We start from the raw sequence: 71,373 nt of genomic DNA on the forward strand, positions 1-71,373 counted from the left end.
GAAATGAACCTCAGCATGAATTCTTTGCTGGATGGTAAAATAGGTCAAAACATGTAGTTGTCTGTGTCTGGGCGACAGTGGCTCAGGGGTTAGGAGTTCACCCGGTAATCAGAGGGTTGCCAGTTCAAATCCAGGCACTATCATTTGTTGTGTCCTTGGGCAAGACCCTTCACCCTCCTTGCCTGCTGCTGGTGGTTAGAGGGATCTGTGATGCCAGTGAATGGCATTCTCCCTTCTGTATGTGTACCCCAGGGCAGATGTGGCTACAGTGTAGCTCATCACCACCAGTGTGTGAATGGATGATAAATCCACTGTAGTATAACACTTTGGAGTCCTCTGACTCAGAGAAGTGCTATACAAGTGCAGGACATTTGTTCAAACACAACTGACTGGATTTTACACATGTTGAGCTAACATTTCATGTGTTAGTTACTGACAGTCATCTCATATTCTAAGTAACAACTGATGTTGCAGGATATTTGTCTGAATCTGAGGCCTAGTCCACACGTAGCCGGGGTTTTTTGAAAACAAATATCCGCCCCTCCAAAAACTTGCATCCACACCACCTCGTTTTAAAAAAAAACTCTGTCCACACATACCCGGATAAATACGTTGTTAAGGACATGCCAGACCTGTAGGCGGCAGTACTTCCCCCGTTCTTAACCTCGTCCTTCGTCTGTGGTCTTCCGCAAGGAGCAGTAATTCCACTTGCAAAAACAAACAAGCAAAAAGCGCTTGGACAATTGATAAAGTGAGCGCAGCTCTGAGGGCTTCCATGATGCCAGCTAGTGTAAACACAGGTCGCACACGTGATGTCAGCATTTTTTTGTCGCGGAAAGTGACGTTGCGGATCTTAAAACTCCGGTTTTGTCCGTCCACACGCAGACACCCAAAACGGAGAAAACGCAGATCTTCACTTTGGCCGGAGATTTTAAAAAGATCAGTTTTCGTGTGAAAAACTCAGTTTTCGTGTGGATGACAGGCCAAAACGTAGAAAAATATCTACGTTTTGGCAGATCCCCGGCTACGTGTGGACAGGGCCTCAGCCATTTGCTTTCTGAGTCAACCCCGTTGGCTGTTATCTCTCATGAACCACTGGCTGGATTTTGGATCTACAACTAATTAACTTTTAAAGTCAATCCAATCCTAGACCGCCAACCTAATTGGATATTGTTGTAGCTTAGCGTTTTTCACTGCATTCGCTCGATTGTGTGAGACCATAGACAGTTGCACACCCCACATCCAAGCTCAAAACCAGAGGTGACAGAATGTGTTGAGGCTTGTAGTCTATGGAACAACCTTTGAGTTCATTTGTGCTGTGTTTGCTTTACAAACCAGTTTCATATTAAAACTTTGTTCACTGGTTTGGCTAAAAAAGTTGTTTTAAATATGCAGTAAAAATAAAAATACTTGACTGATCCATTGAATGAGTTTGGACACAAAGATGTTTTCAAAACTGGAGCAGTACTATCATAAAATCAACATTTTTCAACATTGTTTTATTTTAAAGTGGCCAGATCATGAAAAATTCACTTTTGGAGTTTTTAATCATGTGATGTCATTATTAACTCGTGAGAAATACTCACAATCCCAGTTTTGGATGCATTCCTACACTTTCCTGTGTCAGCTGCAAGTTTTCAGATTCTGAGGTAGTACCTGCAGAAACGAGGATAGGCACTAAAGCGCATCATCAGGCTTTTCTGGTCACTATGAATCTTTTCTTGGATCAAAAACCTGCTTCCCCTGGAAGTAGGTCACTAACTTTAATTCAATTCAAAAATACTTTACGCCTACTTCTACGTCCTTCTACACGCCCATGAATAACGCCCACTTTCTCAGAGTTGTGAGTAGAGCGGTTGACTTCATGCTGCAGTTGAGACTGTTTAACTAGTATATATATATATATATATATATATATATATATTTTTTTTTTTTTTTTTTTTTTTTTTTTTTTACTTTGTTGAGCTGAAACCCATGTGAGGTGAGCAGAGTAGATGTGTCTCATACAGAACTAAGATGCTGCTGGGAAATGACCAAATTCAAAGATCTTTACAGACACTAAATATTTTCTAAAAAATAATCAATAAAACAAAAAAATTTAAAAAAATGTATCTGCTTAAACTGGACAAATGAATTACTGCCAGCACGGGGAATCAAACTGGCATCAGGACATGGCAAAACAAGTTCAAAGGCAAATCACTAGACTACCAAGACCAGTTCAACAAAGACACAGGTGTTGTATGGCGTTCTGTTAGAGCGGGAGTGGGTGGAGCTCAGGCTGATGGAGGTGGGATTTCAGTCAATCGAAGCATTTCATTTTTCAGATACAAATACACAGGCGCGTTGCAAGCTTTTCCAAAGTGTGAGGGATGTTGTCTGTGGATGTCATCAGCTGTAAAGCGAAACTCAACCTCAGTCGTTTTCCGGAACTGCACTGCTCTGGGTGGCTGCATGTTGGAGTAGCTCTGTTGACTATATGTACGTTTTGCCTTTTCTTGCACATTTTTTCTTCTAGTTTCTCAAGAAAAACTGTATTTTTTTGGACACTTTACTTTTCTGTTTCTGTTGCTGTGAAGCTTGGAGGATTTTTACTGCTATTTTTAGCTTTTTCCTCTTTTTGAGCATTTGTTATGATGTGTAACCATGGCAACAAGCTGTTTACAATCGGGAGCAGCTGATTGACATTGGAAAGGCTGAAATAATACCTCAACTGAAGCCACAAATCCCAAATGAGCTAAAACGCAAGAAGCGTGGGTGCAGAGCGGGAGCAAAACGGAGACAGAGAAAGAGGAAATTCAAACCATCTCTTCCATCGATCATAATGGGCAATGTGAGATCACTGGCCAACAAGATGGAGGGACTCCAAGCCCTTTCAAGGACTCAGCCAGAGTTTCGGCAGTTTCTGAACCTCTGGAAGAGATAATGCAAAGAAGGATTCTCCAGAGAATCAAGAACATTATGGACAATCCTGAGCATTCTCTTCACAAGACTTCACAAGAGTGTCTTCAGTCTGAGGTTTCTTCAGTTTCGCTGCAACACTGACCGCTACTGGAGATCCTTCCAGCCAACAGCCATTGTAATGTACAATAACTCTTTGATGACTTGATTATTAGGCCCGAGCAGCGAAAGCGCTGCGAAGGCCTCTTGTTTTTGCTCTGTTTATTTTTTATTATTCCGTGTCCGCTTTGAACGGCTTTTTGGGGACCTTAACATACCCCAAAACTCACAATATTTTGCACACTTGTCAGGCCTGGTGAAAGTTTTGATATTTTAAAGGTTTCAAAAAAATCGCTAAGAAAATGGCTGAACAGCGCCCCCTACAGTGTGAAAAAAACCCTCTCCATAAAGCTTAGTTTATCGTACAGTTATGAAATTTGGTACACTTGTAGTACTCAACAGTCCGCACAGAAAAGTCTCTTGCAAGCATGGTCAATATCAAACAGGAAGTCGGCCATTTTGGGTTGAAATGGCGATTTTTTGCCGTTTTTGCCGTTTTTAGGGTCCGTTTCTGATTGGATTGCTCGATCATTTTTTGCACAATCGTCTCAAAAGTGGTGTAAAATTGCTCAGAAGAGATGGGCTAACAAAATGAGACAATAAAATTGACTTTTCGTAAATACTGAAGGGGCGGGGCCAGGCCTCGAAGTTTGACTACTCGCCAAAAAAATTTAAATTGCTATAACTTCGTAACTGAATGGAATAGAGTTACCAAACGTTCTGTGGTCATTCGTCATCTCCCCACAAAGTAAATTGAAAGGTCGGATGATGACATCACACAAGCCCCGCCCCCTCAGGACCAAAAAGGTCAAGTTTTACTGTGAAAGGTCCCAAATGGCCCCATTTCAATTAATCACAACAAATTTGTAGCTGATAACTCAAACCAAATGGGGGTTGCTTGGCGTCACTTTATGGGAGTTTTCGGCAGAGGGCGGGGCTGCGGCGGCACGGCGAAGTCAGGCGTACCGCCGTGGCCTTACGTTTGCCTCCCATTTCGTCATTTCTAAAGATATCGTCACGAAACTTCTTGTGAGTGATCCTAGTCCGGCTCCCCAAAAAATCTGATGTGAACATCCGGTGGGCGTGGCCTATTTTCTGAAATAGCGCCCCCTAGGTCCATTAAAACTGTCAGCCCCAAGCCATGCTTTGACTGAGGATTACGAAATTTGGTACACTAATGTGGTGTCTCAGGACCTACAAAAAAGTCTCTTGGAGCCAAGTGCAAAGTCGCACAGGAAGTCGGCCATTTTGGTCCAAGTGCGCGATTTAGTGGTTTTCACACACGTTGTTAGGAGAGTGATGCTCCGTCGCCCTTTTCACCAATCGCCTTCAAGCTTCTGCTATATACTCTTAAGACATATAGGAAAAAACTCAACCGTCGGATTTTAAATAAGTATAAAGGTGTGGGCGTGGCTAAGCCTCAAACGTTGACCTTTCGCCACGCCACTCTTTTTTTTCACAGCTCCCTATTGGACTCCTTTTACCCAATCACCAGGAATGTCTGGTAAATAGCAGCAGACAAGTTGAGGTCACTTGGTCTCCAGTACTGGAAGGTTTTGAAAAAAGGCGGGGCTTTGGCAGCATGGCGAAATTCGCCATCACGCCATGGAAATACGTTTGCCTCTCATTTCTTCATTTATCGTGATATCACCTCGAAATTTGTTGTGAGTGATCCTAGTCTGACCCCCAATAGAAATGGTCAGCTTAAGTTTGTGGGCGTGGCCTAATTTTTGAATTAGCGCCCCCTAGGACCATTAAAACTGTCAGCCCCAAGCCATGCTTTGACTGAGGATTACGAAATTTGGTACACTAATGTGGTGTCTCAGGACCTACAAAAAAGTCTCTTGGAGCCAAGTGCTAAGTCACACAGGAAGTCAGCCATTTTGGTCCAAGTACTCGATTTAGTGGTTTTCGCACACGTTGTTTGGAGAGTGATGCTCCATCGCCCTTTTCACCAATCACCTTCAAACTTCTGCTATATACTCTTAAGATATAGAGGAAAAAATTCAACCGTCGGATTTTAAATAAGTATAAAGGTGTGGGCGTGGCTAAGCCTCAAACTTTGACCTTTCGCCATTACAGTTCTTGACTTAATAACTCCCATGTGCATGATCAGATCTATATCAAACTGTGTCTGTGTGATCACTGACCACATCTGAAGACAATGACAATGTGGACAGCTAACATCACTTAAGCCCCGCCCCCTGAATACAGGAAGTCTATAGTTTTATGGTGAAATGCCCGTATTTGTCCCCTCTAATTTAGTCAACATGACACTAAGGTCATGCACTGTCTTCATGATGTTGTAATGACCATTCAGATCTGATAGCTTTTCAGATAGGGACGGGCTTTGAAGCCATGGCGAATTCTGGCTTGGTGCCGTGACCTTTCAATTCAATTTAATGGTGAGCTCAGAGGGGATGCTGAGTCAGGGTGAGGTGTGTACTAGAAGGCCGTTCGCGGTTTCTGGTGTCAGGGTGGTTGACGTTTCTGTTCTGCCAGACGTGCCCTGGTGCCCCCGGCTGCCTGCCAGGCCGGAGCGGCGCGGAGCTGCGAGGGCCGAACGACGCTGCTTGCAGCTTTAATTATTATTATTATTCTGAGCTACTACAGCAGTTAATTTCCCTCTGGGATTAATAAAGTATTTTTGAACTATATTGAATTGAATTGAATTGAATCCAGTAACGGGTCCGCGTATAATTCACAGTAACATGCTAAACATGCTAAACATTCACCAATCAGTGCTTAATTTGAGCCGGATCTTGCCAGAACAAGATCCGGGAGTTATCTTATTTTGAAACGGCAGTTCCAGCAACTGTCTGCTACGATCCGGCAACTCACGCGACAAACTTGTACTGTACGCAGGATTTGAATTATGGGTGAGCTAGGGAGCTCCTGGAAGCCCTCAACACACCCAGGGGGAGCCAGTAACAATCCCGGTTCTACTTATATTACATTATTCATGTGAACTCTCCAGGAATTATTTTTGACCTGAGAGACACAGAGCTCTGATCGTTGACGCGCTCCAGACAGATGCGTCCTGAGCACGGCCACAGTAACATTCTCAAAGTGTCGCCACCTCAAAAACAAATTTCAATTCAATTCAATTCAAGTTTATTTATATAGCGCCAAATCACGACAAGAGTCGTCTCAAGGCACTTCACATAATAAACATTCCAATTCAGGTCAGTTCATTAAGCCAATCAGAAATAATTTTTCCTATATAAGGAACCCAGCAAATTGCATCAAGTCACTGACTAGTGTCAGTGACTATACAGCAATCCTCATACTAAGCAAGCATGCAGCGACAGTGGAGAGGAAAACTCCCTTTTAACAGGAAGAAACCTCCAGAGAATCCTGGCTCAGTATAAGCAGCCATCCTCCACGACTCACTGGGGATGGAGAAGACAGAGCAGACACACACACACACACACACACGCATGCACGCACACACACACACACACACACACACACACATGCACACACACACACACGCACACTCACAAAGACTAGTAATGTGTCTATAGTTATATTGTGATGTCTTAGTAAATATTCTATTTGGTGAAAGATAAACTTTATTGTATTTATCCTAGTGAATCTATAATTAAACGGATAAACTATTTAACACGCGATCTTTCATGTCGGCTCATATCCTTTTATGCTTTCTGTCTTTTATTTGTGCCTGATGCGTTTCGCTGCTGCGGAGCGGAGTGCATCACCTGTTTCGTCCTCCGGTGACCACCTCACTGGTGCGGTCAGCGAGCAGCGCGCACTCCTCTATATTTGCGGTCGGTAGATCTTTTTGAACTGCAGTTCAAAGGTAATTCATGAGGTGAAAATACATGAAGTCAGGTAGCAGTTTTTCTTTAGGACTGAGAGGAGATGCAGGAAGATAATAAACAGACAGGACAGAAAAATAGTCAAATAAAAACAAAGTTGTTTTTGTACCTGGTGGTTGCAACAGACACCATTGAAGATAATCAGAAGTGAGGAACAGAAAATGAAATGATTATTTCAATGTTCAGATCAGCAGGAACTCTGTGAGGTTGCGGCTGCTGTGCAGGGGATTGGGGGGGGGGGGGGGTCGCTGAAGCGGGGAACAGTAAAGATGCAAAAACTACCGTTGTTAAAAGGTTTCTGCCAATGTCGGGTTTCGAGGAGGAACAGGAGAGGGAGGGCAAGAAGGAGATGAGGCAAACAGAGTGAGTGCAATGTAGAGAAACCAGCCTGGTGTGGAAGTGAGCAAAACGGCTGGAAAAGTGTCAGTGTTGAACGATCTCAATAAAGCCGGGCGTACACTGTGCAACCTTTTCACTCGTAGCACTCAGCTTCAGCTCAAACTGTACGACTTCCTTGCAGAGCAGATCTCACGAGTCCTGCGCTCACATTGCACGACTCAGTTCTCCGATGCGACCTGACTGCTCACACTGTACGTCTGGTAGCAACACGTCGGCCCTAAAAATATGCTAAAAATAGCAGTTTTTACTCAACATGTCAGACTTTTTTGTCTTGTCTTGCCTGTTGTCCTTCGGGAGAGCTGCAGGAGGACACACAGGGATTTATTTATTTATTTTTTTTAATTTATTTATTTATCTCAAACCATCGAAAACATGAAAATTGCATATGCACTCCCCCATATTCCTGGTGCATACAAATTTTTTTTTTTTTAAATGAGGAATACGATAAACATATGCTGTTGAATGAAACAATACAAAACATACAATAACATAAAACCATTTGAGAGGGAACTGGAAGAAGCAAAAGCTTATCTAGTCCAGCCCCAATTCAGTTAATAAATCACATTTGCTCACATTAACAAATTTGAAAGAAAAAAACTTTTCTTTATGCAGGTCGTTCTATCTTCACCTTGCTAGTTGCTACATAAAAAGACAGTTACAAAACAATTGTTCACATGAATCTACAGAAAAAGAAAACAAAACCAATAAACAACAAAAACAAAATATTCCATTTGAAGCCAATTACCATTTTTATCACTTGCTATTTATGTATGAGTCAATTATAAGTTGTTTATACAACATTTTAAATGATCTAATGCTTTTACATAATTTTAAAGTCACATCAAGTTTGTTCCACAGTTTGATACCACATACAGATACACACATACTTTTCATAGTTGTTCGGTATAATGGAAAAATGAAGTTTTTAACGCCTCTCAATTCATAACCCTCTTCATGAGTTTTAAACATCCTTTGCAAATTACACGGCAGTACACCCATCATGGCCCTATACGGTACAAGGACAGTTTTAAATTGAATTAAGTCAAAAAATTTGAGTAATCTGGAATTATAGAATAATGGAGTTGTATGATCTCTATATCCAGAATTTATAATTATCCTTGCCACTTTTTTTTTTGGAGAACACAAATCTTTAATAAATTAGATTTATAAGTATTGCCCCATGCTTCGACACAATATGATAAGTATGTTTATGGGGGTTGGATGAGGAAAACTAAATAAAGAAAGTAAATCTGTGTTTTGTGATCAGTTTAATTTGACATGAACACGACAAACACGCTTTCTTGATAATCTTTGTGAGTAAAAAAACGTGTAGAAACAAAAACGAACAACGTGTGTTATTAGGGACATAGCGAGCGGCGTTGATGCAGGATTGCGCATGCGCCGTGAGCGGTTCTGATACTTTTTGGGTTGCAGCTGCTCGCAGCGCCGCTTCAACAGTGCGATGCCCTCACGATGGACGAGCGAAATATTAAACACGCCAGAAGTTCGTGCGACCTCACGACTGCTGATTGGCAGCTGGTCACGTGGTGTTAATCGCCTCTCGTAACCCCCTGTACACTACACGACGCTCGGCGCAAAACTCGCCCCGATGTCGTGGATTATCGCACGAGTGGAAAATCGGCTCAAAAAAGTGAAAAAGTCGCACAGTGTACGCCCGGCTTAAGAAAAGTGTTGGTGTTGAAACCCCCACATCCCCCCCGGGTGCGACGCCCATGCAAATACAGGCTGACAAAATAACTCATATTTAGGATAAAATGACAACTCAATAGTGCCCACAGTAAGATTTGCCTACCTTTGTTCTCAAAGGTTTAAGTAGCATGATCTGGCCCCTTTAAAACGTTAACCTGAACGACGGTGGGCAAGATGCATTCCTTCAATAAGTAACATAACACATTATTTCAATAAAAGCTGCCTTTAATTACCATCTATAAATTCTTCCACGATCCACACAGTAAACTCTCCAAACTCTTGTGTTTTTATCATAGTTTGAAGTATTACAGCCCCACAGGAATTTCTTATGCACACCCTCTATAAGGCATTTGCCAGACTTTGAGGTGCATAACGTTGAAATGTTTGTGTTTTTTCTAGTAAAATACACCGAGATTTTATTTTATTATTATTGTTGAGGCAGCTGTGTTTTCGGACAAACTGTTGGACTTGTTATTTCAATAAAGTAGCATAAAATTTTATTTCTTGACGTCGCTGTGACTTTGTAGTAGCTTTTCCAGGTGCAACAAACAACTGTCACACTAAAGGTGGTAACGACTCACAACCACAGACTCAACGTGAGCCATTTCTGAGCTATTTTAATTACACTTTACATGAAACCTCAGGAATTCAGTACCCACTTTTCTCCATATTTTATTTTTTTCTTATACATTATGGTTTGTGGCGAGACCAAAGAGGTGTAAGTCTCACTTTCAACAGATTGTCATGCATGAGTTCGTTAGGTCAAGGGTGTTATTATCGATGTATCTCCGCTGATCAGGTTCACCTGTCATGACCATGACTTTAGTCAGTCATTACGTCACCACCTCAAGCTGAGATGTTTATACCCCTACAAACATAATAATGTGACGCCCACGCTGGTATTTCTGAGATGCGTAATTATCCTGCTCTGATATGTCAAGCGTCTTGCTCAATGACATCCACATGGCACGGTTTCCTTCAACTTCTGCGCTACTTCCAGTAAGTTAACAGCCAGCGTTTAGCTCTGAAGGATGTTGTGATGAAACCAAGCAGAGCAGACTGTTGTGGAGACCACCCAGTCTCTGGATCACACCACCGGATTGTAAACAGCTCCGGCCCACAGCTGAAACTAATAATCAGATTGATCACTCCATCGCAAGATGTTTCCCTGAGATGTTGTTGCCATGTTACATAGCAAGCCCTTTAATCATCCACATGTGCTCTGGATTTTACACTGCACAGTTGAGCCCCAGGCTGACACAACAGACAGCACTTCATACACCGGCATCTTTGAGATTATGAAGAGCGAACGTGCAGTACATGTTCTCACGTGGCTGATTAGCTGAGAGTCTTTGCTTTTAAAGGCTCTGAGGAAATTTCTGAAAATGGTTTTGTTATTTAGTGAAAACTAGTAAACCGAAACACAAAATTAGCTCAGAGACACTTAGCAGAGGCTCTCTGGGGTCACAGAGTCAGCCTTGTTGGCCACAAATGTGTAGAATCCTGAAAGTATCCTGAAAATCCTTTATTTTTATTTTTTTTTTCAGGAATGAATTATCTCAGACTAATAAAAAAAATTATTTGTCTCAAATTATTCTTGATGAGGGCTGCATAGTGGTGCAGTGGTTAGTGCTGTTGCCTTGGAAGAAGGTCCTGGGTTCGAATCCCAACCTGGGGTATTTCTGTATGGCATTAGCATGTTCTCCCTCTGCATGCGTGGGTTCTCTCCAGGTACTCCGGCTGATCGTTTGTCCAGTGTGTCCCTGTGTTGCCCTGCAAGGGACTGGAATAAGCACCAGCATCCCCGCGACCCTGCAAAGATAAGCAGGTAAAGAAAATGGATGGATGGATGGATGGATGGATGGATGGATGGATGGATGGATGGATGGATGGAAGGATGGATGGATACTCCTAATGAATTTTTTTCTTGCTTCCTGATGATGACCTCAGGGAGATCAGACTGTATGTGAGGTCTGGTCCATGTAACTCTAATGAAAGGAAATGTTCGGCCACCAAGAACACAACTGGCCATGTTTGAGAAACGCTCCCACAAAAGCGTGCGTCCCCGTTATGAAAATGTTGCCTCTTGTTTTGGCACCTGTAAGGGTCTGTGAATTAACATTGGTTTCAGTTTGACAGGCCACATAATTTTGGAAACCGAGGAACACTTAAATGTATCCCAAATGGAGTCCAAATGTCTTATTTGAGACTTGAAATGTTGCCAGATTGTGACCATAGCTCCTCAGGTGGCTCTTGTTAGTCATGGGAAGTTGGGTTGGTGATCTTGTAGTAATTCATCAGCATTCTACTTGCTGTCATGCTGGTCTGCCGCTTGTCCAAGTCAGAAGGTTTACCGCAAATAAACTGAGAAGGCCCATGTGGTGTCTATTCGTGTACTGTTACACATCTGTTGCTCATTTATTTTAAATGACCAACCCTGTGCATATCATTAGGAGTTCCCATTTTGTGTACACACTACACAGCTGAAGATACAGTGACGAATAAATTCTCATGCTTTGATAGTTCGCCGAACTGAAACTTTTGTTTTGAAAATTATTGTAAAAGTGGTGAGTAAAATTGATAAATTTAACTATTTGGTGGCTAACGCCCAACATCTATTGGTAAACATCTGGATAACATGTATGTCCATGGTGAGAAACCCTGAACAATTACCACAATTATTACATATGTTTCTTAGCCTTCAAATGATGGAAAAGAGCCTGATTCATGGACCAGCATGGATGGACCTTCTGATAATCAGAACTGAGTTTGTTCAAAAACAAACAGACGTCTCAGTTGGAAGAGTGAATCTGATGGTTTACTTCCTGGTGGGTTTTAGAGAGTATCAGCAGCAGTAGCAGTAGCTCAACAGGTTGAGCGGGTTGTCTAGTAATCGGAAGGTTGCAGGTTCGATCCCGGCTCCGGACAGAGAATTCTGCTGTTGTGTCCTGCTGGTGGTGGTCGGAGGGACCGGTGGCGCCTGTGCTTGGCAGCCTCGCCTCTGTCAGTGCGCCCCAGGGCAGCTGTGGCTACATCGTAGCTCATCCCCACCAGTGTGTGAATGTGTGTGTGAATGGATGAATGATACACTGTAGTGTAAAGCGCTTTGGAGTCCTTACTCTGAGAGGCGCTATACAAGTGCGGGTCATTTATCACTACATGGACAGTTCCATTGAGAGTCTCTAGTGATTTCCTGATGGCAGCAGATGAGGTCCTAGGCCCTCATTTATCAAACGTTTGTTGAAATTGTCCTGTATTCCTCTCCACAAACGAAATATAGAGTGTTCGTATGAACAACCAAAATCCTGATTTATCAAACATGCAGTGGCCACTTTTACGCAGGCTCCTGCACAATAGGGAGGCTAAGTCATGCCCATCTACATCCAGACCATGGGTCCCCAGAAGAACGAAAAATAACGCAAGTCAATAGGGCTATAAAAGTGTTTTCTAATCCCGTTTGTTATGTGCCATGGATTCCACATATGATGTCTGAGCAAAAGTTATTTTAGGTTTTGTGTGAAAATATGTCCAGGATTAAAAATGTGCATCGCCAAATTGACGACACCGAACCAGACACGGAGAAAAACAGAGGAAAAATGGCAGTAAGTGCAGCAAACTTCAAATCCTTCCTTCAGGAGGAAAGAACCACCATAAATCTGGCCATGGGTATGAAGCAGCGATGCTAGGGGAGAGGAGGTTCTGTGGTGATGTCATATATGCAACATGCTGATGTGTGGTTTGTAGTCATAGCAATTCAAAATTTTCACAAGCTGATGAATCTCAAAGTGTGACTGGCGTGGTCGAAACAACCCCCAACTCCTACCCCTCCACCTCCACCCGCCACCTCCACCCCCCCACCCCCTGACTTGAGCTTCTCTGGACACATTAAGTAACTAAATCAGCATTTTATCACCTTCATCAAATATCAAGAGTCAGAGGTCTCATGTCCAGACTAGACTTAGAGAAACGTATTCATGCTTGTCGGTTAGTGAAACCTCCTCTGAACTGTCATTCAGTTTGGTTACCTTGGCAACGCATATGTTCAGGGAGTAGAGGAGGGGAGGTATTATTTGTTCCTGTATTCAAAAATTTAATATGGACTGGAATCGAATTCATGCGGTTTGTCTGTCGCTCCACAGAGGGTTCCGAATCACGGCATAGACCCAAAAGGATCTCCTTCAGGACTCAGTACGCTCACAAACGACGCGTTCCTTCGGGAGTGAACGCTCTGCCAAATCCTCCAATAACACAAGATCAGCTATGCTACGATGTCAAACTCGCGTCATTCACATGTGTCTTTTATTGGCTTTAATACCACTTATGCGACAAAGCTGTTTTCCCACAAACATAATTATTTATTGGTTTAAAACATTTTCTGGATGAGGAACACACGTGGACGACTCAGACCTTCAGTATTGCGGCTTCCCCGTTCTACCACTAGATGCTGTTTGTACACATGAAAGCTGTTCTTGTAGCCTATTTAGGAACATTTCTAAGCTCAAGTAAAAAAATGGTTGCGTAGAATTGTTCCAACACACAAAATACACATAAATCTGTTTGTAAGTATGGTTAATGAATGAGGGCCCTGGATTTGCTGGATCTTTCTTCAGCAATTGGCACCATTGACCATCGTGTAATTAGCTGTGAGTGGATGGGACTGTGATGCACTGGTTTTTATTTGGGCTGTTTCCTCATCATTTTCAAGATTATTTGTATCCCGCAAGGTGAGATCTTGCATGGAGCCCCATTTTGAGGGAGATTGTCAGTGATCTTGGATTTATTCCATTTTCTAACAATTGCTCCAACTCCCTTCTCATCGAGCTGCTTGCATATTATAGATAGCCTCATCCCAGCCTAGTGCAGGTGTACAATCCTGTCCCTGGTGTCCTTGGACAGCTCTTTGGTCAAGGCCATGGTGGAGGTTGGAGTCATGTGTCGTTCGCACAGATAACGAGTTCATACATGTTCTATTCTTACAGATTTCAAGAGAAGGATAGAAGAGCTTCTTAAAGATGAAGTTTGTGAGGGCCAGAAATCTGGCTTGTTTGTGGTGCTGAATCATTATTTTCTGCACCATTACACAACCAAGTTCTTTAAAAATCATACTACGTGATTTTCTGTATTTTTTCACAGTTGAAGTGAACCTATGATGAGTATAACAGAGCTGTCTCGCCGTTTTAAGTGGGACAACTTGCACAGTCGATGGCTGCTAAATTCTTTTTGCCCCACTGCATCTAGGACTTTGGCTCGCAATCTAAATGTCACAAACATGACCATTGGTCATTTAAACTCTTCTCTCGACAAAAGCTGGTGTGTGTGTGGTGTTTCCTAATATACTGTTGAAATTAGAGTCCAACTGTGGTGCTCTAAAACTCTGCCAAACAAGAAAAATGTATTTTTGTAATGAAGGAGGTGTAGCGACTTTATAAAACATAATAGGCTGTTTCCAGAGTTGAGATCAGGCCCTGCTTTTACGGCTCCTACAGGAGGTGTAGGCTGTGTCAGACACACGACAAGGCACAGTTGGTTACATTTTCCGGCAAATGTTTTATAAAATTAAACCTTGTTTAGGGTTTTAGAGAGCTGAATTAGATTAAAGGACTTTGTCTCAGTCAAGAGCTCTTGGAGGACTCTTGTAAAATGGTTAATTCAAGCGGTAAAAGAAAAAATTGAACTGAGTTGTTATAAAATCTTTCATTTCTGCAAAGGAGAAAAAACTACTGCACAATAGATTAACCAGACATATAGCTTTGTTTTAAATGGGTATTTTACATCTTTATTTTGCTCACAGACATTTGACCAAATGCACCTGAACAAAACTGCAGGGCTGGGCAGACGTGCAGTCATAAGGAGCTTGTTTTGCCAGTTTATCACAAAAAATCTGACCACATCCTTTGATGTTTTTTCAAGTTAATTAACCCTCTGGAGGCAGGCGTGGCAGATTTGCAGCATGAAAACCTACCTACCTGGTTACTCCACATTCGTATTTCATGAGCATTTTTTAACTCAGAAGTACCGCTGAAGGACTTAGTTGTTCGTCCTTTTATCAAAACTCATTTTGAGCCTGAGAGGGTTGACCTACATTTCCAGCCGTAAACATTTCCAGCAGTAAACAAGAAGGAGCCACTTCCTGTCCTCTGTTTCCAACCTATAGTGTACAGCACGCCCACAGAACAGAAAAACAAAAGTTAGAAAACTCCACCGTAAATAATCAGAAGATATGGCGAAACAATGGGTCAATAAACGCAGATACACTCTGCTGAAACATCTGTCTGCAACAAGGACGACTGAACCTGGGTAGATAACTGTACACATATGTTCCTCTAGCAACATCTATATTTTGTTAGCTGCTCTGTGATGTAATCCAAAACATTCACGTACCACGGGATATACCACGGGATTTTGTTCTGGAACACAAGTCGAGTGGAAAAACATTTTACAGAAGAGATACCTGCTGGGACACAGACATGAGTGTATACATGGTCATGGGTATGTTTCAGTTTATTTTTAAGACGTGTTTGACCTTTTCTCTGTTGTTGATCTTCCCATGCCTTCTTGCTGTTTGTGCAGATATCTTACACGTGTGTGTGTGTGTGTGTGTGTGTGTGTGTGTGTGTGTGTGTGTGTGTGTGTGTGTGTGTGTGTGTGTGTTTTCTTGTGCATACTACATACTGAGGACCATTTTGACCATTTTCCCTACAAAATGAGGACATTTTTGTGGTCCTCACTTTTTTTTAGAAGCTTACCAGTTGGTTTTAGAGGTAAGGTGTGAATTAAGTTTTAGTTCAGGTTAGGGTTAGGGATAGATCAACAGCAGTTATGGTTAGGGTACGGGTTAGGCATAGTGGAGTCACAAAAATGAATGGAAATCAATGGAGGGTCCTCACAATGATAGAAAGGCAGGTGTGTGTGTGCGTGCGTGCGTGCGTGCGTGCGTGCGTGTGTGTGTGTGTGTGTGTGTGTGTGTGTGTGTGTGTGTGTGTGTGTGTGTGTGTGTGTGTGTGTGTGTGTGTGTGTGTGTGTGTGTGTGTGTGCTGCACAGGTCTTGTGACACCTGGCCTCAGACAGAGTATGTCTGGAGGGAAGGAGAGTCTTCTATGGGTGGGACTGAAAACAAGTGATGCATGACTAAGAGGCCCAGGAAGTTCCAGCAGGCGGCTATTTGTGTGTGCGTGCATGCGTGCGTGCGTGCGTGCGTGTGTGTGTGTGTGTGTGTGTGAGAGAGAGAGAGAGAGAGAGAGAGAGAGAGAGAGAGAGAGAGAGAGAGAGAGAGAGAGAGAGAGAGAGAGAGAGAGAGAGAGATTTGGGGTCTGGGGGGACTGTGTGGGGCAATATAGTCGGGAAAAACTCAGTAGAGTGGCAAAAGCAGCAGCGTCCCTTGAAGCACATCTGTCTGCTGCCTTGACAGCAGCTTTGCTCCCTTTTAACGTGTCACCAAAATTGAATTATAAGAACTATGTCTCAAAAACTGAAAACAGTGCTTATAAACAATACCAAATCCAGTTTAACATTGGTTAAAATCACATCCTGTGGAAGGTTTTGTTTAGTTTCCTGAACCTTATTCAGCTTCTTTCTGACTGAGAGTCACTCCTCAAAGAGCATTGCTACAATGAGCCTTCGACAGCGGTGGCTATGACGCACAGAGTGCAGGGAAACAAAAGCTTACCTCAGCCAGGCAGACATAGCAAACATCAGCGCTATCAGACCCTCTCTAATCTCATCCCATGGGACAGACGCATCTTTCCAGCTCCCACATGGCCAGATCAGACACAACACCGGCAAAGGGAGCATGTTAGACCTTAACTGGGTTACACTGTAAACTTTGATGAGTTGATAAAGGCAACAAGAAACAAGAATATTATGTTTTCTAGTAAATAAATTCAGAAGAAAATTTCCCTTCATGCGTACAGGGTTTTGAGGTACGTCACAAATCTGTGACTGATATTTTTGTACATTTTTTGGGGAATATTTTCTCTTTAGGCCAGTTGGTTTCTAATCACTTCAGCATAAAAATTCAGGACAATTTTGTGACATTTTCAAGCTGTTTTGTTTAGGCAAATGTCACAGCATCTGAATATTTATTTTCTTACATTTAGAAAAACGGTAAAAAATAATAATAATAATAATGTTGCCACCAAACAACAAGCTCACACACTAATATTTTCTTGGACTGCCTTTAGCTTTGACTACATCACACATTCACTGTGAAATTGTTTTGGTAAGCTTCTGCAGTGTCACAAGATTTATTTCCATCTGTGTTACATTAGTTTGTCACCAAGACCTTGCATTGATGATAATAATAATAATGGATTGAATTTACATAACACATTTCCAGACACTTAAGGTGCTTTCCATCATTTACAAACACTCACATTCACACACCATACCAGTGATGATAATCTACAGTGTCGCCACAGCCACCCTGGGGCAGTCTGATGGAGACGAGGCTGCCATTGGCTCCTCTGACCACCACCAACAGGCAAGTTGAGGGAACTGTTTTGCCTAAGAACACAACAGCAGAATGCCTCTGGTGAGAGCTGGGATCGATCCCACAGTCCTTTGATCGTGTGGCAACCTGCTCTACCTCCTGAGCTACTGCTGCCCCCTTGATGATAGTCTGACCGCTGCAGAAAGCCTTCTCCAGCACATCCCAAACATTTGAAATGAGGTTAAGGTCTGGACTCTGTGGTGGCCAATCCACGTGTGAAAATGATGCCTCATGCTCCCTGAACCACTCTGAATGAATTCTGACATGTCATCTTGGAATATGCCCGTGCCATCAGGGAAGATGGAATAACCTGGTCATTCAGTATATTCAGGTAGTGTCATGCTGGGTTGAAGTCTTTTGACCCACGACATGCAGAATCACACACAGGCAGAAGGTGAGTAAAATAATTTATTAAAGTTGGATGAGTGATGCAGATGTTGAATGGGATTCGGGAGGTTCTGATGAAGTTCTGCAGCAGAAAACCAGAGTGAGTAGTTGCAGGACAACGGGCATAAAGGTAATGAGATTTTGTCTTACGGTTTTCAGTTAGTTAGAGAGAGTTTTGAGAGGAGGGCACGTCAGGGCTGGCTGAGTTGGTCGGGCGAGAGGCAGAGGAAATGGCTGGGAGCTGAGCACCGGAGTCCAGGTTGTACTGATGGCAGGTGGGGGTTGGAGAGCAGGCGGTCAGGGGCGAGTGACGGGCTGGTGAGCAGGATGATCCGGTGAGTTTCTTGCTTGGTGGTGGAAGTTGGCAGATGAATGGAAGGTACCTGAGGAGGTCAAAGGTAACAGGGCAGATTAACTTGATCGAAGCGAGGTAAACAGGAAATACAAGACAGGCAAGGTTCTGGTGAGAATACTACCCAATACTGAGTAATCATCCAGCGCTGATGTGTTGTCCCAACACTCCTTAAATCCCCTGACCACTGATGAGGAGATCAACAACAGCTGCTCTCCGGACACACCCACCTGCACACAGAGAAACTCAAACAGGTGTTAGCTCAGCACAGACCATGACAGGTAGTCAGCTGACCTCATTCATGTAGCAAATCCTGTTGCTGAACCTAGACCTGACCAACTGTAGCAACCCCAGATCATAGCACTGCCACCACAGGCTTGCACAGTAGGCACTAGGCATGATGGGTGCATCACTTCATCTGCCTCTCTTCTTACCCTGATGCACTATCACTCTGGAACAGTGTCCATCTGGACTCATCAGACCAGTTTTTAATAATGCGTTGGACAGTTCTTAACCCAATTTTATTCGTTTCTGCAATCTCCTTAGATGTTTTCTCTGCTTGATGCATACCAATGATCTGACCTTTCTCTAACAGACGAATGTCTTTTCCACAACCACCAGATGTGACTTTCCACATGGTTGTTTCAGAAATGAGAAGCAACTCATTGCACCAGTTTGAGTTAAATAACTTGTTACTGTCATGTTCTGTGGTAAAAGTTTAACCCAGGACATGCAGAATCAGTACACGGAAGCTGGTGGTAGGAATAATAATGATTTATTTAGAAAAGATGATTCCAGGAGTAACTGGTAAACAGCGAATGAGTGACGGGAGCAGCGTCTGAGGGGGAGAGGAGCAGATGTGAGGTTTTGATAAGGTAATATGGTACAGGATGCGCTTGGGAGGAGGACTTACGGGTCAAGTGTGGTGAAGTTTGTCCGGGGAGGGGTGAGCTGGGAGAGCGAGCGGATATCCAGGGTTGAAGCAGATCGACGGGGTTCCAACTGGAGGTGATGTGAGAGAGAGAGCAGGTTTGCCAGGAGCAAGTCGAGCCGTTAGGAGGACGGGGAGTCGAGAGGTGAATCCAGAGGCTGTATGGTCGGGCAGTTGTATATCCAAAGTGTCACGCAGAGATCCGGTGTATCGAGAGGGATGACTGAGCCTACAGCACGAGGGGATAAACAAGAACAAAGTCTAAGCACAAAAATCGTAGTAAATCTAAGTTTCAAAAATCTAGAGTTCTGTAGAGTCACAGAGGCTGGAATTTCTACCAGTGAGGCGTAATCATCCGGCAGTTTAGCAGTGTCCTCCGTCCTCCTTATGAAGGCCACCTGCTGATGAGCTGATTGACCACAGCTGCTGCTCTCTCTCCTGAAATCAGAGAAGCTCCCAAAAAAAAACAGGTGACGTAATGGTGTATGTAGAGTGCTCACCTCCCAGCTCACAACAGTTACCAGCTGAAAGATAATTGCTCGTGCGGTAATTGTCCAATAGGAGGCTCCTACCTATGTTCTTAAATCCAGGTGGCAAATGATTTTTTTTTTGGGGGGGGGGGGGTTATAAAACAGATGGGTGATGGAGAGGTTAGCAACCTCACCAAAAGAGGGGATCTGGTACAAAGAAAGCCTTCTTGAAAATTAAGAAAAAGAAGACATGACAAAAATAAACTATTCAAGAAAATATATTAACTATTTTGACGACATCTTGGTGTCAGAACACCAAGCAGCAAGGAGCAAGAACGGGGAACTGCTGAAGAATAAGGAAGCCAGACTAATGAGGTGGAAGGAACACTTTAAGGAAGTGCTCAACAGGGAGCAACCAGAAGAACCACCACAAAAGGAGGAGGAGGAACAGGATGAGATGGATATTCCAACTAAAGCTCCAACAATGGAAGAGATCAAGAATACATTGAAGGCCCTTAAAAACAGAAAAGCCCCTGGTATAGACCAAATTTCAGCTGAAATGTTGAAAGTAGACATTGAACGAACCAGCTTAGAGTTAAAACGAATCCTTGACATCATTTGGGCAAAAGAAATAGTACCAACCCAATGGACCAAAGGGCTCATCTGCAAAATCCCTAAGAAAGGCAACCTTCAGGAATGTGGGAACTGGAGAGGAGTTACGCTGTTGCCTTTGGCCAGCAAGGTGCTTAGTAAGATCTTGATCAACAGAATTCAAACAGGAGTTGATCCATAACTGAGGAAAGAACAAGCTGGCTTTAGGAAAGGAAGAGGAGCTGTAGACCAGATATTCATTCTTAGGAATATCTTGGAACAGGTCAATGAATGGAACGCAACATTGTACATCCACTTCGTTGACTTTGAAAAGGCATTCAACTCCGTTCATCGAGAAAGCCTTTGGACTATCATGCGCCAATATGGAATTCCCCCTAAGCTGATTCAAATGGTCAAGATCCTGTACGCCGACTTTCAGTGCGCCGTCTTTGATGAAAATGAAATAACAGACTGGTTTCCAGTGACAACTGGAGTGAAACAAGGGTGCTGTATGTCAGGATTTTTGTTCCTACTGGTGATAGATTGGGTCATGAGGAGAACTGTGGAGGGTAAAAGAACCGGAATCAGATGGAACTTCATGACCATGCTGGAGGACCTAGACTATGCAGATGACATTGCCCTACTGTCCTCAATAATGGCACATCTTCAACACAAAACAACTAGGCTGGAGAAGAATGCAGCTAAAGTTGGACTGAGGCTGAAAACTGGAAAGTGTAGGATCATGAAGGTGAACAGTAAGAGGGAAGATAAGCTGAAAGTGGGAGAAAGAGAAGTGGAGGAGGTGGAGAGCTTCATATACCTGGGGGCAAGTGTCACTAAAGATGGTGGAGGCACAGCGGATATCAAGAGGAGGGTTGGATTGGCAAGTGCAAGGCACAAACAGCTTTCAAACATCTGGATGGCCAGTGACATCAGCAAAAAGACAAAGACTTCTCTGTTCAAAAGCCTCGTACTGTCAGTGCTACTATATGGATGTGAGACATGGAAACTGACAAAGGGAGAAGAAAAGAAACTCGACGCCTTCCAAACGAAGTGCCTAAGGAGGATCTTTAAGATCCGGTGGCAACAGCATGTTTCCAACAAGACAGTGCTAGAGATGGCACAGACAGAGAGGATCAGCGATGAGGTGAGGAGGAGGAGATGGAACTGGATCGGCCATGTGCTGCGAAAGGAGGAGACGAGCGACTGCGCTGTGGCTCTAGGTTGGGCGCCTGAAGGTCGAAGGAAAAGAGGCCGACCTAAAACAACTTGGCGGCAAGTGGCTGAAGCAGAGAGAAACAGAGCAGGATGGTGTTCATGGAACTCAACAAGAAGTGCAGCTGGAAATCGATCCCTGTGGAAAAATGATGTCCTTGCCTTATGTGCCTCCTGGCACAAAGAGAAATGATGATGATGATGATTGACGACATCTTGGCAAAATATGCACGAGGTCTTTATCACGTTGAGAAGCTGAACATGCTTTACTGTACACACGCGCATGCAGACAGACAGATGGCCTGTGGAGAAACTCTGTCCAACTCTTCTTTTCAGAACTGATTTCATCCAGCCAAGTCGGAGGTTTCCAGCATGAAACACCAGTTTAAGGTCAAAGGTCAGACAATCTCCTTCTGGTTTATCTGGTAGAGAGCAAAATTTGTGATGCCATCAAAAATTGTCAATTACAGCCAGTTATTTAAGCTCTATGACATCAAAGCAAACCTGGACCATAACACTACCACCACTATGTTTGACTGTTGTTATAATGACTTTTCCATATGCTGTGCCATCTTAACCCTCTGGAGGCAGGCGCTGCAGATAGGCAATGTTAAAACCTACCTTCCTGGTTACTCCACATACGTATTTCAGGAGCATTTTTAACACAGAAGTACCCCTGAAGGACTTAGTTGCTCGTCCTTTTTTCAAAAACTTATTTTGAGCCTGAGAGGGTTAATACCAGATGTTATGTAATCCTTCCAAAGAGACCATTTTTGCCTTGTCAGTAAACAGAATATTTTCTCAGAAGTATTTGGGATCACCAAAATATGTTTTGGTAAATGTGAGACCTTCTTTGTTTTTCTTTTTTGGTCAGCAGAGATTTTGACCTTGTAACTCCCCCATGGATGCCATGAAGTCAACTTTCTAAACAGTTCATTCATGATTTAACGTGAGGCGCAGTACAATCTCACTAAGAGTCAGGTTGGTTCTGAAAACGTTTTACACTTTATTAATAAAATCATTTTTTATTGCATTTTCTTTTTACTTGTTTTACCTTTGCCTGGATATCTGGATAAATAACGGTTATATAAAATAAATAAACAAGTCTGATGGTGGTTGTTTTGGTGGATCTAAAACTATAAAACAGATTCTAAATTATCCTTAGAAAAACAAATTTTACTCAGGCCTGAAAGATGTGACTGGCTGAAGAAACGTCTGATGGAAACTTACTCATGATCAAAATGTTCTGGCAAGAGAATGCAACAGTCAGTACTTGATATGTTTGCATAACTAAACAGCATATATATATATATATATATATATATATATATATATATATATATATATATATGTATATGTGTGTGTGTGTGTGTGTGTGTGTGTGTATATATACATACATACATTCATACATACATACATACATACATACATACATACATACATACATACATATATATATATATATATATATATATATATATATATATATATATATATATGTATGTATGTATGTATGTATGTATGTATGTATGTATGTATATATATATATATATGTATGTATGCATGTATGTATGTATGTATGTATGTATGTATGTATGTATGTATATATATATATATATATATATATATATATATATATATATATATATATGTATGTATGTATGTATATATATATATATATATATATATATATATATATATATATATACATGTATATATATATATATTAAAATTGTGGAAATTCCAGTGAAATACAAGAACAAATAACAAATTTAATTTAGACAAATTCTGCTGTTCCAAATCAAATTGTGTGCAACTTTGAAATGCTTGGAGGATGCCTGTTGGGCCATTAATGTGGTTGAAAAGAATCCAGCAAATAAGTAATGTATCAAAATAAGTCTGTGTGATGCCAGATTTCAGGAAAACGTTTCAGTTTTAAAGTAAAGAGGGAGAGCGGAGTAAAGCTGCAGAGTGAAAACTTGACTGAGTTCACTGGGTGATGCGTGAAACAGGCTTAATGGAAATTCCTCAAGGCTTTTACTTTGTTTTCAGTTTTTTCTTTTGCTTGTTGACATGTTAACATGGTTTTTCCTGCAAATAATAACTTATCTGATAGTACCTGTTTTTATCTTTGCAAAAGACACGAAATGGAGACTCATTAAAATTGCATTGACCTTTCAGCAACCAAAACATTAGATGCATATTAGTGCCACCTGGTGACAGTATTTTGTAAGTGAAATTGCGGCTTCCGCAAGCATTCTTCTCACGGTGGCTGGGCAGCTCGGTGCAACTCCGGAAAGTTTCCCATCATTTTAGTTTACAAGGACGATCTAGACTCTGATAATGGATGAATGATACGCTGTAGTGTAAAGCGCTTTGGAGTCCTTACTCTGAGGGGCGCTGTACAAGTGCGGGTCATTTTTCTGATACTGTCAAACCTGGCAATTATTTTATGTAAATATATTATTCATACTTGTAAATGGAAGACTAGTACACCTGTTTTTCCTTCTTTTGAACTACTTCACATAATATTTTAATATCTTAAATATCTTAGATGAATGAATAAGAAAACTGGCAATTTAACAACATATTTTTTACCAGTTGTTTTAAATTAGCCTTGCACATTCCCTATTGTATTATTTTATTCGTTTTTTTCTCTCCAAAAATAGGACTCACTTCATCTTTCTGTACTTGACATATCGATGTAATGTTCCTGACTTTTGTAAATGTTATTTTTATCAGTAAAAAAGCTCTACTGGGTAAAGTTTCCGTATGGAGTGCATCCGGTATATTTCAAAATAAAATCTATGTTGAGTTTTTTTTTTGTGGCTTTTATTAATTATCAATTACGTATATGTCAGTTCAAACTGTTTGATAGTTCACGTTATTTTTTGCAAGTACATCTTTATGCGTATCATGTCAAATTTATAATCATTACCGTCAATATTTTGCTAAACATTACCAGCTGGTTGTTGTCGCGTGAATCCCCGAGATTTGGTGCTCTCGCGAAAGCAAATGTCTGAAGACGTTCAGCAAACGAACTGTAATCTGTGTGAATAGCCGTGTGGTCGTCAGTTCACAGGCCCATACGGAGTCTGGACCGCATTCGTTCCGTATACAGTGTGAATCAGGTGTTTACAAACCATTGCTCAAAATTAATTTTACCTTATCTGACCTCACTTGTTTCACGCGGGCCATCCGTAGAGCGACCGCGGGTTCCGGTGGTTGTTTGTGACCATGGACTACGAGGTATTCATCACAGAGGTTCAAAACCACACTGTTCTGTATGACACCTCGCACGCTTTTTATAAGGACAACGCCAGAAAGGAGAAGGCATGGAGTGAAGTAGCAGCAGTTCTGGGGTGTACTGGTGAGTTTTCAAGTTGCCTCTGATTCGAAGTGTTTGTTTATATGAATATTAATAGTACAGTACATAACTTGAATAGGCGTCCAAGATCCTAAAACTTGGGGTTATTTTGTTTCTTAAATTTATAGTTTTCTGAACGTTTAAATGTAAAAGAATATAAACCATTTTAGAGCTAAATCTAAACTTGTCTTTAATAAAAGAGCATGTTTCTATCTAGCTGATGGTGAAAAGTACTTCAATCAATCAAAGCTTTATTTATAAAGCTTAGCTTATACTTAGTGGGGGTTAGTTATGAAAATCTGCATAAAAAGACGGGACACAACCGGTGCCGATATGTAGGAGTCATGGTCAAGCCGATGGCCAATGAAGCTGAATTTCATGGCTGATATCTAGATGTTTTCCACCTTATTTTCATTATGTCACTAACATTAGTTGATGCATAAAATCTCTGAAGCTGAATCAATTTTTGGACTCTGAATTTAATTCTGTTAAATCTCAACTTTGTGCACTGCTCAGTGCTAAAGTCGGATACCTAAAAAAGTTTATGCAGATGTAATTAGTGAACGTAAAAATTCATTTCAATTCTGCAACAGCACCCAGTTGCCTGATGATGTGCCTGACTTTAAAATCAACTTTACTGAGGACAAATATCAGCCGATGTATTTAAAATAAAAACAAACTGTAAATATCAGCCCATTAACTCAGCCTACCCCCAGTTCTCAGGTAGCTAAAAACATTGTAGTACCATGTTGGAGGACAAGGAGAAATCACAAGTCGACTTTTTATTTTATTCACACTACACCAATAATATCAGATCATCTTCTCTTGCCAAGACACACTACCCTCGTCTGAATTAAAGAAGTTTGTGTAGGTTTCCCTGATGTTGAAGGAAGCCCTTGTACCTCGGTTTTCTCCCATGTTTAGCACTGCTGCCATGCGCCGCACCCCCTGCTCTTCTGCCTCATACAGCAACCTCAGGTTTTCAGACGGAGCAAGCAGGAAGTTGTGCAGAATGCAGCCTGCCATGACCAAGGTGTCCACGTGTTTAGGGTGCAGATTGATCTTTCTGAGAAAGATCCTCCATCTTGATGACAAAATGCCAAAAGCATGCTCCACTACCATCCGGGCTCGGGACATTCTGTAATTGAAGATCTTCTTGTCATGATTCAGGTTGCGTTCAGGGTAGGGCCTCATCAGATAGGTCTTTAGTGGGAAAGCTCCATTGCCCACCATTACATATGGGACATCTCCCAGGTGAGCGGCACCAGGTAGAGGAGCACTGGGTGGCACCTCTAGAGTTCCATTCTCCATGCCTCTCCCCAAATCCGATGCCGCGTACACCCCCCCATCGCTGATTTCTCCAAAGTCTCCAACTTGAATCACTCGGAAACGGAAGTCGGCATCTACTAGTGCCAACAGCACCCTGGAAAAACCATTTCTTTTGTTTAAATACCGACTGCCTGAGTTTGGTGGAGCTTGAATGACAACATGCTTGCCATCGATGGCTCCCAGGCAGTTAGGGAAATTCCATTTTGCCCAGAAACCCTGTGCCACCTCTGTCCATGTGTCCTTCGTTGGCCTGGGGAGGTGCTGCTGCATCATCAGCTTCTCTACTGCTGCACACACCATGTGAACAGAGTTTGATGCAGTGGAGTGACCTAGCCGATAGCTAGAAGCCAAGCTGATTAGGGAATCGCCAGAGGCCAAATACCTGTGAGGAAACAAAAAAAAAAAGTAAACAAAAAGTTTCATATTCATTTTTGGTTTCCATTTCCAGCCAACGATTGCAAGACTCGATGGAGGCAGCTCAGAGACTCCTTTGTAAGACATAAAAAAAAAACATCCCTCCCAGGTAGCTCAGCTGGGGCGTCCCAGAGAGACTGGAAGTATGCTGACTTGATGTCTTTTCTCATCCCATTCATCCAGCTAAGAAGGTATGTGAAGTCCAACAGAAGCGATACGGAAAGACATTTTGTCATAAAAGGTTATAAGTACTTATTGCTGTTTTGCTGCAGCATGTTGAAATCACTAGTAAATACAAATGACACTTTAAATACAAATGACACTTTTCAATTTGAATGGAATGCACTTCCCCTCTTCTTTGCAGCTCTAAAAGCGACTTGGGCTCCATGCCCACGTCAGGGGCCGTTGAGGGTGAAGAGGCTGGTGAGGGTGATCGGTCAGAGACCACTTCATCACTAAGATCATGTGCTTCTTCACCAATTCCTCCACTCTCAGTGACCCCAGTATCAGTGAAGGTGGAAAGTGTTACCAGGTCTCGTAGCCCCATACAGAGAGCGCCACGTCCTGGGAAGGAGACGACAAAGAAGAAGAAGACCACACACATTTTGGATTTGGAGGACAGACTAATGGGTGTCCTACAAGAACCTCCTCCCAAACCAGACGTGCCCATCACAGAACAAGATGAGGCTTATCATTTTGCTCTGAGCACGGTCCCCCTCTTATTAAACCTGAACAAAAGTAGAAGGCGACAGGCAAAACAGGAAATAACCAGGATCCTTGATCTACTTAACGAGGAAGAGGAGGGGGAACATCTAGCTGCATCTCAGCATTCTGTTGGGTTCTGATCAAAACTTCCACGGACTGTTTACAGGTGGTTCAGAATGGGATGTTTATATTAAAAGGCGTATAAAAAAAAAAAAACTTTTAGGCACCCTGGAGTCACATCCCAGCAGCTTCACAGGATTGCTGATGGATTCTGGGGCATCCACATTTACAAAATGGTTATGTGGGTGTTTTCCACCCCCCTGTATGAAATGTGTTTTTATCATTTGATTAGCGTGCTTTTGTATTATTCCACATTGCAAATAAAGAGTGTTTCATAAAATTAGTGCTTTTATTGCCTTACATTTAGGGTAGATGGTCCTGGTTCTCAAGCGATACTGTCCAGCATGTTTTAGTTGTGTCCCTGTTCCAACACACCTGTTTTAATCAATAGGAGATTAAGCTAGATGGCCTACTGAACAGGTAATTCAACCACTAAATCTGGGGTGTTGGAGCAGGGAAACAAAACATTCAGGATATGGGGCACTCGAAGACTAGGATTGCTACCCCTGCTTCAGATTTACCTCAGTGCGACTGCCAGTCTCTGTTTGGGCTCTATGGCAGCCCTGTAGTTTGTGGACTGCTTCTGTAGTTCTGGACCAAGGATGGAGAGAAGTTCATCCATCTGCTCGGCACTCATCCGAAAGTACTCGTGATGGCGTTTTGCGTCCAGCCTCAGTTCAGCCACAAGACGATGAAAATCACCTCGCTCTGACCGTAGCCTGTTGAAGGGTCTCACCCACAAACGTCTTCTTCTATCCCTTCTAAGCATTGTTAGTAGGAGAAGGGCAGCAAATGCTTTTCTTCTGTTTATACGCACTAAAGGACAAATACAGGAAGTTAGCAAAGGCCGTAATCATATAAATAAAACAAATGACAAACATTTGGAGGTGCTAGAATCATATAACAGCTCCAATTGCTAAACTATTAGGAAATTTATGACAAAAACGACATCAGACTTAATTAAACATGACCATAACTAATCTATAATAAAACTGAGTGTGCTTACTCGTCGAACAGTCCACCGTCAACAAAAGTAACTGGGACGAATGAGGAGGACATCTATCGCGTGAACCCACGAGACTTAGAGACTCGCGAGAGCTAGTTTCCAATACGGAGACGTACAGAACACAGAAACATTAAAAAATAAAAACATTTTTCTAAAGCAAACGAACCGCAGTCCGTGTGGCTGACAGTCCGTCTGGTCAAGTGTGATTGAAGCGTTGGAGCTACGTCTCTCCCCCCTGTTGATGAACCCAAAATGCCTTAGCGTTTTATTTTGAAAATTATTTACAGGAAGTGTTTCTACTAAGCAGAGCTCAAGCCTCACGCATCTTCCTATTTTACACGCACTCACGCCACACATGTGACTTATCACGCAGAACATAACAAAGCCCATGCTGAAAGGGCTTCGAGTGATCACTGATCAGTTCGCTGCACTCTGCACCTAACAGCGTTGTTCAGAGCTCAGCCTAAGCCCCGCCCTCTGCGTAGCTCAGTCTGGCCTGCAGCCGAAGCTGCGGAACACTCCTTTTGACAGTTTGAGGGAAACACAAATTGATCGGATCCTTTTCTTACCTTCAATTCAATTCAAGTTTATTTATATAGCGCAAAATCACAACAGTCGTCTCAAGACACTTCATATAGGACACATTCCAATACAGGTCAGTTCATTAAGCCAATCAGAAAAAAGTTTCCTATATAAGCAGGGACCCAGCAAATTGCAGCAATCCTCATACTAAGCAAGCATTTAGTGACAGTGGAGAGGAAAACTCCCTTTTAACAGGAAGAAACCTCCAGAGGATCCTAGCTCAGTATAAGCAGCCATCTACCACGACTCACTGGGGACCCACCTACAAAGTTTAACTACAACAGTCAAATGAGACAGAATTTGTATTCTGAACAGTTTAAACATGTTTTTAAAAGAAACATGTGTGACAAAAGTGGCACATGCTTAACTGCACTCCACTGGGTGAAATATATCAAAACATTGTAGGCAGAGACGGACACCAGTGATCTCATCTGCGCAGAACTGGCACATCTCGAACATGGTCGTGTGTGTGTGTGTGTGTGTGTGTGTGTGTGTGTGTGTGTGTGTGTGTGTGTGTGTGTGTGTGTGTGTGTGTGTGTGTGTGTGTGTGTGTGTGTGTGTGTGTGTGTGTGTGTGTCAGTGTGTGTGTGAAGTGCCTTGGGGAGCTTGTACCTAAGAAGGTGCACTACAGATACAGGTTATTTACCGTTTTGCTCAATTTTCTCTTTGAATTTTAATGTTTACTGATGTGGTTTGTATTTATTTTAGGTGATTTGTTTTTATGTAGTGTATTAATAAACAGCACTTGTTCAACTTTGTTGTGACTTGAAAGGGCTTTATACACAAATTGAATGGCAGGGTATGGAAAATAAACAAAACTTCCGCTGAGCATTTGTCGCCCTCTTGTGGTCACTAGTGGTATAAAACTTTTGTAAATGAAATGAGAAAGGAATACAAAAATTTAATATTTTCTTTTTGTTTGTTTTGTATGTATGATTTTGGTATTTGTTTCGTGATATGCTGTAATAGCGCATGTGCTTTGTAAATCAAGCTGCCATTTTTCCTTTGAGATGTTTAGTTCAGCAGTTCAGTTTTATTTTACACCAAGATTTTGTTAATTTAGTTTCATTATATTTTCTTCAGGAATAAATATACATGAGCATACCGTTTCTTTATTACCAGTACTTGATTTTGTGTTTCATGCAATGACCGTAGAAACTGGTTTAATCATTACACAGGCATTTCGTTAGTTGCTTTTTGTCCCTTCCGTCGCTCCGTAATTTCTCGTCTTTCTTTCTGTTGAGGCCAAAGATGGCAGAAGCTCCTCCATGCCCCAGCCGGTTCTTCTGTCACAGATGCTCGGTAGAGATTAGTCCTCGGCTTCCCGTAAGTCAGACGAATACGGAATGTTAGGAATAACAGTTAAGCATAAAAAATCATAGTAAAGTTGTTTGTGCTTTTGTATATTTTGTTGTAGCAGCGTAACATTCTTTAGCATGCTAATAGTATTAGCTTTCTGTCTCGTTCACGGTAGCGACCAGCCTGTTAGCTTATAAATGTCCGGATCTGCCAGCTTTTAAACAGAACAGAACTGCGTAGTCACTACGCTCTAGCTCTCTCCAGTGTCTCATATATATATATATATATATATATATATATATATATATATATATATATATATATATATATATATATATATATATATATATAAAATGTATGTATATGTATACAACAGCTGAAAAGTCAAAACCTACCACCTTTTCTCTGAAAGGCAACAGTGCAGCCAACTGCACCACTGCTCGTAATGTTATACAGTATCAAATTCTTTAAAGAATCTTGTCTAATACTAGTTCAAGTTAGTAATATTAACTAGTATTAGTTCTAACTCTAAGCCTAAATATTGTATTATCTAAGTTAAATTTAGTCACGCATCCACACATTTTTCTTGATGGTGAAATGACAGTGAGTGACGAACAAAGTGGACCCTGTCTGCAAACACAACGTGCTCTTTGTTTAGCAAGATTTTAATCGCTCCAAAAAGAAGTTCAAATATTCTTTAGAACCAAAGGTTTGTGTGATGGAATTTCTGTGGACTGAAGTTTTTCTTCCCCATCAGATTTATATCTGGATAGTTTAGATGACAGCTAGCTCTGTACATTGTTCATTGAGACATTCCTAAAATATTTTATGGGGCACAGTGCCATCCACCTGTAAATAAGCTGTTAAATTAATGGATGGCTGTTACAATTTTAGAAGCATGATTGGATCAATTTAAGCTACTTGCTTTATCTGATGGAGCTCGTTATGTTGTGGCTAATCAGTGATGAATCACTTGTAAAGCCCCTTTGAATTATATCATTTGATTCGATATTCAGAGCTTCAGTTGAAATGATTCAATCACAGTAGGGCTGCACAATATATCGCAAATATATCATCATCGCAATATCGGCATGCGCAATATGCATATCGCAAAGAACAGATACATATAATGAATGGTCAGCTCAACTGTTCTGTCAATCAAATGGGAGCATGATGTTTTTTTAACAAATCAAATAGAGCTCTTCATCCATTTGGCCAATTGGGTGGGTTCTCATAGGTTAGATGCCCACCCCCAACACTTAATTTGGATGGTTAGCAAACACCTGAGTTAGCTTTGTTCTGTTCTTTCTGCTGATTCTGCTTTTTCCGGGATCCACTGGTTGCCCTTTCTTGTTCATTTTCTTTTTTTCCTTTCCTCACATCTTTAGCTTTTCTTATTTTTATGATTTATTTTTGTCATTTTTATATTTCTTTGTTTTTGATACATTTTGTTTCTGAGTTAAATTTTTTTTTATCGCAAATAATATCATCATGGCAATATTAATCACTGATATTGCAGGTTTTTTTTTATTATCGTGCAACCCTAATTCTCAGCTAATTTTCCTGACATTAACTTGGACAGATCAGGCGTAATGATCAATGTTGGTGTCTGTTATGGTAACTAGTTTTAAAACGATTGACTGATGTTAAATCAACTTCAAATAGATTGACGTTAAATCCAAAACTTAACAATCATTGATGAAACACCAGATTTTTTTTATTCTTAACTCATTCGCTGCCAGCTGTTTCCTGATCGGTGAAGCCCTTCGCTGCCAGTGTTTCTCACCGTTTTTACTGTTTTTTTAAGAGTCACAGAACGTTGTGCGCTAGCATGATGTCGACGCCAAAACAACCAAAACAAAGTGGAGACTCACCTCTTACATCAGGAAGAATCTGTGCGTTTCGAGCTTTATCCGCTCTTTCATAATCCGTTGTTGAATTGTGATCGGCAGAAGCTTTTCCGGTTCGCGCTTCACGTTTTTTTACAGCAGCGGCCCAAAACGATCTCCTAACACATAGATTTTCTGCTTCCTGATCACATGATGTGTGACGTATGCGGATGAAGATCGGCTTTAGAGCTGAGATGTTTGTTCTTACGGTGAGGGGGCTCGTTCCGATGCTCACACAGTAAAAAAATGCAAATGACAACTTGAGGCGTCATTGGCAGTGAATGAGTTAAAGTTTAACTACAAAACAATTGAATCCCATGTTTATTTTTTCTATTGTGAATCTGTTTAATACCTGATTGTCAAACTGATCATATTTCAGTTTGACCTATACATGGCCCTGTGTAATCATAGCGTTTTAGGTTTACTCACATCATTTTCAGCAGCAGCAATATGACGAACATGTTTAGAAACAGGATTGCACACACAAACCCATTCTCTGGAATAGTCTCACCGCTTTATAACCCTGGTACCCTGAGTTAAAGTGTATTCTTCTGTCTTGGTTTCTTTTTTATTTATTTATTTTTTCTGTACGTTTATTTTCATTTATTCACATTTAAAAACAAAACACAAAACAGGCTTGCGAAAACAATGAAAATGGAACAGAAAGAAGCAAAATTTATGTTATCTGTTCCCCTTAACCAAAATAATCACAAATGACAACAAAGTTATTATAGTAAAAAACAAATAAAAATAAAAACTGTCTGACCTGGTTTACTGATTTAGCTTTGGCAAAAAATGGAGAGAAAACAAATATGTACACAATTTTTTTTCTTATATTAATGAAAGGAGAAAACAAATGATGCAAAATAAAACACAAAAAATAATAGCTAAAAGAAACAAAGTAGAACAAACAAAGTGTGTTTTCCATTTCTCTCTACTTCATAAATACATCAATCTCATAGCATCATATAAGCTAAGCATTTCATTTTTGATATGTTTATTAAAGGTATATTATTGTTTTGGTATTCTTGATTTCGGTACTTAATTTATTCCACATTTTGACTCCATATATTGATACACAGCGTTCCATTATATTTATCCTATGTTTTGGTATCGTGTATATTTAGTTGCCTTTCAAATCATAACTACTCTTTCTTTCCATAAATCTTATGATCAAATTTGTTGGAAGGTGCTTTTTGTCGACTTTATACATAAATTTCAAAATGGTGTAATTCTTCTGTTTGTTGACAGGAGTACATGTGTCCCAGATGTGAGTCGGGATTCATCGAAGAGCTGCTAGAAGAAAGAAGGTGAAAAAAGCCAAAATCCTGCTTAAACCAGTGTTTTAACTATAATTCTATGTTTTATAGAAAAAAATGAGAAAAGTAGGGGTGCACCATTATGACATTTGTGGGCCAATACCGATATAAATATGCACAACATTTATGCTACTGAAATCATTAAATTTTGTATAAACAGAAATTTATGCAAGCTGAATGTTTGAATGTCTTACACAGTTTGCAATCTTTAGAAATAAAGTGATCCCTCGCTACTTCGCGGTTCGTTTATCACGGATTCACGACTTCGCAGATTTTTCTTTGGAGCCTTATTCAAGGGAAATTCGCCGATTCACGGTATTTTTCACCGATTCGCGGTATTTTTTTATGCGAAATATCAAGAAATTCCAGTTTTTTTCATCAATTTCATCATAAAATGCACTTTTTGTAATAAAACTATATAAAACCAAGTAAAAAAATGTTTTCTTGAGTTTTACCCACAAAAAGAGAATGTGATCATACAATAATTCAATATAGTACTGTACTGTATATATGGTGTCCCTACTTCGCAGATTTTCACCTATCGCGCCCAGGTCTGGAACGCATCTACCGCGATAAACGAGGGATCACTGTAGTGTGTGTGTGTGTGTGTGTGTGTGTGTGTGTGTGTGTGTGTGTGTGTGTGTGTGTGTGTGTGTGTGTGTGTGTACGTGCGCATACAGACATCACACACAGTTTTCCTTCTGAGATGATTACTATCACTGTCACATGACTAAACAATTACACATCATCACCCCCCTGACCCTCTGAAACAGATACACAAACCGAAACAAGATGGAAGAAATATTGGTTTTTAATATTGGCCCCGTTTTACACATTGAACTCATGTGTTAAAAAATGACTAACATCGGCCGATACCAATATTCATGCCGATTTATTGTGCATCCTTAGATAAAAGTGTTGTTAACGTTCTTTTTATTAATTTTTTTTTCAAGTTTCTAATAAACTACGATTTATTTTTTTGGTTCTGCTACTAGGATGTTATTTTGTTAAATAATGTTGAAGGTGGAATCACTTATTTTCATTTGGCGTAGCCATATAAAGAACATTTGAAAGCAGTATTAAAACTTAGAGCACGTGTACTTGAGCTGGACAATAGTTCAATAACGATATACACAGTATATTGATGGATGTACTGCACGATAGTAAAGGAAAAAAAAAGGTCAATAAAAACTTCAATAAAAAGTTTCCTTTAATTTTTCTATCAGAGCCTATCGGGTAGCTTAATGTTAGACTTATTACTTACTCCCAACCAATCAAAAACACAGACCCAGGCACGCCCTCCCCTCTCAGACCAGAACAGACAGCAAGATTTCGCGGCATGGAGCAGTGGAGGAAATTGTCCTCCACATGTCTGATGAAAAAAAGGCACCATGGTCAGTTGAAAAATTAGCAGAATCGATAAAAATCTAGTTAAAGGGACTTTTCGGACTTTTGAATTTTTATGCTCCTGATTTCCCCCTCAGGCCAAAACCGTAACGGCAGCTTCAGTTGTAGGCTCGTGCACGAGGCGCGCATGCTGTACGTGCACACTCAACGAAAATAACAGCTGAGAGTGCACAGAGCTCTGAGAGCGTTGTGTGTGTGTGTGTGTGTGTGTGTGTGTGCGCGCGCGCGCGCACGTGCGTGTGCGTGTGTGGCCCGGAGGACAGAAGAACACAGCAAATTAATAAAATAATGTGCCTCTGTCTCTGCAGCTGCACTTTCTCGTCGGCCGGCTGAACGTGCAGTGTGTGTGTGTGTGTGTGTGTGTGTGTGTGTGTGTGTGTGTGTGTGTGTGTGTGTGTGGCCTGGAGGACAGTAGAACACGCAGCTAATTAATTAAATAATTTGGTTCTGCACATTTTTCTTCGGCACATCCGTCAAATGTTTATGATGGGTCAGTCCTCCTGCATGCTCAGATCATTCCTTCCCTTGCTGGCTATTTTGTTGCTAATTTGCAGGAAATATCTAGAAGAAAGTTCTGCAGAAAGTAGCTAAGGGTCCCCAGAAATGTAGCTAGCTTCGTCACTAGGTGTTAGGAACAGCGACAAAGTGGCACTGCCTCTCTCTCTGCTGCTAAAGCTACGGATAGCAAATGCTACGGGCGATGCCTGAGCGTGAACGTGCATGAAGCAGCCTGCTCGACCTGAGCATCTCTTTTTCTGTGATTTTTCAGAAAACAGCCAATCACAGTAAAAATGCCAGGGCTCATTCTCCAGGACCAGGGCATTGCAGGAGAATGTATGAAGAAGACATTTATTATTTCTATACATGTTTTGGCTGTCAAACTTCCTTATAGTCCCTTTAAGTAACAAAGTCAACTTGTTTTATCATAAATTAATGACATCAAGTGGCCAGGGCTGCACTTAAAACATATTTTCTATATATTTTTCTAATCAAAAATTATTTATATCAATTAATATGCTTTTGTTCTGTATCTTCCAGCCCTCACATGTACTCATTGTACGTGTTTTAGGAGGAGAATCTTCAGGAAAGAATTCTGATAAAAATCTTTGTTTTCATAAGAAACTGGACATGTGGTGTGAAACCATTTTCCTTCTGCGTTACAAAGTCCATGCATGACCTTATCCATTATCTGTCTTCTGTTTTAGTGCTGACAATGGGTCCACGTCCACCATCTCCAGCGGGCCCCAAAACCAACAACCATTTGAGGTTTCTAAACTGGTCTTTACTCAGACCTTTACCTTCTTTCTGCACATGTGTGGCTCTGATAGGCGCCATGTTGTGTAACACATTCAGCATTTTCAGCAACTAAAAGAAATCTGCTTCCACTGACATTTGTGCCGATCTCGTGCTTGATGATGATGGGGTTTGTCACAGGGTTACCACTTCCACTTGTTAACTGCAGTTTGGAGTTTTAGAATGCATTGATTCCTTTACATATTTTTGCACATTGCATCATTTCAAGCTCCATGTTTAACTTTTGTCATTTCTGTGGATATATTTTACTTGAATAAAGCAACTGTCCTCATTAAACAGAAAATGCTGTATAAAAAGTGTTTTAATTGCTTGTTCCTTACTGTCTGTTATCTGTTTGTCCACCAGAATGCAGACCAGCACTTATTTACGTTCCCATCAGGCTATGGTCAGTTTGCCCTCAGCGTCTATGACGACAGCCTCGATTTCGGAGTTGGACTCGGACCAGGGGATAACCGGGATGCTGAAAACCGGTGGGAAAGGGAATCGGCATCGCGACAGAGATACAGTGCCAGGCAACCCAGAAGTCGGCACGGATCCAGACGACAAGCAGGAAGGCATGAAGGAGTTCCTACTTTAGAGGGGTAGGATGAACCCATATCTGATATTTTTTTATGACGGTCTGAACGGCACTGATCCAATTTTTCCTAAATGCCAGGCTTATAAATCGCTGGGGGAAACCCTGTAGTGTGAACGGCCACACAGAAAATCAGATTTACTCAAAAAAACGGAATTGAGCATCAAGATCTGTAGTGGGAACGCAGCCTTTGTCTCCCTTGATGCCTTCCATTGTTATGAGCCCAGTCACACGTTTCTTTTGTGCTTTTATTTTGTAGAATCATTCAACAGCTAGTGAATGGAATAATCACACCTACTGCAATGCCAAATGTTGGTGTTGGATCCTGGTGAGTCTGTGAAAAAGAACTTTATCAAACCAAAATTCAAACTGAAAACAAATGTGCTTATTTAATCCTGCCATGTAAATTTTAAAGGGGCGTCCTTCACTCAAATCCAATGGACTATGCCTGGGGTGCCAATGGGCTTGATGCTATTATTACACAGGTATTTCCTCATAAAAACATTTTTGCGTGCATTTTTCTAGTTAAAGAAACAAAAATCCTAGATGTTGTTTAAGTGAGTCTGGACCTTGATTGTATTTATTTTATTGTCTTCTTTTTTAAATTTTTAGTTACTGCACCAGTTTGAGAACACAGGACCACCGCCTGCTGACGGGGATAAAATAAAAAATCTCCCTACCGTACAAGTTACAGATGGACATGTTGGTAAGTCTAACAATAATAAATAAAACAAGTGTTTCATTGGTGAATTTGTTTCTATTTTTTCTTCTGTAGATGCACTATATAACCTAGCCTAGGAATCTAAACCAACCGCAGTAAAAAAAAAGATTTTCCCTTGCAGGTCAGCCTGGCCATGGTTCATTTTAGCCTCAGCAGCTCTACCATTGGCCCGAACAGTTTAATTATATGTATATATATATATATATGTACAGTGGAGCAAAAAAGTATTTAGTCAGCCACCGATTGTGCAAGTTCTCCCACTTAAAATGATGACAGAGGTCAGTAATTTTCATCATAGGTACACTTCAACTGTGAGAGACAGAATGTGAAAAAAAAAATCCATGAATTCACATGGCAGGATTTTTAAAGAATTTATTTGTAAATCAGGGTGGAAAATAAGTATTTGGGCAATAACAAAAATTCAACTCAATACTTTGTAACATAACCTTTGTTGGCAATAACAGAGGTCAAACGATTACTATAGGTCTTTACCAGGTTTGCACACACAGTAGCTGGTATTTTGGCCCATTCCTCCATGCAGATCTTCTCGAGAGCAGTGATGTTTTGGGACTGTCGCCGAGCAACACGGACTTTCAACTCCCTCCACAGATTTTCTATGGGGTTGAGGTCTGGAGACTGGCTAGGCCACTCCAGGACTTTCAAATGCTTCTTACGGAGCCACTCCTTTGTTGCCCGGGCGGTGTGTTTGGGATCATGGTCGTGTTGGAAGACCCAGCCACGTTTCATCTTCAAAGCTTTCACTGATGGAAGGAGGTTTTCGCTCAGAATCTCACGATACATGGCCCCATTCATTCTGTCCTTAACACGGATCAGTCGTCCTGTCCCCTTAGCAGAAAAACAGCCCCAAAGCATGATGTTCCCACCCCCTTGCTTCACAGTAGGTATGGTGTTATTGGGATGCAACTCAGTATTCTTCTTCCTCCAAACACGACGAGTTGAGTTTATACCAAAAAGTTCTACTTTGGTTTCATCTGACCACGTGACATTCTCCCAATCCTCTGCTGTATCATCCATGTGCTCTCTGGCAAACTTCAGACGGGCCTGGACATGCACTGGCTTCAGCAGCGGAACACGTCTGGCACTGCAGGATTTGAGTCCCTGCCGTTGTAGTGTGTTACTGATGGTGACCTTTGTTACTGTGGTCCCAGTTCTCTGCAGGTCATTCACCAGGTCCCCCCGTGTGGTTCTGGGATTCTTGCTCACCGTTCTCATGATCATTTTGACCCCACGGGATGAGATCTTGCGTGGAGCCCCAGATCGAGGGAGATTATCAGTGGTCTTGTATGTCTTCCATTTTCTGATAGTTGCTCCCACAGTTGATTTTTTCACACCAAGCTGCTTGCCTATTGTAGATTCACTCTTCCCAGTCTGGTGCAGGTCTACAATTCTTTTCCTGGTGTCCTTCGAAAGCTCTTTGGTCTTGGCCATAGTGGAGTTTGGAGTCTGACTGTTTGAGGCTGTGGACAGGTGTCTTTTATACAGATAATGAGTTCAAACAGGTGCCATTAATACAGGTAACGAGTGGAGGACAGAAAAGCTTCTTAAAGAAGACGTTACAGGTCTGTGAGAGCCAGAGATTTTCCTTGTTTGAAGTGACCAAATACTTTTTTCCATCCTGATTTACAAATAAATTCTTTAAAAATCCTGGCATGTGAATTCATGGATTTTTTTTTCACATTCTATCTCTCACAGTTGAAGTGTACCTCTGTCATCATTTTAAGTGGGAGAACTTGCACAATCGGTGGCTGACTAATTTTTTGCCCCACTATATATATATATATATATATATATATATATATATATATATATATATATAAAACAAAGGAACAGCCCTGGTTTAAAACAGCTTTTGCATCAGCTGTGAATGATTTCAACTTGGGCTTTTTTCAAAACATGAGCAGAAAGAGGTACTTAATTCTTTGTTTGTAAAAAGGATGCAACAGCATTTGTTGTCAAACAGGAAATGGGAGTGGAGTAAGACTCTTTAATGTTCAAAGGTTGCATATTCCACAAGTTTGGAGGAATAACAGAAAATGCACGATGGCCCCATGATTTCAGTTGAACCAATGGGTCAGCTGACAAAAGTGAATGGGTTGGAACATAACCATTTAACATCAATTAGAAGTACTTGAGAGTCATGTTGAAGTAAGATTTTAAATCTAATCCCATAGCGGATTGGAAGCCAGTGAAGTGCCGCTAACACTGGGGTAACATGTTCCCGCCTCGATTTATCTGTCAGAGATCGTGCCACGCTGTTTTGAACCATCTGAAGTCTCTCAGTAGCCTTCTGGCTCATTCTAGCATACCGGTAGATGAAATTACAATAATCTAGCCTGGATGAATACATCTCTAATGAAGGCTTGGAAAAGATTGGCTTAATCCTAGCAATGCGACGAAGATGAATAAAGCAGATGTTCACAATGCCGTTCACTTGGCTATCAAGCTTGAGTGCAATGTCCATAAGATCTCCCAAATTTTTAACAGCCAGTCTTGAACACGAACAATAAACTAACTTTTGCTGTTGACTAAAATAATGTTTTTTTGTTATTTTTCTTACACTCACTTGGGTGAAATTTGTAGCCAAAGGCAGGTGGCATATAGTGCTGACATGCTGTGACTCAATACCATTGTAACATGCTTTTTCAGCCTCAGCCCTGGAATGTCCCGTGTGTAAAGAAGATTACAGTGTTGGTGAAAATGTGAGGCAGCTCCCGTGCAATCACATGTTTCACAATGACTGCATAGTACCTTGGCTGGAACAGGTATTAAACACGACCATCTTTCTTCTCTGATTACAGTACATAGTGTTGTTTGAAACAGGAGGGGGGGGGGGGGGGGGTAAACGTCTGCAGTAACACTGAAACGATGCCATGTTTGTTCTCCCCCAGCATGACACTTGTCCAGTATGCAGGAAAAGCCTGAGTGGACAGAACACAGCAACAAACCCTCCAGAGCTATCAGGGATGAACTTTACCTCCTCTTCCTCTTCTTCCTCATCTTCTTCCACCCCTCAGTCCTCAGGGTCAACCAGCAACGAGAACTCCACTGATAACTCATAGAGAGGGCTTTTTTTTATGTTCATCCTCTGAGCTGTTCGTAGCTCCCAGCCTGCTGTGCTTCAGAGCAGTGACCTCCAGACCCCTCTTTGTGGTAGGGCAGAGGCCCGAGTGCATCTCAGCAGGATCACTCAGGTCTGATTCAAGGGTAAGTGATACGTGTTTGTGTACATCTGCCCATCGCTTCACGCCCAACACCCCCACCTTCATCAGGAATCTGAACAATGGATGCGTGGAAGCCTGGAGTGCAGCTTCTTACGATAAGGAAAGGCTTGGAAACTTCAAAACACTTGATTGAGACACTTCATACAAGGAGAGAAAATAAAGGAATCCAAAGGTAGAAGAGTAGGGACACTAAGACAATTACCATTCTTCTTCTTTATGTTGTTTTCTTTAAAACTCAACTCGTTTGACTTATGGCTCTTTGGCCAAAGTGAATGAAATTATATCATTTTTCTAACAAGCAGCATTCATATCTTAGAGTGCACTATTGTGCACTGGTGACATGTGCACTACGATGTATTAATCGTTTAAAATAATATGTTTATTATCTTTGTCTTATCTGAATTTTTTGCAGTAGTTTATATATTTATTGTATTTTGATTCTCATGCTGATTTAGGGTTACCTGTCATGTGGCTGGTATCATGGTTTTCACTTGAAATTATTTTTTAACTGCAGTAAATGTTTGAATAAATCAAATTATCCTAAATTACACTCTTAAGGATGTATGACAATTACATTTTTAAGCCAAAATTAAAACAGGTAATGTTTTAAGATGATGCCAGTGGGACAAACAAGAAAAAGGTATAATTATGTACTAGAAAATGAACTAACTGCTATGGAAATAAAAATGTGTCTGCTACTTCTTTGTTTACACAAGTCATTCTTTTTTTAAAGCAGAGTACACAAAAATAGACTTAAAGGTGTGGTTTACTGAAAAGTAGGGCTGCACAATATATCGAAAAATTGTCGTCATCGCAATAACAGGACGTGCGATAGGCCCATCGCAAAACACGGCAAAAACAGCGATAAATGTTTGGTTCAAACATTTCCATCCAACATAGCTCCTAGGATCATTAGGGCACTTAGTGCCCCTGGTAGGGTCTCCCATGACAAATTGGTCTTAGGTGAAGGGTGAGACAAAGAACGGTTCGAAGGATCTTTCATGGCGGTTAAAACGAAGAGTCGGAGTACCCTGCCCGGAGGGTTACCGGGGTCCCACCCTGGAGCCAGGCCTGGGGTTGGGGCCCGTGAGCGAGCGCCTGGTGGCCGGGCTTTCGCCCATGGGGCCCGGCCGGGCCCAGCCCGAACCGGATACATGGGCTCGTCCAACTGTGGACCCACCACCCGCAGGAGGAACATGAAGGGTCCGGTGCAATGCGAATCGGGTGGCAGACCAAGGTGGGAGCCTTGGCGGTCCAATCCCCGGACAAGAAAACTAGTTTTTGGGACATGGAACGTCACCTCGCTGGTGGGGAAGGAGACGGAACTTGTGGCAGAGGTTGAGCGGTACCGGCTAGATATAGTCGGACTCACCTCGACACATTGCATTGGCTCTGGAACCCGAGACCTGGAGAGGGGTTGGACACTCTACTTTGCTGGAGTTGCTCCGGGTGAGAGGCGAAGGGCTGGGGTTGGCTTTTTGTTAGCCCCGAGACTCTCTGCCTGTGTGTTGGGGTTTACCCCGGGGGACAAGAGGGTAGCTTCCTTGCGCCTTCGGGTCGGGGAACGGGTCCTGACTGTTGTTTGTGCTTATGGGCCAAATATCAGTTCAGAGTACCCACCCTTTTTGGAGTCCCTGGGACGAGTGCTAGATAGTGCTCCATCAGGGGACTCCATTGTCCTGCTGGGGGACTTCAATGCTCACGTGGGCAATGACAGCTTGACCTGGAGGGGTGTGATTGGGAGGAACGGCCCACCTAATCTGAACTCGAGCTGTGTTTTGTTATTGGACTTCTGTGCAAGCCGCAGTTTGGCCATAACGAACACCATGTTCGAACATAAGGATGCCCACCGGTACACTTGGTACCAGGGCAGCCTAGGTCACAGGTCGATGATAGATTTTGTAGTCGTATCATCTGACCTGCGGCCGTATGTTTTGTACACCCGAGTGAAGAGAGGGGCGGAGCTGTCAACTGATCACCACCTGGTGGTGAGTTGGATCAGATGGCAAGGGAACATGCCGCGTAGACCTGGCAGACCCAAACGCATAGTGAGGGTCTGCTGGGAAAGCCTGGCAGAAGAACCTGTCAAGACGGTCTTCAACTCCCACCTCCGGCAGAGCTTTGACCACGTCCCGAGAGCAGTGGGGGACATTGAGTCCGAGTGGGCCTTGTTCCACTCTGCGATTGTCGAGGCGGCTGTTGCTAGCTGTGGTCGTAAGGTGGCCGGTGCCAGTCGTGGTGGCAACCCCTGTACCCGCTGGTGGACACCAGAGGTTCGGGGAGCCGTCAGACTGAAGAAGGAGGCCTACAGGGCGTGGCTGGTCTGTGGGTCTCCGGAGGCAGCAGACAGGTACCGGATAGCCAAGCGGAGTGCAGCAGTGGCAGTTGCCGAGGCAAAATCTCGGGCGTGGGAGGAGTTTGGTGAGGCCATGGAGAAAGACTATCGATCGGCTCCAAAGAGGTTCTGGCAAACTGTCCGGCGCCTCAGGAGAGGAAGGCAGCAACTCGCTCACACTGTTTACAGTGGGGATGGGGAGCTGCTGACGTCAACTGAGGCTATAGTCGGACGGTGGAAGGAATACTTTGAGGAGCTCCTCATTCCCACCAATGCGCATTCCGAGGAGGAACCAGAGCTGGGAGGCCTGGGGATGGACTGTCCGATCTCGGGGGCAGAAGTTGCTGAGGTAGTCAAACAACTACACAGCGGCGGAGCCCCGGGGGCGGATGAGGTTCGTCCTGGGTATCTCAAGGCTATGGATGTTGTAGGGCTGTCATGGTTGACACGTCTCTACAACATTGCGTGGTCATCGGGGGCAGTTCCTAGGGAGTGGCAGACCGGGGTGGTGGTCCCCATCTTTAAGAAGGGTGACCTGAGGGTGTGTTCCAACTATAGGGGGATCACACTCCTCAGCCTCCCTGGAAAGGTCTACTCCAAGGTACTGGAGAGGAGGGTCCGATCGATAGTTGAATCTCAGATAGAGGAGGAACAATGTGGTTTTCGTCCTGGCCGTGGAACTGTGGACCAGCTCTATACCCTTGCAAGGGTGATGGAGGGGGCATGGGAGTTTGCCCAACCAATCCACATGTGCTTTGTGGATTTGGAGAAAGCTTATGACCGTGTCCCCAGGGGCACCCTGTGGGGGACGCTCCAGGAGTATGGGGTGGGTGGCTTTCTGTTAAGGGCCATTCAGTCCCTTTACCAGAGGAGCGTGAGTTTGGTCCGCATAGCCGGTAGTAAGTCGGACCTGTTCCCAGTGAGGGTTGGACTCCGCCAGGGCTGCCCTTTGTCACCGGTTCTGTTCATCACTTTTATGGACAGAATTTCTAGACGCAGCCGTGGTGTGGAGTGTGTCGAGTTTGGTGGCAGGAGAATCTCGTCTCTGCTTTTTGCGGATGATGTGGTCCTCCTAGCTTCATCCAGCTCTGACCTTCAGCTCTTGCTGGGGAGGTTCGCGGCCGAATGTGAAGCGGCTGGGATGAGGATCAGCGCCTCCAAATCTGAGACCATGGTTCTCGACCGGAAAAGGGTGGCTTGCCACCTCCGGGTCGGGGGAGAGGTCCTACCTCAAGTGGAGGAGTTTAAGTATCTCGGGGTCTTGTTCACGAGTGAGGGTAGGAGGGATCGGGAGATCGACAGGCGGATTGGTTCGGCGTCTGCAGTGATGCGGACGCTGAGCCGATCTGTCGTGGGGAAGAGGGAGCTGAGCCAGAAAGCCAGGCTCTCGATTTACCGGTCGATCTACGTCCCAATCCTCACCTATGGTCATGAGCTTTGGGTAATGACCGAAAGAACGAGATCGCGGATACAAGCGGCCGAAATGAGTTTCCTCCGTAGGGTGGCCGGGCTCAGCCTTAGAGATAGGGTGAGGAGCTCGGACATTCGGGAGGGACTCGGAGTAGAACCGCTGCTCCTCCGGATCGAAAGGAGCCAGTTGAGGTGGTTTGGGCATCTGGTCAGGATGCCTCCTGGACGCCTCCCCAGGGAGGTGTTTCGGGCATGTCCTGCCGGCAGAAGGCCCCCGGGTCGACCCAGGACACGTTGGAGAGGTTACATCTCCAATCTGGTCCGGGAACGCCTTGGGGTCCTGCCGGAGGAGCTGGTGGACAAGGCCGGGGAGAGGACGGCCTGGAGCTCCCTAGTTGGGATGCTGCCCCCGCGATCCGGACCCGGATAAGCGGAGGAAGACGACGACAACGACATTTCCATCCATGTCATACATGAGCTTTTTGTAAACCAGCTCTGTTTTTTACGCCGAAGTATTATTTGACCAATCAAATGTGGTCCATCTGATATGCGGCCAATCAGATGGTTCCGTTCACGTAATACGCCCGCCCCCTACATAGACCCTTTTGGAAAGCAACTCCCGAACAGAGTTTGCGGCGCTGTTCCCTTGTTCGTCATGCTGGCTCAGAGCAGCGAACGCACTTTGTGCTGAGGTTTCTGTATTCAGCGTTGCTTTCAAACGTGAACGTGACTCCGCTCAGTGTCGTTAATCATTTTTACCGGGCTGACTCCGACATGTGCCGGTGAACCAACCCACCTTCCTGTCACTAGTGTTAGCCCCAGGCTCCGGTTAGCTTCCAGCTAAAAGGCTACAGCACTCTCCTCCCAGTCCCACCCTGCTAAAGAGGGCCTGGAAAAGTTCCCCCACACATCAAAGTGATTTTTCATTTATGAGCTTTTATAACCTTATTAATCAGGATAGTTGATTTGCTGCTGCACATAAACTGTAAGTCAGAAGCTCTGCTAGCCGGTTATCTTAGAGGAGCTAGTTCAATTTGTTAGCTTGTTATCAGAATCATAGTTGCAGTTTCATCATCTGAGCTGCTTCTTAAGATCCAGGTAAACTTGTTCAATTTGGGGTTAAAAACAAACATTTTCACATATTTTCCATGTAGTTTTTTGCCAGTTCCTCTTCTGAAAGGTAGACAATTGTTTTTCTCTTTCCCTCAAAAAAATCTTAATATTCTCCTACCTGTAGTTTGGCCCAGCACAGTTCACTTCCCAATTACAGCAACAGCCTTATATCATAACCACATAAGTGGAGAAAATGTTCAGTAGCAATGAGAGAATTTGCTGTTGCATTTAAGTGATGTTAACTATTTAACATTTAAACTTATTTTCTGAATTTTTTTTAATTCAAAAAACTCTGGTAAGGGATGTTTTTCTGTATTTGGAGCATCAGAAAAGTTTTATGGTGGTGGTGATGTTTTAAAGTCACTAAGAAACTGCATGCATGCAGTTTGTTGTTTTGCTGTTAATACAGTAGCAGGTGCAGCTGCTAATACAGTAGCAGGTGCAGCTGCATATTTTTGCAATAAAAATGTTATGTTGTAATGGAATTCATGCATTAGTTTTTGTTTGCTTTGAACCCAGAGCAGACGTCACACGGCAGGCGACATCAACACTGCATACTTTAGCATATGTTCATTTATCGTGAGTAATATCGATATCGCAATATTAAGCACTGTTATCGAATATCGCAGGTTTTCATAAAATCGTGCAGCCCTACTGAAAAGCTACATGAAAACTATCTCCTACACCTCTTGCATTAGCTTCTGATAGAAAATAGACGGTGAAACTAGGATTTGAAATGTCTGACAGATCTACGTCGCACTGTCACTTAACATTCATGGACCAACCCATCTTGGTTCAGCATCTAGGAAACAGAGAATGTCTTGACTAGTAGAAGCTAACCGTTAGCACTAGCAACTTTACAACAGGGCAGAACTTCAGGTTTGTTTTATTTGTAGAGATATATCAACGTTGCAGAGCAAACAGTCAGTGGTAGAGTTGTGTTGCTGTTATCCAATCCGAGGCGAGATGTCAGAATATCAGTCCAAATCCTGCAGTCTGAAGCTCAACTTTTTTTTTTTGTCTTCTAGTTCCTGAAACGGGCGCACCGGAGCTATTTTCCTTAGAGTATGACCTACAAGGCATTCATTCCTACTAGAGACCACTGCAAATGTGTTAAACGAGTGAATCACACCTTTATGGATTTTCAAAAGGCATTAATTGTGTTAAATGATATATTTTATTAGTGTGGAAATACCTGGTGATTATCTGTAAACATTATTTGTTCCTAGCAGATTAGTTTTATTTAGAAATGTTTTTTTTTATTAGTAGTGCAAAGAAATCATGTCACTGCAGGATATTCTTTCAGAAAAATGTCGTTTATACAAGTATGCAAGATGTTGGCTGTTTTCTACAGCTTCCTGGCCTGTAAGTTATTTCTTCCTTTCTTGGTGCCTTGTGTGTTTTGAAACAATTAGGGAACAATAACCCTCTTTAGTAAACACTCCTGGACTTGTTTTCAATGCATAATAAGACTTTGAGATAATTGTTCACTTTCAAAGTGATGCCCGGTCCAAAGGCATGCAAACCGTAATGTAGTCTATGAAATCCTTTACTGCTGCACTTGCCTGACAAATATCAATAAGCCAAGTACAGTTAGCTTCCTCTCTTTGTTAACCTCTACGTGTGTATGTTTCCTCAGCATTGTACCTCTCTTATCCCATGGGGTTTTAGGTCCTCAGAAGGGAACCAAAAACAAAGTAGTGGAAAAATACAATTATCATTGATTCATGACATTTGGGTTAACTTTACAATGTGAAATTGTTAGTTCAGTTCTTGAGATTGTGGTTTACATTGTTTGTGCTTTTTAATCATGTGTGTAATGAAAGCCCGTATGACAGGGTCCTTAAAATGTGCCTATTTTAAAACATAATTTGAATGTGTTTGTCGAAAGTTTAGATCACAACTGTTTTTCTGGTCTTGCAGAGTAAGATCGTGTTTTAGAATCGCCTGAGCAGCATTATAAAACATTTTAAGGTTCGTTGTAATTTTCATTTTATGAGATTCCGTACTAACAAATCAATAATCCTAAATAAACTTTTTAGATAGGTTTTGAATTTTAACTAATGATGGCCTTCAGTCTGCTGTATGAAATGATTTGAGAAAAGGTCATTGCATGCCTGCGTGCACGCACGCGCGTGTGTTTTCCCTTCTGCTGGAAGACCTACAGATACAATGACATTAAAATATAGCATCATAAAGCCAGATGTTCTCAGGCTAAAAGGGTAGGTAGGCAGATTTGAAGGCCCCATTGTCCAAAATTGTTCACACCTGACTTTCAATAAAGGTTTGTTTCATCTCAAAGCGTGTGCAACTGATAGTGGCATACATGATGCATGATTTTTAGGAGCACCTGTTCAACTTCTCCTTAATGCAATTATCTAATCAACCAATCACATGGCAGTTGCTTCAACGCATTTAGGGGAGTGGTCCTGGTCAACACGATCTCAACTCCAAACTGAATGTCAGAATGGGAAAGAAATGTGATTTAAGCTATTTTGAGTGTGTCTGAGTATTTCACAATCTGGTCAGTTACTGGGATTTTCCACACACAACCATTTCTGGGGTTTACAAAGAATGGTGTGAAAAGGGAAAACTATCCAGTCCTGTGGGCTAAAATGCCTTGTTGACGCTAGAGGTCAGAGGAGACTGGGCTGACTGATTCAAGCTGATAGAAGAGCAACTTTGACTGAAATAACCACTCGTTACAGCAGAGGAATGCAGCAAAGCATTTGTGAAGCCACAACACGCACAACCTTGAGGCGGATGGGCTACAACAGCAAAAGACCCCACCGGGTACCACTCATCTCCACTACAAACAGGAAAAAGAGGCTACAATTTGCACGAGCTCACCAAAATTAGACAGTTGAAGACTGGAAACATGTTGCCTGGTCTGATGAGTCTCGATTTCTCTTGAGACATTCAAATGGTAGAGTCAGAATTTGGCGTTAACAGAATGAGAACATGGATCCATCATGCCTCTGTGCAGGCTGCTGGTGGTGGTGTAATGGTATGGGGGATGTTTTCTTGGCACACTTTAGGCCCCTTAGTGCCAATTGGGCATCGTTTAAATGCCACGGGCTACCTGAGCATCGTTTCTGACCATGTCCAGTCCATCCCTTCCATGTACCCATCCTCTGATGGCTACTTGCAGCAGGATAATGCACCACGTCATAAAGCTCCAATCATTTCAAATTGGTTTCTTGACCATGACAATGAGTTCACTGTACTACAACGGCCCCTCAGTCACCAAATCTCAACCCGATAAAGCATCTTTGGGATGTGGTGGAACAGGAACTTCTTGCCCTGGATGTGCATCCCACAAATCATCAACTGCAAGATACTATCCTATCAATATGGGCCAACATTTCTAAATAATCTTAGGTGTGTTCTTGCTATGTCGTATTTCTAATTCCATGCTGTAGTTCTTTTTTAAAACACAGAACAGTTTTGTTTCCTGTTTTCCCGCTACGATTCTAGCGGGAAAACAGGTAGCAAAACTGTTCTGTTTAAAAAAAGAACTATGGCATGGAATTTCTAAATAATGCTTTCAGCACCTTGTTGAATCAATGCCGTGTAGAATTAAGGCATTTCTGAAGGCGAAAGGGGGTCAAACACCATGTATGGTGTTCCTAATAATCCTTTAGGTGAGTGTTTTTGTTAGGGATAGGAATTAATTATACTAATCAACAAAACCTATGATTTGTCTGAACTATTTTGTGCGCAGTCAGGTGGTCACTAGTACTACTCCGTTAAGTAACATTTATGGGTGAAATATTTTTAAATAATAGGCGATTTGTGAAATATCTACCCACTGTATGAACAATAATGTTTTGCAATATAAAAGTGCTGCGATGTGCACGTTGACGTAACCCCGCCTACTAAGCGTACGTCACGTGCACGTGCTGAAAAGGGCGTGTGCGTGCAGTACAAGGGCGACTGGAACGCACGTCGGAGCGGCTGATAGTCGGTTTGGGGGCTAACGTCTTACAGGAGTTTTTTTCCGTAGGGGTAGACGGTGAAGAACGTGTTTTAGAAACTTACCGACTCTTTTAAACAGCCATGAAGCTTTTGTGGGCTCTCTCAGCCCTGCTGTTGAGCTGCTGGCAAGCCGATGCGACCACAGGTAAGAATATGTGTCAGCCATGTTGGATGTAGACGGTGACTTTGCCCGGACCACCAACATTTTGTTTGTTCTGAGTCGCTGCGATTCAATGCCAAAAATCTTCTCCCCGCTCCGAGATAAGTGTATGCTGTTGCTTTAGCCCTTTGACGGAATACGACGCCTTGTTGAGGCCACAGGCTATGCTAGCGAAACATTTGGCCAATTTGTGGTTCTGAAAGCAATCTACCGGAGCGCATCGTGACTAGTTTCTATGCTGAAGTTGCTACATTTAGTTAATAATCGGTCATCCAATTACTCACGTGAGATTCGTTAATCGTTTTGAAAGGGTTCTGTCTGTGGGTTTTAATTTTCATGTCGGTTTGAAGCATAAATTCTGTACCAGCTGTGGAAAAACCCGCAGTTGCGTAATATTTTAATTTAAATGGTTATTGACGGTGTTACGTGTTAAGTCATTTGGCAAATGTTCAAACGCAACCTTTCAGCCTAAGATCTTAAAGATTCTGATACAAAAACAGTTTTTGAGTTTAACTGCCATGCCACAGCTCGCATCAACCGGCGATTCTTAACAGTTCAGTTTACATTCACTACATTTAACTATTCTATGCATCTCGCCTTTTTAAAGGTTTCTTTTCCACTAAATCAAGGCAGCATCAATTAATGTATCCGTATCCTATTGAATTTACGCATGTCCCTGTTTTTAATAAATATTTAAGATTTTAAAAAGGCTCATCGCTGCTTAGCTTGGCCCTTTATTTGCAGGCACGATATTTGGAGCTTTGCACAATTAGCACGCAAGTGTTTTCAGGTTTGCAGCGTTCACTACTGAAACAAAAAGAGCCCTTATCTATTCAGTTTGATTAGATTTCCCCATGGCTTTTTAGGACTGGATCCTTAATACAACTCATGTTATACATAACCTTAAATGACAATACCTTTTCCCCCACCCATAATTAACTTAAAATGCACAAATTCAGCCCTCATTCTTTCCAGTTTGGTAAAAACACTTATTGGGTAGATTGAGTAAAATTAGATTTCCCTAAAGACTAACATTGGTAAGAAAATAAAGGTTTGGATAAGCTTGCAGATAAAGCTCTAAAAGTATTTGGACTAGACAAAATTACAATCCTTGAAAGTTCTTTACACAATGTGCTCATTCCGCCCCAATTTTCTGTAACAGGTTTAATATAATCTTGTTACGTTAGCCCCCTTTTATTTAAGGTGCTTAACCTAGTTTAGCAGCTTTTACAATTATGCATGTAAATAGATGGATGGATGGATAAAAGCTTGCACTTTATGCTGGAGCACTTTTAATGCCATTTCTCTTTATTTTCAGCTGAGTTGACCTCTAATGCTGTTGAGTCTGTTGGCCTAACACAGCCGCCTGATCCCAGTGCTGTTATTGATCTATTTTCTCCACATTGAAACAATTATTGAGTCTTCTACTTTGTTTTTTGCATGTTTAATTCACATAATATAAATGTTTCTCTCACTGAGTTTAAAGGATGTTTCCTTTTCCCTTCATATTTCAGGAAATGCTAAAACATGTAGAGCATAGAAACATTTCAAATGATTAAAGCATGACTAGTCATGTATGTTGCTGATCTAGTGCCACCTATTCATTTTTTACTCAAAAGAGAAGTTTCATCTTATCTGCCTTGTACGAAATGTTAATGTACTTTTAAAAAGGTAGAACAGAACCGTAAAATATAAGGTCTCACTTGCAGAATTCTTTTGAAAACTTTGTTCCATAATTAGTTGTACATTCTAACCAGCTGGTTCAATGATGGTTTAAAAAAAATGGTAATTCAGCTTAATCCATTAGAAACTTTTATGGTAACCTTTCTGACTCAACCTTTCCAGTTACATTGTTACTGCAGCCTCTGGCCTCTGTTAAATGTCAAATACTGACTTGGGACATTTGATCTCAAACAACTTGCAGCACAATTCTCAGGTTATAGAGCAGAAGGCTATAGGTAGTATATTAGGCTTGGGCTATATTTTAGGCTTCGTACGTATGCTGTGAAGGTGACCTTTTAAAAATGGCAGCAAAGCCATTCTAAGCGGGGGGGAAGCTACATGATTTACACGGACTAAAGTTCTTGCTGACAATCTTTTGTTCTGATGACGTTTACACACGAGGGGAAGTGCATGTTTCTGTAAAACATGGGAAAAAAAATCAATAAGTTTGCTTCTAAATGTGTGCTCTGGTTTGGCCAAATGCTTCCATGTTGCCAGAGTACATGAAGGGCAGCTGTGCTTGAAAGAGGAGGAATAAATTGGATCAGCTCTTCAGTCATGTTACAATAGGGAGCTTAATGGGCCATTCCCATCTGTACCGGGTCGGCCCGGGCCGGGTAGCGTAGGTTGTTTGCATATCTGGGTGGCCTGGTATTTTTCCGGGCCAACCAAGGCTCATTCTCAGCCCTCTTCTCGAGGGGGTCTTCTTCAGGCCGACCAGGGCCAACACACCCACTGCTGACAGCAAATTCACACCTTCCATTAGAGCAAGCCTCTGATTGGTGGGTAGAATCAGCCCACATGGGCTTAAGACAAGGATGTGTGGAATCAACCGGGCCAGGCTGGGGCCGACTGGGGCTACCCGGCCAGGGCCGACCCGGTACAGATGGGAAAGGCCCATAAGTCACTTCCGCATCATGGGTCCCCGGAAGAACAAATAAATGAATGCAAGTCAATGGGGCTAAACGCTATTTTCTAATCCACTTTGTCTTACGCCCTGGATCGTACATATGTTATACTGCAATTTAAATGAAAATTAATGATGGGTGTTTCGACCATGCCAGTCATGTAGTTTGAGATTTATTAGCTTGTAAAAGTTTGTAATTGGCATGACTACAAACTAGAAATGGGCGCGTCGCATATGTGATGTCACCACATAATCTCCTCTGACCAAAGTAGCTGCTACTTGCCAAATGACCAGATTTGTGGTGGTTCTTTCCTCCTGTGGGAAGTTTGCTGAACTTGCAGCCATTTTCCCTCATTTTTCTCCGTGTCTGGCTCAATGTCACTTTTAAGCGCATTTGTAGTCCTGGACTTATTTTCATACAAAACCTAAAATATCATTCCCCCCCATGCGTCGTCTTTAAAACTCACGGACATCATACGTGATATCCATGGCACAAAACAAGCGGAATTAGGAAATGGCGTTTTTAGTCTCATTGACATGCATTCATTTGTTGGTTCTTCCGGGGACCCATGATGCTCCCTATATAGCAGCTGTTAGATGGTTTGTAGTCATGAGCCATTCATTGGGAAATCTGGAGTGCAGCTGTCGACTAGCAAGTACAGTCCAAACACATCAACGTACCCTGGAAAGACAATTATTACAAATAGAGATGTGAAAAAATACACATTGCGATATTGTCACTGAACCAATATTTAAGTATTAATTTTATTTTGTAGAATTTAGATGCTGCAAAAATATATATACACAAGATTTGCAAGTCAAACTTGGACTGTTAGGTGGACAGTTTTTTTAATTTTAACCCTTTTTTCTGACAAAACTAGATCTCGCAATAACACTGGATGTGTTATCAATGCTTTTCTGACTGTTAACATTAAGCGGTTGAGTTTCTGAGTTTATCATACAATCTCATGGAAATTGGCATGGTTTTTTCAGGTATCTGAGAATAAATTTTCATCTCAGTGTTTGCTTTTGTATGTCTGCATTGCTATTTCATCCTTTACTTTTATTTTGATGGTATGCATCTGTTTTTGCTGTCTTAATTTTTGGCATGATTTCTTTTGAAGATGACCAAGCTTTTACTTGTCAACGGTCTCTAAAAATATTCTATTCTACTTACTTAACCACACCGTCCCTATAATCCACTGTGCCACTGGGTGTAAAAGCTCATACTTGGCACAAACATGCCTATTGTGGCTCTTAATCTTTTAATTATATTAAGAGCTAACAATTCTGACAACAACCAAAGATCAGGTGGGGCAATTTTTTTTTTCACGGAGGTGTATTGATATGGGGGGGGGGGGAATTGACACTCTTTGAATTAACTAAGGTATGGTCACTCTGCTAATGGCCTTCGGTGCTTTGACCATCGTCATAGGAATAGATGGGCCTGTAACGTACAGTTTTATAGCTGTACACTTGGTACTAAAGCAACACAGGTTTTCTGCTTCGACCTACTGTTCGAAAGCAGAATTACAACTGTTGTCGCCATCAGTTCATTATTTTGTAGCCTCCTTTAGCTCCCTTAAATGAGAGTAGGCTGTGTTCGTGTCACCCGTGGTTTTAGCACTTTGTTTTACTTCCAATGACACTGCTTTCCTCTTAATTCCAGGCTCTGCTTTGATGCCAACAAAAAGCTAATTTCTTTTTCATTTCAGTTTGACACTTGGCAAACTGAACACTAACTTCTAGCCTTTATATTGGTTATTGGCCAAGTAAATGGTTAACAGCAAAAACGCAGGTAGAGAGCTCCACCTAGTGAACCTGCAGTTCCCACAATAAGTGCCGTTTCTGGACCGCAGAGGGCTGCTAAGAGCTCTACAATCTAAAGTTGGTAACGTTTCTATCAAGAATCACTGAAACCCTCTTTTAAAGGAAAAGCTCTGTAAAATATTAAGTGTTTTTCAATGAGATTTTAATGTCAATATGTTAAAATAAAATCTAAAACATCATTTTTATTTGCAACATTTTTTTTGGATAGCTATGGAGTGGGAACATGTAGTTTTGAGGCTGAAGTGTCAAGAAAGATTTGGTCATCTCCTGCATTTTTGTTTCTCAGTAGGTCAGAGTTTAAAGCAAGATATATTTATATAATTGGATTAAAATGTAACTCTGGCCTACATGTATGTGCTTGATTTTCATTTGTTTTATTAACACTTTCTTTTCTGTTCTTCTTTTTTTATTCCACTCATTCACTGCATTTATCAATTCATGCAATCATCTGGTCTATTGTAAACTTAAACTACTTTGCTGGGCTAACTGGTAATGGGGCTCAGCTGGTTTTATTAAGTCCCCCCTTTCCCAAATAAAGCTGATCAATGACAGTGCAGAGCTGTACTGTGAGGTGATAGGGAACCCCATTCCTGAAATTCAGTGGTGGTTTGTTGAAGGTGAAGAGTCCAATGAGACCTTTACCCAGCTATTTGATGGGGCACGGAACGATTGTGTTAATATAAACGCCACTTACATAGAACATGCTGCAAGTACCATTCACCTCACCAGCCTCAGCCTCGATGATATGGGCACATACGAGTGCCGTGCTTCAAATGATCCTGATCGCAATGATCTGAAGAAGACGCCCAAAATCAAGTGGATCCGTTCGCAGGCAAACGTTATTGTGATTAAAAGTGAGTGGCAGAGGAAACACAAGTGGACTCGAGTCAAAGTAGCTGAGCGTTGCCTCTTCCTTAACCAAGTTCTGGACATTTAGCTCCTCTGCTTTGTTTCCTGGTTCAGTACCCCCTCCAGTCCTGCTTTGTTTAGCACACAGTTCCCCTACCATTCTCCACAAAAGCTCCGTTTGTTTCGTAGTAGAATATGAACCTGTTCCTGAAGCAGAGGCAGATTGCTCCTTTTTTTCTGTATTACAGTTTAATATGTGCTTCATCTGATGCCTTTTTTTTTCTTGCCCTCATCTTAAGACATTTAACAAACAAAGTTTTTCTTGCAGATAATACTGGTCATACAGTTGGGAATTAGCATATGACTCTTTCAAGACACGTGATTATGACTAAATTAAAACTATTAAAAATAAAAAGGGGTGTCAAATCACTTAATTGGTGGGTTTCAACTTTCAGAACTTCAGGGTGAGTTTACATGAACTTCCCGGCATGTGTGTCTCCACTAGGGCTGGGGGTAAACGATTATTTTTAAAACGATTATTTTATCGAATAGTCGACTATTCTAATGACCATTTACACAATTAATCTAATGATTATTTTGCTATTGCACAGTTAATAAAAAACAAATCTCTTATCGATTTTTTTGAGGAATTTATTAAATTGTTACTGTAAGAGAATAAAGACTACAGGCCTTCCATTTTGTATAACACTGCTTTTATTGTGTAGCGGTTGGTTATGTTCTGGTGACGTGTAGAACTTGGGAGTGCAGGCTGCTGCCTGAGAGGTGGCTGGAGACTGAGTGTCTCCGTGCTGCTTTGTTTTGGTCACTTATGTGCGTGAGGCGAGGAGTTACGAGTCTTCCTGGGGAGTTTGGCTCATGTGCAAAAAGAGAGGGACAATAACGCGGGATTTAAAAGTTAAAATGATGATCAGGTTTATTTACAACTACAAAAAATCCTATCAGCTTATCCAAACGCAAGAAGCTGTTAGCATTTTCGCTAACAGTAGCTTTACCAACGTTAAGTTCAAGTTACCAAGTTTAAATAAACCAAAAATACCCAACAGCAAACAGACCAGCACGGAGGAGAGACTGCTACCACCAAAACAGCTCTCCTCGTGTCTGAAAGAAGCTCCTTTATGAAGGGAGAAACGTTCCCGGTGATTTTCTACATCTGCAATAGACGAAGCAGCGCATCTGACCTTGGAAGTTGTTGTCCGTTGCCGGGAGACGAAGGCGGGCAAAACAGGAAAGGAATCTAGTAGCGGATGGACATTGTTCCGGGTCTTCGGTATTTGGTGGAGATGTTAGTGAAGGTGGAGAAGAGGGCGAACTAGAGGGAAAACGGGCAGATTCCACCTCTATTTACAAACTCCTGGGGATGCAACAAGTGGGCGCGGTGCGTCGACTACCAGATCTGACGTCGACAAATTTTTAGAATTGAGCCGTCGACGTCACCGAGGCTTCGCCACAGCCCTAGTCTCCACCTCACTAGGCTTGTGAATGGGCTGTTCCTGTTTTTGCTTGAGGGGGTTCCAGAAACATTTAAAGTACCTGACTAAGAGTAGGCTCTCTGAATGGCCTGGCTGAGTAGCTCAGTGGGACTTGTGCTGATTGGTTTAAATTCTGTAGGAAGTTGAATCAGCAGACCGTGTCCAGAACAACCAGCATTAGTAAAATTAGCGTAACTTGAGCAGCAGAATGGAAGCAAAGGGTAATCTTTAGTGGCTACTTGCTTTAAAATGGCTGTTACTACAACTACTAACATGGAAAAACATGGCCAAATCCCCCCTCAGTGTTATTCACAGGGCTTGTTTACGCAGAGTGCTGTAAAAATTGGCGCTTCTTCTGGTCATTGAATGCTACATTTTACATCAAATGGTAAATGGTCTGTATTTGTGTTGCCCCTTCGTAGGGTTCTACAACACCACCATCCCCAGAGCAGTTGCAATATGCTGACATCTGTGCAAAGGACTGATTTTGTATGGGCACACAAGTGAGGATTGAGACAACTCGTCTCACATCCCAGAAATTACCCTGAAGTTCTGACAATGGAAACATACCTAATGTTGCATCTTAATAGACTTGACCTCCTTCTCGATACGAACACTGATTACCCCTTCATGTTCATGCTGGGATGCATCCCAGTGTCTCAGCCTACTGAACACAGGAGGTGGCAACAAAAAATTAAGTGGTTGGCCACGAGGCATTTTTCTGCCTAGAGACTCAGTATTATTTGTTAAAGAATTGGAGCAAAACTTCTTTACAGGCACTGAAGCTGCCACTGGTGTTTATTCCCATGTGTTGCTTCTTCTGCATGCCTATACCAGAGGACCTGTTACCCTGTTGCCTTTAATGTAGTTCTGTTTTTATTTTTCCCCCTTTCCTGTGAAACTCCTTTTCTTCCCGTTCTACCATTATTGGGGCAGATGTCTCCATTTTGGGGAACTCTATTCTCGTTTGTATGTTTGTGTAGTGTCATGAGTATTTTCAAATGTTTGGCAATTAAAACTGTCTAACCAATAGGCACTCAACCATTGTCTCAAACCATGAGTTTTACCTCTCTGAAACTCAGAAGTTAGAATTATAAATCGGAAATGCACAAATTTGTGTGTTTAAATTTCCTCAAGGCCATAAGGTAATGTGAGCATTGGGTGGTAACTTCCTGCTTGATTAACTTGTTATCAAAAGACAATTGTTGAGTGTTTAAATTACAAAAAAAATGGAAGCTCACTAGCTTTTCTCTTGTTTTAAGGCCCAGAGATTGTTACTGGTCCTGAGATCACTAACCAAACAGCAGCTACTCTGACATGTAACCTAACTGGCTCCAGCCTTCCCATCAAAGGTTCTCACTGGACACATAATGGCAAAGTCATTGAGGACTCGAAGTCTGTTGCTACTGCTGCAGCCATCTCTTACCGGTGAGTAACTGGTAGAGCATTTAGAGGTTTAGAATAGGGCTACAGCTATCAAATATTTTAGTATTTGAGTATTCTATTGAATCTCCATTGATCAAGTATTTTATTTGACGACGTTTCAAATGAAACATTATGGTCTGCTGCTAGAAATATGAAAATAAAAACGCGAAATTAACTGGCTCAATGATGTATTAAAAATTGTCTAGTTCCATTTCCCAGCTGATATTTATAGTTAATATCGTATGGAACAACAATTGACTTGCATTTCATTCACAATATAGGTTTGTATTGACCTCATCCTAGTCAAAGTAATATATCTCAATATATTCACATATAATCAGAATTTTATTTCATTAACATGTTCAGTAGTAAGCTACTAGAAATGCTAACATTTAATTTCTACTTGTAACTATGTACTTGTGGTATATTATTATATACAGGTTGGCAACATAATCTAGTCTAAATTGTATTGAAAGAAAGTGTTGGTGAATTATATGCTACAACGGCTTGCCACAGTCCTGCTGTGGTGGATGGAGCACCATAACCAGACGGTAGCTGCAACGCTCTCTTCCAACTCTGCTGCAGAGATCCAGTATTAATGGGATGATGGGAATTTTTCTTCAGTTTGGAGTTAAGCCGTTCACAACCATCACGTTTTTTCTGAACCACACTTCCTCATGAGAATGCTACCCGCTAGCTTAGCATCAGCAATTCGGCTTAGTTTAATTCTTGATCTCAAACTTTGCACTGTGTCTTGCCTTTGACAATGGTTGCTGTCATTGCTGGTGTCTTGTCCTCCCCAGCACCTATGTTACCACATGGTGATCTAGTAAAATGTGTTCAGACTGTGGAGCTTCATTTTAACGAAACTTTTATTCGGTAAAAAAATGAATCGTATCATTCGATGATTCGTTTTTTGTATTTGTAGTTGTGTTTAGAAAGGAGAGTTCACTGTTGTGCTTTTCTGTCCAGTCTTCTTTCTCCCTCGCTGCCTCCATTAGCGTTTGAGTTATGGATGCCATTCAGCCATTCACTGCTCTTGATTAGCAGGGACTGTGCAGGCATGCAGCTTTGCTAGCAGTCTTGGCAATAAGCATCAGAGCCCTTGGCAATGTGCACTCTATTGACCCGACCTTAATTCCCCATTAGAGAGGAAAGGCTGTACCGTACTGGACAGTAGCACGAAACAAAAGTGGGATTGTGATTAAATGGGGAAAAATGAAATATTTAAGCAGACAAGCAGGTTTCGTTCTAACCCCAGCCCTTTGAGCAGAAACTGCCCTGTTGTGGATTTTCTACTCAACTAAGTGGAAAAACTAATCACCATCATAAGTTGCTTCAGCTTTGATCACTTGTCAGTTAATAGAAGCCTTTAGTCTTGGAACAGCATTTTTTTTCTTAAACGGGGTGTCTCATGAAGTTGTTTTTAATCTTCATAGTTTGGACAAGATTGACCACCACTCCAGTGGAATATATGAGTGTGTGTTTGAGACCGATCCAGAAGTGAAGCAGACGATAGAGGTCAAAAGTAAGCTGGTTTACAAATGTTAACGTTTTACTAAATATGTTAAGTATTTTTTAATGTTTATACACTTAAGGTGTTCCTTTAAAATGTGACCTTTTTGTGTGTGCGTGTGCAGTCCTTCCACATGTTGTTGCCTATAAGCACTCTGAGCATGGCAATGAGATGGACAAAGGTGTGCTCACCTGTGTGGCTCATGGATACCCCTTGCCCACTGATTGGTCCTGGTTCAAAGAAGTGGATGGAGCTCTGAAGGTGATGACATTGTCTAAAATCCTGATTTTTTTTAAATCATAATTGCTTTTTAAAAAAATGTCACCATCTTAACAGTTGGTCTTGTTTTTTTGTTGTGGCAGCCTATTACAAATGGTACTGGTGACAGATACGAGATCAAGAGCACCCCCAACAAAACCACGTTGTCTATTAATGAGCTGAGCATCGAAAATGACATTGGGGATTACAAATGCTCTGGAACCAATGAAATTGGCACCAAGGAAGACTCGATCCATCTTCGTGTTCGCAGTCGCCTGGCTGCTCTCTGGCCTTTCCTTGGCATTGTGGCAGAGGTCATCATCCTTGTGACCATTATCTTCATCTACGAGAAGAAGAGAAAGCCTGATGAGATCACAGACGGTAAGCATTTAGTCTCCCTCCCATCTTTTACATATTCTGTTGGTATTTGGGACTTTTCAAACTTGAATTAGCCCTGAGATTTAAAAACTGAAGTCACAACATTTTATCTAAATGTGAAAATCATACCTAGTTTCGTGCACACGATAAAGGTTTGGTTGTCTTTCCCCCAAAAAGGTTTATCTGGAAATGAATGTCTTTGCAGAAGAATCCTGGGTTATGATGGCAGCTGAATGTTTGAAATTGACTACAAACACAGAGTGCTTAGAGAAAATTAAACCTCTTTGTCTCAAGTAATGATTTGTGAATGTGATTAGGTGGGTCCCCTGTTTACTGCATTGTTCACTGCCAATTTTGTGGCCATGGCGTCAAAGCATTCCCTTTTGTAGGGCGATCACATTAGTGGCATGCGTACTTTAACCGGTGTCTTTTGGTTTAGGCATTTACATTTCTGAAAAGTAGCTTATGATTTGGCTTTCACTGCAGTGAACCTTTTTAATTTAACTTTTTATTTACATTTGACCTCTCTGTTCGCTGCTGATTTTGCTTTTTGGTAAGTGAACAAAACTGCATGTCAGACTGAAGTGGTTGAGCTGAAATAACCATCTGGAAACGCTATGGGAGTCTGAATGCAGTGCTTTCATAGTAACCACTTCTAAGAGGAATGTGCTAAAAGACTTGGTGACTCTTTCACTGGCGCTGACTGGAAACGCTAAGCCAGCTTCAACTCTTCACCTTCACTTTCTGCGTTTGTTTTTAAATCATTGTTCTGAGCCAATGAGTCAGATGAGACGTGTAAACTTGGTGTTGATGGTTTGACCTTGGGTAGGTTTAAAGTTAGAACTTTCAGCAACCTGTCTGCATGTTCTCTGCATCTTGTACTTAATGCATGACGAATGTTAGGCTGTCGTCCTCAGGATCAGCAAACTAAATGCCATTTGTCACCCATCTTTTGGCCATAGAGGAACTTTAACTTCTTGCCTTTATCCAGTGAATGAAGTCTTGCTCAGGAGTGAGTACACATTACCAGGATGAGTGAGCTCTGCCAGTGGAGACGTTTACCATTTCTTTATACATTTACAGTCTTTTGCTTGTATTGCATGAGCCTCAGCGATGCTTAAGGCCGACTTTAGGCAGTGCATTAAAACGAGCACAAAGAATATTTTTCAACAGTAATTGGAAATTGGCCAAATAAATAGAACAGTTTTTCAACAAAGAATTGATTGGTTTCAAATTTGTAAATGAGAACTAAAAAAGAAATCCACTTGGTGGGCATGTATGTTCATTTGTAATGGAGTTTGATCATCTCATTGCGGTCATAATTAAGGTTTTTATTTTCAGTTTTTACTTTTTGCTTTTATTAAATAACATTTGCTACCATCTGGACGAAGCATTGGCATGTTTCTCCCTCATTGGTCAAATTTAGCGTCCTAATTCTGTCTTTCCCTTTGTTTGTAATTCAGATGATGACTCAGGATCTGCTCCACTGTGAGTAGCCTCCACAACTTGATGCATTTACTGTTACTTTAGTCTTTTCTGTTGCTCATGTTGGATATTTTTCTTCCAGGAAAAGCAATTCCACTTCAAACAACAAGGACAAGAATGTGAGGCAAAGGAATTCCAACTAAAAGCTGAAGGTGAGTGAAATGTTTAGTAGAAATGAGGTTAGTAAATGTCACGATTCTGGGCTAAGTGTTTTTTGTTTTTGTTTACAGATGGAGATGTAGTTTGCACTCCAGGGATCAGCTGTTGTGGCACATCATAGTGTGCACCCTGCAATTTTAAGTTCCTCTCTGTGCTTGGGTGTTAATGTTGTAGGAAGGTGATTTCCTCCTGTTCTTTCTAAATCCTTATGAGAATGCTATTCTAGCCAAGTTTCTTGTTAAATTCATTGGAATGTTAATCTGAATGCTTAGATTGTGGTGTGTTTTTTTTTTTTTTTTTTGCCAATGCTTCCTGCACAAGCCTTCAGTTGTTTTACATCTGGAATGGCCAAAAAGAAAGCTAAAGGGTTCCAGGACCTGATCCTGTTGCATCACTGCCATTCTCACAGTAGGGCCGGCTCGGCCTCCCTCCGTTCTCACTGGGGAGGAGTGGACTGCTTTTAATCAGTTGGTCATAATGCCATTACAAATCTTATGAGGAAGAATTTTACTCTTGGAAAAGCTGTTTTCGTCTTTTTTCGGGTTTTTTTTTTATCCCAATGGAATTATTAGACTTGATACTTTAATATAGAAGTGACTAGCGTTAAGCTTCTGCTGGGTTTAGCTTTCTGTAACGAGTGGTTTTCGGTCAGGACATTTTTATATTTTGCCAATTTACCAGGCAGCATTTTAAACACATTTTGATCAATATTTCTGTTGAATTCAGTCTCATAACAAATTCCTTTGGTTCAAGTGCAACAGATGCAACTTTAATGGTGTGCATGTCAAAAATTACTGAGGGAATTAAACCCATTGTGATTTTAAACACTTGTGTCCAACATGTTTAACTGCTGTCTTTGTTCTGTGTAGGTAATTCAAAAGCCATATTCTATTTAACCTGAGTAGTGTTGTGATTGAACGTTACTTATTAGAGTTGCAGAAAAGTAAACACCTGGCCAGAATTGTGTAAACTGTTGTACCTTCCATAAACTAGGAATGCCATCACGTACAACCTGCACAAACTGAAATAAAGATTGTTAAATTAAAACTATTGCATTTTTATTCACATTTCCCCATGTCTAAGTGGTACCTTTTCTGTCTTAAGTTTTTGTTAACTAATGTGGAAACTTTAAATACTAAAGGTTTTAAATACTAAAGGTTTTAGTTAAACATCTTTAGGCTTCAAATTATTTTCTATTGGATATTTCTAAATGATTCTGTCGACGTGGCAGTTTATCCCTAACATTTACCTATAGCCTTGCGGAAAGTTTAGATTAACTTATATTGGCATTAATTTTAGCGCAGTGAGTGTTGTGAATTTGACTTTACGAAGAATGGCACACAGAGCACCACATTAAGCATCCCAAACGAAAGCTAAGGGAAAAATGAAGTTCAGTGTAGAGCAAAGCTCCACCAGCGATGGAAGCTGCAAGCGCAGCGGCCCACCACAGAATGCCAGATAGGCCAGTCCACCCCTGGTTTAGGGTTGGGCAGGGCAAGGCAGCTTTATTGCACATTTCAAACACAGGCAATTCAATGTGCTTTACAATTTTCTATTTAGTTAGGAGGAAATGGAACAGTTTTAATTTTTAAAATCTTTGTCAGTCGTGTCTGAATGAAACCCAGGTCAGCTATGATTAGCTTTAATGTTGGGCCTGGTGTATATTTTATATTTGGACAATGCCGCAAAGTCAGCTTTTGTCTAATTTTAGGTAACACATTTTGAGTCGGCCTCAGCTTTTTGTAATGACTTAATTTCTCCACCAGATGGAGCCATTTGACCAGAATGATCCCATCACCTGGGGCATCTCAGTGACCCAGCAGGCAGCCTTCACTATGGTTTAGAGTAGATGTTGCCTAATATTTACCAACTGGTCATTTCTAATCGGTCATCAACATTAACACTGGAATGCGATAATAACACGGGATTATTGTAACTTCTTCCAGTTACCTTTGTCCTTTTTTTTGGTCCACCAGGTGAGATACTTGACGTTTGTATTTAACTATGTATTTTATCTATTTTTAGAGAGATGGTTGTTTTATTTACTCTCATCCTGGGTGTGGTTCACAGGGTTTCCCCTTGTCCTCAGTACGGTGGTTGTAGCCTAGGGGTAATGCTGTCATCTCCCTTTTACAAACACAATAACAGCAGCCATAGCAACGCCACCGGTGCGCTGACAATCCTAAAGTGATGTGAATGGAAAGTAAAGGGCTGGTCCTGCTCCTTCCTGAGCCGCCGCCGCCCTCGCATCGCCACAGGGTCTAAGGTTCGGGTGTGTCCCTCTGATGGACGAGGAGGAGCCCACATTCCAGCAGCAGCCTCCTGGACAACCTCAGCGAACCAGTTTGAGCGGATGTGAGGACCATGGTAGTGGTGGGGGAATTAGGATGAAGAAATTTACCCTCGGAGGCGGGGCCGCGTCCGCTGCGCGTAAAAACTCCAACAGCAACGAGCTCTGGCTCTTTCCGAGCCAGGGCTGCGCTGTCTCTGCTCTGAGCCAGAGGGATGCTGCTGGTGGCTTTGAGACAGACGACTGGACCAGAGGGGACACAGCTTCAGAGGTGTCAATCAGCATGATATGCAATAAAAACGGAGACTGTAGGAGAGATCCTACCATTTCAGGGAGTTTGTCTTCCCTCATCTCAAGACAGGAGAAGCAGGCGGATGGAGCCGGAGCGAGAGAAGACGAGGGGGAGTCTGCAAGCGGGGATGCTTCTGTCCCTTCAGCGGGGTCCCTGACCCAGGGGCCCGGAGCCGACGTCAAGGCAAGCGCAGCGATGGAGAAAAAGGACTCCAGAGTCTCCTTCTCCAACGTCCCGACTAGTATAGGACACTTTTCAAGTCAGCAATCCAGAAACTCTGTCACTTTTTCCAAAGCAGAAGAAGGTTCCCATATAGTGACGGATGATGGAGACAACAGAGGGAATCAGACATACATGCAGCGGCAGTTCAGCTCCATGCTTCAGCCTGGAGTTAACAAGTTCTCCCTGCGCATGTTCGGGAGCCAGAAGGCGGTGGAGAAGGAACAGGAGCGTGTAAAGTCAGCGGGCAACTGGATCATCCACCCATACAGCGACTTCAGGTATGGGACGGTCTGAGTTAGCGCGCTGCTGGACTGAGTTCATCTGGAGTGTCTGAATATGAAGTCAACTAAAAAGACCATTACTACTGATGAATAATTGAATGTAACTTACATTTAAATGGTGGTCAAATAGAAGAGATCAGCGATGGATAGTTTATCTATCTGTTATTTTTAATTAAAAGTGGTTAATTTGGTGAAGAATCTTGAGGAATGCTGCAAAAGATCCCATTCAGCACCAAGGACAGCTCCGACAACTAACCAGAAAAATAAATCCTAATTTCCGGTTCTTTTAATGAAATACATCAAAATACCATGACCCGCACTTGTATAGCGCCTCTCAGAGTAACGACTCCAAAGCGCTTTACACTACAGTGTATCATTGATCCATTCACACACAGATGGTGATGAGATACTATGTAGCCACAGCTGTCCTGGGGCCTCCGACCACCACCAGCAGGCAAAGTGGGTTACGTGTCTTGCCCAAGGACACAACAGCAGAATTCTCTGTCCAGAGCCGGGATCGAACCTCCAACCTTCCGATCACTGGACAACCCGCTCAACCTGTTGAGCTACTGCCATCATAATAGTTCTCTGTCACACACTTAGTGCAGACCTATTGAATTCAATTCAATTCAATTCAAGTTTATTTATATAGCGCCAAATCACGACAAGAGTCGTCTCAAGGCACTTCACATAATAAACATTCCAATTCACAGTTCATTAAGCCAATCAGAAATAATGTTTCCTATGGCATGCATCTTTATTAAAACATGATTTAGTCGTGAATTGGCAATAAAATTCTGCCATTTTTTTTATTTCTAAGCTGATCTGGAAAAGCTCAAGATGACAACCAAAATGTTTAAAATCGCTCATATTGATAAACATGATAAACCTTAAAGGCTTAATGTTAGGGAATATTTTCATTTACGCGTTTAAAAATGTGTTATTTCTCATTAAGAATTTATTGGATGATGAAGAGCAGCAACACAATACAAAAAAGGGTTCAAAGGTTTTTTATTGACATATTATGTTTTGCACAGTGCATGGCTTAAATGTTGATTTTAAGTTATTTGTCTTGAGTCATTTAGATGAGACTCTTTTCTTGTACAGCTGCTTTCCTTACCTGCTCGATGTTCATTTTTATCCTTTATTTTAATTGATGACCTCCTTTTTGTACCAAGTCAGGTGATGTAAGCAGACGAGTTGACGCAATTAGCAATTAAAAACACACAAATAAACAAATTATTTGCAAGTCTTTGTAGTGAGGGTACCTTTTCTCTGTGCCGCCCTTGAAAATGGATCCCTACGGTTGAAAATAAATCTATAAATACTGCTGGAGCAAAATCAGCATCTTTGTTAGAATTTGATATCAGCTGCAAAGAAGCTCCTTTGTGAATGTCCAGGCATTAAAATGATAAAATTTGATTATGGTGCAAAAGTTCTTTTATGTCAGTAATTCAGCTTAAATGGTGACAGTAATACATGAGATAGACTAATTCCACGCAAAGTCAGATATTTCAAGTATTTCTTTGTTATAATTGCGATGATCATGGCTTACAGCTTAGGGAAACCTCAAATTCAAAATCTCTGATAATTAGAATATCACATGAAATCAATAAAATGAGGAGTTTAAATGATATTACCTCTGAAAGAGTAAAATCATGAATATGTACTCAGTACTTGGTGTGGGCCCCTTTTGGTTTTACTGAAACAAATGGACTTTTGCACAATATTAAAATTTTACGACTTTCACCTGTAGACTCTAAACATAAATCAACTAAAATTCAGTTTGGCTTTTTAAATTTAATTTGCTATAAGAGTCCATTGTCGACCTTAATGCAGCACCAATCCTTATTACCAGGTTCTACTGGGACTTCACCATGCTGATGTTTATGGTTGGCAACCTGATCATCATCCCCGTTGGCATCACCTTCTTCAAGGATGAAACCACCACCCCTTGGATCATCTTCAACGTGGTGTCCGACACCTTCTTCCTCATGGACTTAGTCCTCAACTTCAGGACGGGCATCGTTTTTGAGGACAACACAGAGATCATCCTAGACCCCAAGAAAATCAAGAAGAAGTACCTGAAGAGCTGGTTTGTGGTGGACTTTGTCTCCTCTATACCTGTGGATTATATCTTCCTCATCGTGGAGAAGGGGATTGACTCTGAGGTGTACAAAACAGCCCGTGCACTTCGTATTGTCCGCTTCACCAAGATCCTCAGTCTGCTGCGTCTTCTGAGGCTGTCCAGGCTGATCCGGTACATTCACCAGTGGGAGGAGGTATGCTGAGTTTCCACACTTATCACACAAGCACAGGGGCAGGAAGGAAGGTTGGGGGGCTTATCGTTAGAGGGATAGCTTAGAAAACTATTGAGTTGGGTTTTTCATACAAAACCGTGAATGATTGCAGATCAAGAATGCACCAACCACATGTCTGGTGATTGGAACTCACCGTTGATCAGAATAAATGGTGATTAGCCAATCAACCTAAAATATAAATGATAACATATACATTTAGTTTTAAATGCCTGGTCAACCCGCAGCAATGAAAATTTTAATTTACTTCTCACCAGAAATAAAATAAGAACACATTCTGTTAACGTTCTCTGAAATCAGCACCAGCTGGTCATAGCTGGACGACTAGAAATCAGCATCAACCCTCAGAACCAGAATCGTCAAAAAATAAAATGTCCAACTGATGAATCCTTTACCTCTACATGAGAACAAATGCTGTAATGCTGGTAGTAGGAAGTGAAATGGTTGTTGGTCACATTTCCAATCTGGCGTTGGACTTGAATCCAAACACAGTTAAACTGGAAACTGTTTGCTTTTTTGAAAGTTACACAACTTAATTATTAAACTAAATTGGCTCTATTAAAAATAAAACTCTTCAATTGCAGGATGTATTTGAATTTATTTTATTTATTAATTTATTTTCCCCGTGTCCTGTCTGGCTGTGAAGCAAACAGAATTGATGTCTGAATGCTGGTGACAAGCCTTACAGATTTACTCTCAGGTGGAGCATCAAAGCGTCTGCTTTTAATGTCACGCCTGATACTCAAAACTTTATTGTTATTGTTTTTGAATGCTTTGTAATTCCGACCAGACACGGAGACAGAGGTGAAAGAAAGAAAGAAGGAAAAGACAAAAGGTGGGGGGAGAGGGAGAGAGAGGGGGGTGTCCACAAAAATAAACAATAATGAACAAGATTCTGCTTCTAGGCCTGCAGAAAGAGAAATACAATAAAATAAAATAAAACTAGAAAAATTGCATTTATTGCACAAATGCTGTTTGAATGCTGGATAGCTTAAATTGTAAGCTGAAGCTGCTGAACAGCTGAACTGAAGCTGAAACAAAGCAAAACTGTCCAAATGAGCTGAATGAATTGAAAGATGTAGAAGCAAAAAGCACCAACAAGCAAATAAAGCACAAAAAGTAAGTGAAGAATAGAGAAAAATCATCCTCAATAGTAAAAAACTGAAATCTGTGAACATTGTTTAAAAAAATGGACAGCTAAAATGTCTAAACACCTGTTATTTAAGTAGGACTATTTTAACAGTTGAATTTTTACATTTAGCTGAACTGTGAAATTAGCATCATATGCTGAATTCAGAAACTTAATTGCCGAAGCTGCTGAATAGCTCAAGTGAAGCTGAAACTAAGCAAAACTGTTAAAATGAGCTGAATGTTTTGAAAGATTTAGAAGCAAAAAGCACCAAAATGTAAATAAAGCACAAAAAGTGAAGAATGGAGAAAACAATCCTAAACAGCAGAAAACTGAAATCTGAACATTAAACTAAACATTAACACAAAACTCTGGACAGCAAAAATGTCTAAACACTTGTTGTTTGAGTAGGACTAGTTTAACAGTTTCATTTTTATATTTAGTTGAACTGTGAAATGAGTAGCATAAGCCAAATTCAGAAACAGATTGCTGAAGCTGCTGAATAGCTGCAGTGAAGCTGAAACTAAGCTAAACTGTCAAAATGAGCTGAATGTATTTAAAGATTTAGAAGCAAAAATCACCAACAAGCAAGGCCGGATTAACCATTTGGGCAACTGGGCATTGCCCAGGGGCTCACGAACCCTAAAGGGCCCTGGCCCAGGGCAGCAAGGGCACGAGCAAAATACTGTATCTGTAATTTCCCGCGTTATTAGTCCTCTTTTCTCCGGACATGTCCACTTTTCACTCTCTGTCCGGCATCTGGGGGTTTTTTGTATTGATGAAAATGTCCGGGTTTTCATGCAGGAGCAGGGATCGAATTATCGGGGAGATGGATATCCTACACATCCAGGGAGAGCCGGAAAAAATAAACGTTTTCTACCTATATTACATCATTCATGACTCTTTTGAGCAGAGAGCGGCAGAGCGATGATTGGTGCGCAGCGCTCCGGGCAGCTGCTTCCAGCGCACGGTCCATTCTCAAAGTGGCGCAACCAAAAAACTATAATTAACACACGATCGTTCATGTCCACACGTGTTCTCTACTTTCTGTCTTATTTGTGCCTGAAGCTCTCTGCTACTGCGGAGCTCATCACCTGTGCTGCGGTGATTTCACCTCACTGACGCAGCATTGACGCGCACTCCGCTTTGTGGTCAGGAGATCCCTTTGATCTGCTCAGAAGTAACTGATGAGGTGAAAAAGTAAGAATCCAGGCAGCAGTTTTTCTGGAGAGTTTAGAGGAGATGCAGGAAGATGAGAGACAGACAGGACAGGAAATATTTAAATGAAAACAAGAAAACAAAACAAAGTGTTGAAAAGTAAAATGTACGTAGATTTATCTCCACTACACGTTTTTACCTGTATAAAACAATAAGTTCTACACATGTCATATTTATACATCTGATACAATTCAGATCACCTTCAAAACTCTGTCACACACCCAGGGCCGTTTCAAGACATTTTGGGGGCCAAGGCAAAATGACCCCACCCACCCCCACCCCCCCTAACTGGGCTCCCCAGAAGCCTCTGTGTACTCCATACCCTCTCCAGGAGTATTAGTTATACAGTGTTTATAAAAGCTCCTCAGGCATCGCTGACATGTTATCAGATGAAAAACTAAATTATCAGACACGCTGTCTCATCTGCTTCTTTTCTAAACTTGCAAAAAGTAACAAAACCATTTGAAAGCCACTATTTGTGGATTCTCTGGAAGTTTCCATGGAGTGTGTGACAACTTATTTTTTCATTGATCCTATCGTCTAATCTCACAGCTGAAACAAACATCCTTAATGATCGTGCACAGGAAGCGTACCGATACTGTAGTAAAACAAAAGGTATAATAATTTCTTATTAATAAAACCTTGTTGCAGCACTAAAGCAGAAAAATTAGATTTTGCATTAAATATGCTAAATATTTGCATATGAATTGTTTTGGAGCCCTTTTATTGGCAGAATCTGATATTAATTTTAGTTCTTACAACGAAATGGGTCCCAACGTCATAGGCACAGATCCCCTGTCCTCTTGTTTGGAAATGGAACTATGGTCACCCTGTATTAAACAAACTGTCTACCCGGGCTTTTGCGCTGCACAGAGACGCTTCGCCGCCTATGACTGAACGTCAGTTGAGAGTCAGTCTCATGCAGACTGACCAATGAAGAGAGGGCCTCATGTTAAGACTCCTCATTGGTCAGTCCACATGAGGTGGGCCAAAGTTTTCCCTGAGCGGGTTACGTGATACCAGGCATTCAAGTATTGAGTATATTTACTGCATATAAGTGAAATATTCTGTATGTGCATAGGCGTCATTTTAACCGGGGACACCGGGGACATGTCCCCGGCAAAACTTGTAATTGGCAGCTGTGTCCCCCCCACTTTCAAAAAAGCCTGCTGATGAGGATTTTTGTTTTACCAGCTCAGATCTTATACCAGGGGTCGGCAACTTGTTCCCATCAAAGAGCCATTATTACCCATTTCCCACAGTAAAGAAAACACCGCAGCAGTCGCATCGTTGTGGGCGGGGCCTACCCACAGACAGCAGAGCGCTGCTCACAACAGGTGACAGCAGCCGGTACCATGGGCGTCGCACCCGTGGGGGATTCAACACCCACACTTTTCCAGCTGTTTTGCTCACCTCCACACCAGTCTGGTTTCTTTACGTCACACTCACTCTGTTTGCCTCATCTCCTTCTTCACCTCTGCTTCTGACAGCCGATGTCGGGTTTCCAGGAGAGCAGGAGAGGGAGGGACGGAAGAGCTCGACTGAATAATTTTACATCTTGACATTAGCTGTACAAAGTCTGAGTTTGATAAAATGAAGAACAACAATTTGCAGAGGTTTATAACTGGCGCGGCGCCAGGTTTTCATTTTTGGGTGGGCCACGGTAATTTTGGATGGACCTTAATAAGCAGTGACTTAGTGAAGCAGGCAGGTCGCGCTAGAAAATTTAGTTTAAAAAGACGTCATAAATGTGTTCCCCCGTCATTTTCGTCTTCGTCTTCGTCTTCCTCCGCTTATCCGGGTCCGGGTCGCGGGGGCAGCATCCCAATTAGGGAGCTCCAGGCCGTCCTCTCCCCGGCCTTGTCCACCAGCTCCTCCGGCAGGACCCCAAGGCGTTCCCGGACCAGATTGGAGATGTAACCTCTCCAACGTGTCCTGGGT

The 71,373-nt window shown here is 41.8% G+C and overlaps 5 protein-coding genes across 5 annotated transcripts in view; 4 read left to right on the plus strand and 1 right to left on the minus strand.

The window, feature by feature from the left end:
• Nucleotides 1-24,425: 24,425 nt before the first annotated feature.
• LOC107393322 (uncharacterized) lies at nt 24,426-27,594 on the plus strand. Its single transcript, XM_015971599.3, has 3 exons — nt 24,426-24,749; nt 26,524-26,680; nt 26,854-27,594. The coding sequence occupies exons 1-3, from the start codon at nt 24,617-24,619 to the stop codon at nt 27,332-27,334; spliced, it is 771 nt and encodes a 256-aa protein (XP_015827085.3). The 5' UTR covers nt 24,426-24,616; the 3' UTR covers nt 27,335-27,594.
• LOC107393321 (uncharacterized) lies at nt 25,514-28,511 on the minus strand. Its single transcript, XM_015971598.3, has 3 exons — nt 28,321-28,511; nt 27,836-28,130; nt 25,514-26,457 (listed from the first exon to the last, which is right to left on the minus strand). Coding segments are annotated over exons 1-3 (1,197 nt in total). The 5' UTR covers nt 28,322-28,511; the 3' UTR covers nt 25,514-25,556.
• Nucleotides 28,512-30,110: 1,599 nt separating this feature from the next.
• On the plus strand, nt 30,111-41,365 carry LOC107393320 (E3 ubiquitin-protein ligase RNF126). Its single transcript, XM_015971597.3, has 9 exons — nt 30,111-30,228; nt 33,342-33,400; nt 36,022-36,082; nt 36,476-36,711; nt 36,964-37,032; nt 37,120-37,189; nt 37,317-37,410; nt 40,093-40,208; nt 40,335-41,365. Exons 1-9 carry the CDS (start codon nt 30,154-30,156, stop codon nt 40,503-40,505), a joined length of 951 nt encoding a protein of 316 aa, XP_015827083.3. The 5' UTR covers nt 30,111-30,153; the 3' UTR covers nt 40,506-41,365.
• Nucleotides 41,366-49,418: 8,053 nt separating this feature from the next.
• On the plus strand, nt 49,419-62,729 carry bsg (basigin). Its single transcript, XM_015971595.3, has 8 exons — nt 49,419-49,648; nt 57,724-57,889; nt 59,326-59,414; nt 59,527-59,663; nt 59,765-60,041; nt 61,502-61,526; nt 61,606-61,675; nt 61,754-62,729. The coding sequence occupies exons 1-7, from the start codon at nt 49,585-49,587 to the stop codon at nt 61,664-61,666; spliced, it is 819 nt and encodes a 272-aa protein (XP_015827081.1). The 5' UTR covers nt 49,419-49,584; the 3' UTR covers nt 61,667-61,675; nt 61,754-62,729.
• A 122-nt stretch (nt 62,730-62,851) lies between these two features.
• The window catches only part of hcn2b (hyperpolarization activated cyclic nucleotide-gated potassium channel 2b), a 109,699-nt gene continuing 101,177 nt past the window's right edge, over nt 62,852-71,373 (plus strand). The window contains exons 1-2 of the mRNA XM_054730003.2: nt 62,852-64,764; nt 66,626-67,049. Coding sequence (XP_054585978.2) covers nt 63,968-64,764; nt 66,626-67,049 — 1,221 coding nt within the window. The 5' untranslated portion in view covers nt 62,852-63,967. The remainder of the gene's footprint in view (nt 64,765-66,625; nt 67,050-71,373) is intronic.

Source organism: Nothobranchius furzeri, chromosome 8 (assembly GCF_043380555.1).
Source record: "Nothobranchius furzeri strain GRZ-AD chromosome 8, NfurGRZ-RIMD1, whole genome shotgun sequence".
Lineage (NCBI taxonomy): Eukaryota > Metazoa > Chordata > Actinopteri > Cyprinodontiformes > Nothobranchiidae > Nothobranchius > Nothobranchius furzeri.

Coding starts and splice junctions, on each gene's coding strand:
- bsg (XM_015971595.3), top strand. CDS start 49,585: ATGAAGCTTTTGTGGGCTCTCTCAGCCCTGCTGTTGAGCTGCTGGCAA. Junction 59,415..59,526: donor GCAGACGATAGAGGTCAAAA/GTAAGCTGGTTT, acceptor GTGCGTGTGCAG/TCCTTCCACATGTTGTTGCC. Junction 60,042..61,501: donor GCCTGATGAGATCACAGACG/GTAAGCATTTAG, acceptor TTTGTAATTCAG/ATGATGACTCAGGATCTGCT.
- LOC107393321 (XM_015971598.3), bottom strand. Junction 26,458..27,835: donor AGACTGGCAGTCGCACTGAG/GTAAATCTGAAG, acceptor GTTTCCTCACAG/GTATTTGGCCTCTGGCGATT.
- LOC107393320 (XM_015971597.3), top strand. CDS start 30,154: ATGGCAGAAGCTCCTCCATGCCCCAGCCGGTTCTTCTGTCACAGATGC. Junction 30,229..33,341: donor AGATTAGTCCTCGGCTTCCC/GTAAGTCAGACG, acceptor GTTTGTTGACAG/GAGTACATGTGTCCCAGATG. Junction 37,190..37,316: donor TTGATGCTATTATTACACAG/GTATTTCCTCAT, acceptor TTAAATTTTTAG/TTACTGCACCAGTTTGAGAA.
- LOC107393322 (XM_015971599.3), top strand. CDS start 24,617: ATGGACTACGAGGTATTCATCACAGAGGTTCAAAACCACACTGTTCTG. Junction 24,750..26,523: donor AGCAGTTCTGGGGTGTACTG/GTGAGTTTTCAA, acceptor TTCCATTTCCAG/CCAACGATTGCAAGACTCGA. Junction 26,681..26,853: donor CCATTCATCCAGCTAAGAAG/GTATGTGAAGTC, acceptor TCTTCTTTGCAG/CTCTAAAAGCGACTTGGGCT.